Consider the following 72,089-nt stretch of genomic DNA (forward strand, 5'->3'; position numbering starts at 1 on the left):
AGAAATAAAAGAGAGATAAAAATAAATTTAAAAATAAATAAATAAAAGTGAGGGCATAATAGACATTTTTGGCAAATTTAACATAAAATTTTGACGGCATGGACCAATTGGAAGAAAATTGAGAGTTCAGGGACTTTTTAGGTGAAATTCGAAGGTCAGTGACTGAAACGATGAAACCCTATAAGTATAGGGAGTAAAGAGTATTTAATCCTTTATTTTAAGTTTATGTGAGTCTTTGTTCTCTATTGATAAATGAATTGATTCATGCATCCACTTTGATGGCAGGAAGTATAATGTGTATGAACTATTCTAGAGAACATTGCAGAATGCATATGAATTTGTATTAGTGGCTACTTTGGCAGCATACTAAGATACAATGGAACATATGCAGCAATTTCATAAACATATTCATATTGAACATACTAAAACCGTATCATAATCAATCCTAATTTGAGCATAGTAGGCTTTGATACCAATTGTTAGAAGTTATACTATAATTTGCATGTTAGGATTGCTAAAATAGTCATATCATAATTTAGGACTGAACCAGTATATCTATCCTAATGTCTACAAATTTACATAAACAAAATCAACTATGACAAATATAGGACTGATATGTTATTCTGATCCTAAGTTAGGATGCGTAAATCACTGCAATCCTATAACGCAATAAGCACATATATATGGCAGTATACGATATGAATTGAAATAAATGACAAAGGGTGTGTAGAGATACTAACTAGTTCCACTGCCTCCTTCCATTGTTCTTCTCCTAGATCCACCCTTGATCTCAGATTGTTAATGGGACAATTTGATTGAGGTTTGGTGTTCTAGCAGGGATCAATGCAGGCGTTGTTTATCCTTTATATCAGACAAAACAGTTATGCAGTTCCATCCATTAAGGAACTACTGCATAACTTCCCTATCTTTGTCAGATTGGATTGATATTGATAACCACACCATTTGAAATTCAAATTCAAACATATTTCAATATATATATATATATATATATAACTATTTTCGATTACAAGTTTATATATACAACGTATTAGTATTTATTTGAACTCTAAACTTCTTAAAAATATCAGCTTAACTAGACAATCTTGATGTCTAGTTCTAACGAGGCTTTACACGTCTTACATATAAACCAAGAACCATGCAGCTTTTAGCTCCTGGCCAGCTGCAGGAACCGCTCTTATATTCTTGACGATGACACATTATATGAAGATTACAAAAGGCCAAGTTTCGTCAGAAACAGATTTGACAACTTTTCTCTTTTAGATTGCGGCGTTTGACGGTCAACACGCATATTGATGCACTTAATTATAAAAATAATGCATCTGATTCAGCGATTCATGTGTGTGATGTGGCCTTGTGCCGTCTCCATAACTTTGTACGATAAGGAGCTTTCAATGAAAGTTTGTAGCGCAACCATAACTAAACATGAGATATGTGATATCTTTGTTTAGTTTGATTGCCGCAGAATCGATCTCTTTGCCTTGAAAGTGAATTGGAGTCTGCGATTGATGGTTATCTCACCTCTCTTATGGTTTGATTTTGATTGTTCAATGGAAATATTGTCTCTTGTTAGTAAAGTTGACGGAGCCTTAAGTTAGTTTTTTTTAGGCCATACACAGTTTCTATTTTAAGCAAGTAGTGTCATCTTTTTAATGTTCTTTATTTACTGACCGTATATGTATTTTTGTCTTGTTTTATATAAAAATTATCAAATTCATTATATGTTTTGTTGAGTAGAAAGACTAGACATGCATGATAAAAGAAAAATTTATTCGATGACCAAAAAATGAGAGAGAGCCATCCATTTAACAGATGGACCAAATATGCATACAATAACATCAAGATCAGCAACACTCGGATCAACCGAAATGTTTCACACTTTCCTTATAAATGAAGCAAACATTTCTAAAGTTCAAAACTTTCAGTTCAGTCAAAATTACCCAGTATTAGAGCATCTTTAGCAATGATAGCCATTTTTGAGTCAAATTTTAGCTAAAATAGCTAAAAAGTTATTTTAGATAGCCACTTTAGAATTACGTCTGCATTAATGCTCTCTATTTTAGCTAGTTTTGAATTTATATTATTTTTTAAATGAAGATTAAATAGTTTAAACATATTTATAAATTACATAAAATAACTTAAAATGAATGTTTTAAATTATAGAGAGTCTTATCCCGCTCTCTATATTTAGGAGCGAGATAGCTAAAAGTTATAATAGAGAGCCATTTAGGAGTCTAGTGTAGCTGCTAAAATAGATAAAAAGCTAAACATGCTCTCACAAATAGCTAAGGAACCAAAATAGAAAGTCTGCTAAAAATACTCTTACACACTGTCGAAGCCTATGACGTCATTGGCAAATTGTCTTACGTGTTCTAGGTTTCCTTTTTTAAAAGGGAGAATCAGTTCCGGAAAGCCACGTAAGGCAAGCGCCCAGCATTCTTTCCCTTTGACGTGTCAGAGACCCAATCGGAAATGAAATCGAAATGGAAATGTTTCCCATCGATGACTCAGAGAGCCAAGTTTGACTAGTGAGTAGTGAAGAAGAAGAAGAGCTAGCTTTAACCGTTGTTGGCTTGTTGCGAAGGCGCCGCCCGCTACAATTCAAAAGCACCTCTTCTCTTCTCCAGGAATATCCGCTCCTCTCTCCCGCCGAAACCCAAAACCCAAAACCACTTGTATTCCACGCGGCGGGCAACGTGTCCTGGTAACCTTAGGTCTAAATCTAATCTGTAATAAATCCTTTTCCATCCTCATCAAAAGGCCCCAACAGATTTCAAGTTAAAAGAACCGCTGACCGCTCTTGCACCTCCCACGTGGCGCCAATCCTCAGGATTCAGGAACGCCTGTCAATGATGCTGGAGATCTCCTATAACCCTTTAAAAGAAACAGCAGCAACCGAAGCTCACAAAGTTGAACTAGAACAAGAAGCTCCGAAACACTAAAGCAAACCAAACATGTATGTGAGAGAGACTACTATCGAACACTAAAAAAAGTGGAAGACGATAGACAAAAAAAGCTACCTATGGAGAGCTTGAATCCACAGGGAATCGAGCCTTCAAGCTTCGTCGAGTGCCGCATAAACAAGAGGCAGCGGAGGATTGACCGGAGTGCCGCTATTTCCAAGTTCCTCAAACCGGGGAATCCTCCTCCGGTCAATGTAAGAATTAATGTGGACTTATCAATGTTCAATAAGGACCACAACAACTTAGCTACCTTATTTGCAGAATAAGTAATTAGACAGTGCTTGAATTATTTGAGTCCATGACCTCTTTATCTATAATCAGTACTGGATACAGTATATATTGTTGATTACTTAATTATAAAGTAATCCTAAATGTACATGAAATAGTTTGACAAAGGCCTACATCAATTAGGACTAAGAATCCTTTATGGGAGGTACCTAGTCCGTGATGCCTATAAAAGTCTTAGATCCCTGCTCTATCAATCACCACGCTATTCATAAACTTTGCCCCATAAAAGTTTGCATACAGGATTGGATAGAGGAGAAGATCTATCATGACTAATTCAAGTTGGTATACATGATTTATATTTTGTTCATCTTAATGTTATGCTTATGTTAATCTTAATTATGTTCTGTGTTCTTAGATTGAGTACAATCTTGTTTTAAGTTTTACGTTTTACATTTGGTATCAGAGCCTTTTGTGCTCAATTAAGAATCAAAAATTTTTGAATCGATTGATCTTAAAAGAGGGGAAAGAGTTATGTTTCTTGTATAAAGTTTTGGCTGGGCCTCGCTTCATTATCAAAGCCCAAACTACTAGGAGACAAGCCCAAGGCCCGCCGTTGTTAGACAGCCTTCATTGGGGCTAACCGGTATTCCTGCAACGGTCAGCCCCAAAATTTGATTTCCAAAATTCTAGGGTTCTTCGATGGCGATCTCAGTCATGACTTTTCCGCCTAAATTTTCTTAAATTATGATCGGAATCGTGATCGAACTACCCTAAAAGCTGTCAATCGAGTCTTGGAGTGGTCTCCCTTCATCAACAACAAGAAAACACTGTAGTATCCTGGTATGCTTTTGGAACAGCAGCAAACAATTTTTGAAGAAAATCGATCTACATGTCTAAATTTAAGATTTTGTACCAATTTGGTTTGTTTTGAGTAATTCTGTTTCTTCTCCTCATGCTTCTATTGGACCCGTCTTTAATGGGTCAACCAAGTCTTTAAAAAAGTTTTCTTTCTTTTCTGGGCGTTGTTTGTCCTCCAGCGCAAACTACAAAAGAGAACGGAGGGTTTTGCGATTTGTTTTGTCAAAATCGTTTTATGGGTTTTGTTCCAGATACTTTTGCAACTCGTTTAAGGTATGTATTGTGAATCTTAGTCTGAGATCTTTGTGGCAAATTTTCAAAACCTTGAAAAGTTGGAGTTCTTCAGTATATTAATTTCTTCATTGAAGCTTGATAGATGTATTCTGTCAGTTGGGTTTGTCTTAAGATGCGTTCTCCCAGATTAACCTCCAATCCCTAGTTTCTTCTTTTTCTTTTTCCTGAGAAATTCGAAAGTTTTATTTTCTTGGTGGTTTCATAATTGAATGCCTGAGTTTTTATTTTATTTTAGTTTCTTTTTAAATTTGCTAGATGGTTTTACTACTGACACTTCTGTATATCGTTTTATACCTTTAAATTCATCAAATTACATGTTTTTCATGCAAACATTATATTCAATTTTAGTACACTCTGCTCTTAGAGTTATGTTAGTCATGGAGGATACTGCAGTATATTGGAAAATTGATTGATTGACCTGAATTTTAAAAATCTCATCCTTTAACCTTCTATTGTTTATGTTTTGTTCCTCATGGCCTTTTTCACTAGTATGCATAAATGCATAATCATCAACCATTCATATTAGTATAAAATTTCTTATCATCAAGGTGTCAGTATTGAGTCCCTTTCTAAATTGTATGAATTAAAGGACCACTAAATTGGTATTTATAATTGAAGCAAAGTGTAGCCAAATAGATTTTAACTCTGTCTTTGTCTATTTTGTTAATGGTTGTTTTCCGAAATAACCAAGATTAAAGGATTACAATGTTTTGTGCATGCTGAATTGATTTGTTACTTCTTGGTTCTCACATCTCAATATTTTTCAATTCAAATCTCTTATGTAGAACTAATGATTTGATTTCATGCATGAGTTTGCACGAAAGATTGATCCTTTTATGTTCAGAAAGAAAGAATTTTCTGAAAAGAACAGAGTTTACTAAGACCAACCCGATTTCACAAGGGTTATTCTGACAAATTATTTTGATTTACATTTTTTTTTCCCGCCTATATTTGTCTATAACTATTGCTGAAAGTGTGGTTGAGGAAGCCTATTGTTGTGGGTATGCTTTCATTTTGTTGCTATTTCCAAGTTACAGGAGAATCTTGCTTCCAGGTACGCTTCCGTACCTATCTCAAAATTAAGCAAAACTATATAGTTTCAGTAATTCAATCATAATTTCCTACATAATCAGTTGTCTTGGTTTTAAGTAATTTTCATGACGTTGGTGAGACATGTATGGTTTTGACAAATTGTGTTGATTGAATCCTTGTATTTTGTCGAGTTTATGATCCTGGATGTTTCTGTTTGCATTGGTTGATTCATTGTATGCTTAAAAACAGCTGATTACTTGTTCTCCCAATTCAGTAATAATCATTTGTGAACAATTTCATAAAACTCGAATAAAATACATACAACTCTGCATAAATTTTTGGTTCGGTTTGATTAAAGTCTTTTACATAATGTATTGTCGATAGCAATCCCATGTAGAAGACTATAATTAAACATAAGTATTGGACCAATACCTTGTAATATTGAGTTTGGAAGCCAGTGTCTTTGCTCCCCATAGGAGGTTTAAACATTCACAACTTTTAAATTCAATATTAGCACATAACAAAAATTAAAATTCACATTCAGAGGTCATTAGAGATGCTCTTCTTGCCACCCTAGGTGTTGACATCATCTAACCGACCTATAGTTGAGTTTTGGTCTTTGGTTATGTGATTCAGTAGTGTCAATTGTCCTTTTGCCACTCTAGGTAAGGCTGACACGATGAAGCACTTTGGGGCTCTCCATTTAATGCCTAGTTCTTAATTTTCAAACTAGGGTAAATTTTAAGGAACTGTTAATGATCTGTTACAGCAATAAGTATTCCATAAAGTTTTTCCATCTTCTTTTCAAGAGGGCAGAAACTAAGAGTTCAGTGTTTGAATCTTCCATCGATTTCAAAAATAACTGCTTTCTTTTACTTTGGGGGAAGAGATTTGTCATGCCTCAATAGCTACTGGTTTCATGGTTCTTTGAAGTGAAAAATAAATGTAATTATCTCCTGAAGTTGCTGCATATACTACATATGTCTTAGTTAAAATAGTAGCTATGTTTATCAATCGTTTTGAATGTCTTGGATAGTTATGGTGCTGACTTTAAATGTTTGGTTTTTGCTTGATAATGGTTGACATTCTTTTATTTTGGTTTATTCATGGAGCATTAATTAAAAAGAACCATTCATTTTTGCTTGCTTGGTTGTTATAAAATCTATAATACATCAGACAATACCTTACATAACCAAGATGTGGTGGTTTACATAATTATTTATTCATTGAGTTATGTATAAATATGGTATACTGTTTGTATGTTAAATATCAGAGTGTTGCTTTGCTTTGAAGCATGTTCATGATAAAATATTTCTCGCATATCTGATTCTTGATGTTAAACTTAAGTTGCTTATATATACATATCTTGGGCATCTTTTATTTATTATTTTGACTACTTTAAATTACTGGATCTTCATATAAAGCATTCATTATTTCGTGTTATCTTTTAGAAAAGTTTTTTTTTTTTTTTTCCTTCAAGATTAAATTTACTTTTCCATTCTCTGCATGAAAATCTACTTCAAAGTTGCCACTGCCATAAGTGCAGTCATCTTTAAACATTGACTTGTTTTAAATTTCTATCATATTGCCTTTCCTGCCACAAATAATGATCTTTCGATAAACATTATTATACTACTTATGAAAGAAAATATATTTTGGTATCTATTCACATTGTAACAATGAGTCATAGTTTTCCTCATTATTAGGAGTCATATGAATCATTCTCTGTATATTAATGTGATTTAAGTGAAGCCCTTGGTAAATACTTAAACGAAATAAAAACAATGTTTTGCTATTGGCAAGTTTATTAAATTTACTTGTTTAAGGATGGACACAAGTTGTGTGTTGCTCTAATGCCCTGAAAATCTGACATGTGCTGTTATTTTTGTTACATATAGTCTGTCTTTGGTATTTCTCTTTCTGTTTAGAAAATATTGAAGGAACTAAATTTAGAAGCATATTGGAACAGCTAGGTCCCAGATTTAATTACAGGGATGTTCTCTTATGATTATTTTTCATTATATCACATGTGGTCTTGTGTCTTTTTGGCCAACTGAATACCACTTTATATTATTCTCCTTTATTAATGCCTTGGGAAATAAAGCTCATTCCCTGTAGTAGAATTCATGCATAATATGTGACTTCTTTTGAGAATATGTTAACATGGTCCAAATACCAGACTTACTACATTAACCTATTTGCTTATACTAGTTATAGCATATCAATTTGTTCTAGTAATAACTTAAACCTTCTTATATCATGCTATATGAAAAACAGTGACATTACATGACAGGTGTTGTAGTCATTGATTACTAAGAATCATCTACATGACTAGACTATAGGTATATGTAATCCTATTTTCGTCTCTGTTTTCCAATCTCGATTCAGTTTGTTTAAAGACTTCAATCTGTGCCCTACTCCCAGGTGGAAGGTTAGCTATAAAATTAACATGGACAATGATTATTTTCATTTGATCAAATATGAAAAACAAAAATTGTTTAAAGATCAGTCATAATTGTGGAAATAATCAATATACTTTTGTGCGTGATTTACAAGTTCATTTGCATTACAAGATATAGATACCAGGCTTGTGGCGAAATCTATCCTTGTTTATTTCTGCATTTCATCTGCGTTTCTATTTAGTTGATAATTGCAATATCTTGAAATTGAAATTGCATATACTAATTAGTAAGGACCTTTACAGGGTGTCTACAGCTAATCTATATTTGACAGGGATAATGTAAATTCATTTGTTTCTCATGAATTGTTCTAACCTCTGAGTAACACTCTGAGTTATATGGTTTAATATTTTCTGTTTAATCCAGCTGCGTTTTCATTCACATTAATCTACCAAAGGACATGCAGCGTAGTCTTTCATATGTGTTGAAGAAACGAAGTTTTAAGAGTTGGACTTTATTGCATCTGCCTTATTTTGTTCTTTTACTGAATACATATACCTTAAGAGATCAGTGGGAGTATAATCTTTTTCAGGGAATGCTATAAAAAGGACTGGAAGATAATGAAGGTGAGGTTGTAAGATTGGTACCTCTTTTGGTTACCTTCATTTACCAAGAATTCTACAATTGCATAATTATAAAATCATGCGCAGACTATTAGAGTACCTAAAAGTTTCACATGCTTTTGGACAGTGGGAGTACTCAGATGTACATAACTATGGTAATTCTTAGAACTTGTTGCTGTAAGGATTTACTAGTTAAATTTTATTATGTAAGAACATTAACCTTTTGAAGTTCCTATTAATATTTGGCAAATTTCTGACTTAAGTAGTATTTTGTTGAATTTATCTGCATTTATTTTACTCGAGTAATGAGCTATTTCAGTATTATAGCGTTCTTTGCAGATGAGTTACAACATGACTGATGAAATTTGTATGAAGCTTTCTTGAGAAGCCTTAAGTTACAGATTCTATATTTATAAGAATCCTTAAGATTGGATCATACATTTGTTTACTTGCATTGCAGATTTTATTCCGAGTAAACTGGGTTTTCATGTACAGAGAATAGCTCCTGTGTTCTGTGAATTGTTGCATTATAATTGCAGGGTGCTGATGCTTAGTTACGTGTTTGATTTCCTGCAGTTTAATGTGATTAGTCATAGAATGACTGAGTTTAAGGATGGCTTGATGATTTTGGCTTGTCTATGTGCACACTTCATATTTACTATATCTGAGGCAGTATCATTCTTGTTGTTTGAGCATTGATAGTCCAAGTGGGAGACTGTAAGAATTAATGTGGACTTATCAATGTTCAATAAGGACCACAACAACTTAGCTACCTTATTTGCAGAATAAGTAATTAGACAGTGCTTGAATTATTTGAGTCCATGACCTCTTTATCTATAATCAGTACTGGATACGGTATATATTGTTGATTACTTAATTATAAAGTAATCCTAAATGTACATGAAATAGTTTGACAAAGGCCTACATCAATTAGGACTAAGAATCCTTTATGGGAGGTACCTAGTCCGTGATGCCTATAAAAGTCTTAGATCCCTGCTCTATCAATCACCACGCTATTCATAAACTTTGCCCCATAAAAGTTTGCATACAGGATTGGATAGAGGAGAAGATCTATCATGACTAATTCAAGTTGGTATACATGATTTATATTTTGTTCATCTTAATGTTATGCTTATGTTAATCTTAATTATGTTCTGTGTTCTTAGATTGAGTACAATCTTGTTTTAATTTTTACGTTTTACAGTCAATGGTCGGAGGAGACGGGCATCACCACCGAGATTATGATGTCCCAAGAAGAAGAGGATAAAGATGTGAGTAAAAGCTCCCCGTGCGAATCCTAAGGCTCGATATCGGTAATCGGGCGGCGGAGGGTGATGAAGGATGCCGTGGCCGTCACCAAGCTCGACGAGCACCACTTCTTCGCCGTCTACGACGGCCACGGCGGCTCATCGGTCTCCAACGCCTGCCGCGACCGCCTGCACCAGCTCCTCGCTCAGGAGGTCGAGCCCTGGATACGCGGCAGGGACAGTACCGGAGGGGTCGACTGGGAGAAGGCCCTGGCCTCCTGCTTCACCAAGATGGATAACGAGGTCGGCGCCGCCGCCGCGGAGATGGAGGGCTGTGTGAACACAGTGGGGTCCAGCGCAGTGGTGGCGATCATAGGAAAGGAGGAAATCGTGGTAGCGAACTCCAGCAACTCACGTGTTGTTCTGTGCCGCGACGGCGTTGCTATACCTCTGTCACGTGACCACAACCCCGACCGTCCGGACGAGAAGGCGAGAGTGGAGGCGGTGATGCGCTCAAAGCAAGCGCATAATTTAACCCTGAAATATCGTTAGTAGTATAAGCAAATAGGGATCGTTCTATCCGGGGATTGAGGGTACACTTGTAATTGTGAAACAAATAAAGAAAAGTATTATTTACAGAAATGAAATAAAGAATAAATATATACAAGTAAACACAAATAAGGGGGAATTAGGATTCTTAAAATTAAAATTAAAATAAATAAAATAAAGAAAATGTAAAAACATATATACAAGGGTGGAACGCAAGGAACAAAGATCAAAATCAATTCCATGTAATCAAATTCGATTCAAACCCTATAATTGTTCTTCCAAGTCATGAGAGAGGAGTTGATCATGTGAAACATTCGAAAGCAAATGATTTCCCATATTTTACTTTTCAATGCTAATTAACCTAAGCGAAAGCACCTAGATTAATCCTATCAAACATGCAATCAAACCCTAGAAAACTAGTCAATCATGTCATGTTTAACGCATTACACATAGAGAAAGGCTATCAACTCAAGTGTACAACTTAGTATGAATAAATTCACCTAATTGCAATCCTCTTCAATTGAATTCGATTTTTGTCCAAAACCTTTACTACTTTGATTCAAGTTTACACAAAACAAAAAGTCGATTTCATGTTCTTAAACCTAGCACCAATTACATGCAAATCCTATAAGTGTCGACCCAAATAAGATAAACATATAAAAGTTTTCTATCAAGCAAATTCAATCGAACAAACTCACATAAGCAACTTAGAATCACAATTATAGAATTCGAAAACTTTATTTAAACATAGAAATTGGGCTTAAACTTTTCCCTAAACATTATTGTTAACTAGAAACAAGTTCATACGAAATCAAACAAGGAAACCAAAAAGGTTACAAGGAAAATGAACGAATTACACCGTGAGTGGAGATGGAGATGGAGAGCTAGATGGTTGGATCTTGAATCTTGGAAGCAAGCCTTCAAGGTGGATGATGGAGGATATGATCTTCACGGCTCCTTCTTCTTCTTCCTCTCCTTGCTTGAAAATGCAGAACTTTGCAACTAGAGAATGAAGAAGGAAAATGGAAAGGAAATGGAGAGACAAAGAAGATGAGATGGATGAAGGAATTGGTATAGGAAAATGGAAAGGAAATGGAGAGACAAAGAAGATGGAATGGATGAAGGAATGTCTTTTAGAGTGAGAGGAGAAGGTGTTTATATAGGGAAGAGAAAGAAGAGTGAAATTGGAAAAGATGGAGTAAATTAGTGTGAGTAATGATGGAGAAAACATGATGATTACACCCTAAAACATGGAATGTTTTTGGGTGATGATGATGGTGGATTAGTGTGAGAAATGATGGAGAAAACATGATGATTACACCCTAAAACATGGAATGTTTTTGGGTGATGATGATGATGGATTTCCTACTCATTTACTTCAATTTTATCTCCACCGAAAGTTTAGATTCTGCCCAAGACTTCTTCATAACAAATATTCCCCCATGAATGTAGATTACTACGGTAAAATTTCAGAATGTATTGCCATGTGGTTGGGCCGGAAATGCTGCTGGACCTCTTACAGGTCCAGTTTTCCAGTTTTGCTTCTGTAGAAAATTGGGCTGATTGTTTGAAGGCCTTCCACTCATAGTTTGCTCTGGCACTCTTCATAAGAAATGATCCTTGGGCTTTCTAGAATGAATCTGGAAAGTTTCAACTCATTTGAAGTTCGGATGATTAGTCTGCCACTCCTCATTTCTTGTCTAGCTCGCTTTCTCATTGGCTCAATTTCTCCAAGACACGCTTTCTCAGGCCAAAATGCTCATTTTAGGGCCAAACAGCTCATTTCATCATTATCTACTCCAATGTACCTAAAAAATAGAAATTGAGTTAAAAATCGATTCGTTAAGGAATTAACTAAGCAAAATGTGAGGAATTAACTATTAAAATACCGCATTAAAATGCTCCTATCAGGCGGCGGGAGGGAGAGTGATAGACTGGAAAGGCTGCCGTGTGCTGGGAGTGCTGGCGACGTCGCGGTCAATCGGAGACCATTACCTGAAGCCGTACGTGATATCGGAGCCGGAGGTGACCATCAGTAAGAGGACAGGGTCGTCCGACTTTCTGGTGATAGCGAGCGACGGACTTTGGGACGTCGTATCGAATGAGTTTGCGTGTCAGGTTGTGACGAGATGTCTGGATGCACAAATTAAGTTGAAGTTTTCGGAGGGGATGAGCGGAGGTCCGGCGGAAAATGCGACGGCCTTGCTGGCGCAACTGGCACTGGCTCGAGGGAGCAAAGATAATATCACCGTCATAGTGGTTGAGCTCAAGAAGTCCATGACCGCCTGAACTTGAGGAGTGTACTACCTCTTCTAGTTTTTGTTCTCTTTTGTTTTCATATATTTGTTAGTTTTTTTTTTTTTAATCATGTATAAAAAGGTTTGTTCACTTAATGGACAGCTTTTAAGGAACTGTGAGTGAGGGATAAATGAATCTAACGGCTGAAAATAAATGCACAGTTTTAAGTTGTTATAATTTCTGGTTTTTTTATTTAATAAATTCATCAGAACCACAGTTTTACATGTGGTTAAATTGTGGTTCTGATGCAATTATCTCTTAAAATAGTCCCTCACTCGAGCAGATCTTATCTAGAGCGAGACCTCGCTTTGAAATTTCAGAGCGAGGTTAGGGTTTAGGATCACATTTCGATCACATCTCTGGATAGGATCTGGGTGTGTGTGTTTGGTGGGGTGGTAAGGCTTTGGTCTCATATATAAGAGGTCAGGAGTTCGAGCCCCATCAAGGGTGGGAATGGGGTGGGGTTTTTTTTAAAAAAAAAAAAAATATATATATATATATATATATATATATATTTGAGCACTACATTTAAGATTTAAAAATTCATTATGCTTAAATTTGAAGGTATTGTTGGTTTGATGGTTTGAGATACTTCCGGTGAAGAATTGTCTTTCTCGATAGGAAAAAAGTGTCATTGTAAAAAATTAATTTTCTATTGCGGTTTTTAGGTTTGTTCTTTTGAAATCGTGAAATACAAATTTAAAGGTGATATATATTCACAGTTTCGTGCTCATGCATCCTTAGATTATGGTTCACTTTTCAGATTAAATGAATTGAATGTTTAAGGATCAACAATGCACAGTGACTAATTATAGTTGTTATGAACATGTCAGATATGTAAATGTACAAATGAAGCACCTTTTTTTTTTTGTGCTTTACAAAAGAAAAGAAAAACAGACCTACATAGCCACATCTAAGACAACCTAAACCTAAAGAGCCAATAGAGACGCCAGTAGAGCGCTCTTTGCTAGTTGGTGCTCATTAGGATACATGTTTGTAGTTGAGGCTCCTGGTATTATCTCAGGAAGTTCTCTTGCTTTACTTTGTTATCTGGGGTTTTGGTATCATGTCCCCCCATATATCTCGTTGTTTTACTAATCAAGGCTTAAAAGCAGCCGCACCAGCCCTTAAAAAAAAAAAAAAAAAAAAAAAAACCTAAAGAGTCAAAATACATGGCATGATATGCTCTTAAAGGCAAAAATTAATGAGTCTTGATCATGGCCAAGGCTTGCTAAGGACAAAATTTACTTCCCTCCAAAGTGCTTGAATTAGATTGAAGAACAACTATGAGCCACATGTACGTTTAATATCATGAACGCATTTTAATTCTTTAAGGGCTGGAGATCTCACCATTGGGGCTGTCCATAAGGATTTTGGAGTCTCCTTTGGAATACTTTGTCAATTGCAACAAAGTTTAGGCCTTCTCTTAGGGCCAGAGCTCCTGCCACTAGCACATTTACATATACAAGGGATTTGGCATAAGCTAGAATAGAATAGCCTCTGTTGTTTAGGAGGATAAAACCAGCTGCTGCCTTCTTCTGCCCAAGTGCCCAACCACATGAACCATCAAAATTCAACTTATCAAAGTCTTGATGAGGAGGTATCATCTAATAAGCTTTTAGTAGAATCTCTTTGTAGGTTTAATACTTTTTATTGGCCATTTGATATTAAGAGGTATTGCAATAGCTGCAAAAATAATTTAATTAGGATCTCTAAATTGAGAGGTCATACAAATGCAGCAGTGCAGCACAATGTAGGCATGAGAATGGTACTTTTCATTGGCACCAGCCCCGTGAATGTGTGTTTCATAGCACGACCATTAGCATATAAGGGAGTTATTCGTAAGAGAGCAAGTTGTGACCAATATCAGACAAAGAGGTAGAGCCGTAGAGGTACGAGACACATTGCCATTGCACAAACTATATTCCATTCAAAAGACTTAGAAATGTTGCAAAGCTTACAACATCACAAGATTCACAACACAAAAAAGGAAATGACAGACATAGAAAACTGCTTTGAAGTACAAAGAAACAAAGACTTCTTGAAATAGGATGAGAAGGCACTTTTTACCCCTCAACCCCTCACACTTTAACTGTTACTCTCTCTCAAACCTGTCTATATAACTTACTGAAGTGGAGGTGAAAGAGGATGAGCACACCTTTTAAACCGTCTCTTCACTCCTTTCTTCTCCAATCTTCGAAACTTATTTTTCGACCTAATTTCATCTAAAAAGCCTAAGCAGATCCCAATCATCATAAGTAAAGTAATATTCGAAAGGAAAAAAAAGGACCTTTCTGGACTGATTTCTGTATAACTGCACAATTCTTACATTACGATCCCAGAAACTGTGTGAACCTCTCTCCTTTGCTTCATTGAGTGCTTGTGCTTTCCTTTCTCACGCTAATGAGTAGCTTGAGACCAAGACATTTGCTGCAGAAGCAGAATGGATATAGACAAACTCGAGGCTCTTTCCCGCAGGTAAAGAGTTGAGCCAGCTTGGAAAAACATAGGAATCAGTGGTCTTTGTAAGACCCCAAAGAGGACCGTACAGTTTAGATATTGTAAGCTTGAGGTTTTTGAGTGTCTTGCCAGACTTGTTGGTCACAGTTGTGGAATATCTGTAGTAAGTTACTCCCTTGGCAACCCATGAAGATGTCACCTTCTGTGCTATTGCAATTGGGCCAGAAGATGAAGCTGGAGCAGCTGGAGTAACCTTAGGTAGTGGAGCTTGTTTTGGCTGGGTTGTAACAACTGTAATAAAAGTTGTTGATCAATGATTATGTATTATGATAGAAACAAAAAGGGTTTAGTAACAACGACCATCAGAGTCAATATATACCTGGAAGAAGCTGGTTATAGCCGCTCTGACCTCCTCCTAGACGAGCCAATAAACCGATAAGAGGAGCATTGTTGTAGGTAGCAGGTTCGGTCTGCTCATAGTTGTCCCTCTGATCAGCAAAGTTGTCATAGGCATCAGGTCCACCAACAATAGCACCCGTAAGGAGATTAGGGTCACTAGCCTTCCTGCTAAACCAAGTAGCATAACCTCCCCTGCAGCTCACAAATGAAGAATCCTTCTTGATGGAAACAATTGAGGAAGCCCTGTGGTGAACTTGTTGAGGATAGTTGTTTCCATATCCAACCATGTAGCTAGTGGCTCTTGGGTTGTCTCCGAGAATGTAGTCCACCTGAGGATGTTCACAAAATCATAGAATCAAATTACATGTTTCAACAGAGCAACAGTTATTTTTATAAAATTCAGATGGTATTGCCAAGTTACCTGAGATTTTGCAAAGGATAGAAGCTCAGTAGGTGCCACATTGCCAGAAGCACACTTCAGTGTTCTCCTGGAAGATGTAAGATAGTCGGAGTAGACTGTGGCCAAGAAGGAGGCACTTGTCACAAATTGCATGTTGTTCCACCTTTGACGGAAAATGAGGCCACCAGGAGTCTTCTGCACATTGCGGCTGCCCTTTCCGAGGCATGAACACATAAAGTACTCAGCTTTCGCCGTGTACTTCTCAAAGACAGCAGCATGCTTACCAGCTTTGCCTTGCATTAAGAACTGCAGGGCAAGAAAAATAACCCAATCAGTGGGCTCCCCAATGAAAATAGACCAATAACAACATAATCAATTCCTAATGTCCTACTATCTCCATCGTCAAAAGATTGAAACATTTGAATGATAAATCTAAAACTTCGATCAAGCTAACCATGTATACGAATTAAGCTAAAACACCTAAACCTTTTTGCAACACAATTGTAAACTCAAATCGAATAGCAAGTCACAAAATGATATAGTACCTTAGCAACAAGGGTCTGAACACCAGAGTACTTGACATCCCAACCAAACTCGGTCATGGCCCAACCAGTTCCACCCATGGAGTCACCATTGTTAGCAAGGTAGTTCAAGTAGTACTCATTGTTGGAAGCCTGGTACAACCAAGCAGCGGCCCAAAGCAACTCATCCTGCACACATCGAAGACCATCAATCAGATACAATACTTGGGCCTACACTGGGTCTAAAAGTTCTGGACTCGAAGTCCAAAACGTCAAAGCAGAAATCGGCCCAGGGTCGGGCCCAAATACTTACATTGTAGCCACTGATGGATCGGTAGTACTTTTGAGCAACTGTAATGCTGCTGTCATATTTGCCCCTGTACTTGTCAGCAAAATCAAACAGCTGCAAAACAAACAAAACAAAGTAACAGTCAGATTGAAGCCAGTGGTATTTACCGTAAAACAATGAAAAAGACGGAGGGTATTATTGGAAATACAAGTTTAGGTGGGGACTCTTTGTGTGTGTGTGTACCGTACTACCACCGACAAAAGTTGCACGTGACTGAGATAATGGAGTATCACACTTTCTAGTTTCTACTCACCAGTCCCATATAAACGGTGTAGATCTGATGGTACAGTACTATCAGATCTGTACCGTCAATTGCGACAGTACCCGTGATAGACGGCGAATATGTCCCCTGCGATCCTAAATATGCGCCGTATAAGATTTAACCCATTTAAGTGTATGGGGCCCCAAAAACGACATCGTCTCAGATTTTACCCTACTGTTTTACAGAGCTTCGTAAATGTATAGCTTACTGATATTAATGCCTGCAACATGCTAACTCAAAGCGGTTGGTGCAAGGACCACACTGACAGAAACGGCAGGTCAGGCGTAACCGCCTCTTAACTACGACATGTGGCTATCATGCGCTAGACCCGCGCAGATTGTATGAAACCGGAAACGGAAAATAGCTACCGTGCGCCGATACTCTCTCTACCTACGTTTTGTTTGAGACACTTTTTTCTAAAAGCACTCTTTCACAGAGCTAGCGGCCCACAGAAATAACAGTTACGCGTTTGGAAACAAGAGAAGCACTTTCTCATGAAACAGTAACGTTGATAGCTGCGGAGGGAGTGAGACGAACCTGGTACGCATGCTGTAAGAGCTCGCGGGAGTAGGCGGGGTTGGTGCGGTGGAACACAATGGAGGCGGCGGCCATGGCGGCGGCGGTTTCTCCGGCGAGATCCGACCCGGGGTTACTCGGGCTGATCTTGTAAGCGTGGCGGTCGGTGGTCATGTCCTCCGGCCTCTGCCAGCAGTAGTGGTCACTGTTCCCATCTCCGACCTGTGAACACCGACCAAAACATCATCAATAAACAATCATATATTACTTTTGGCAATTTGGGTTTTGTTCCGTTTATATGATTAAGTAAAAGAAATCCCCTTTTAGAAAAGAAAACAGGTTAGTCAATAAAGAATTGAAAGTTGGGGTTCCTTTTCAAAGTGATGCTAACAGCTGAAGCTTTAAAGTGACGGAAAGGGTTGATAGAAAAATGGTTCTGTTTAGAGTTGAAAAACTTGAACGGAAAGCTACCTCTCCATAGAGAACGTTGGGTTCTGGGTGAGCTTTAATGAAGTAGTCAGTGCCCCACTTGACAGCGTCCATGGCATGCCCAAGTTCACCGCTTGAAGCCATTTGCTTTCCGTACTCTATTATACTCCAGGACATCATAGTAACAGTGAACGCCATGGGAAGCCCAAATTTCACATTGTCCCCTGCGTCATAGTAACCCCCAACAAGATCCACCTACAAAATTCAGACCATTTAGGACCAATTTACAACCACCAAAATCAATCTAAAAGTAAATATTATGAAGTGGAGAACAGTAAATAATCTTGACAGTAAAATAGTGCAGAAATGACTAGCTCACCCCGCTGGCCTTGCCATCATACAAGCCGGAGTTGGATCTCCAAGTGACCCTTTGGTTACGGGGAAGGACACCAGATCTCTGAGCTTCAAAGAAGAGAATGCTCTTGCTGAGAGCTGCGCCATAGTCATGACCAGCCAGAGCCAGAGGAAAGCAGAGAAGCAGAAACAGAGGAGCCATGGAAATGAGTCTCACAAATGTCTCCATACCAATAATAAACACCGGTCTATACTATACTGGCAATGTTGGATGGTTTATCAGCTAAAATTTCTGATAAATCCACCAGAAGAGAGAGAGAAAGGTGAGACCTTTGAGGAGTGGAGGAGGATTGGGGATTTGGGAGAGGGGGAGGAGCTCAAGGCCCCTCTATATATTGTTGGAGGGAGGAGAAAAAAAAAAGAAAAAAAAAAGCCCATGGACAAAAAGGAAAATGCGGAAATATTTATTTTATTTTATTTTTCATAGCTTGAATTTCTGTTTTCGAGGGCTGAAAACAAGTTGAGGAAAAAGAACAGAGTCATGTGGGTGTTCCCGGCTCTTTACTGGCAAGGTCGGTGTGTATTTATTATGGTACTCTGTATGGACTGGGAAAAAAAATTACCGACCCTCGGAGAAAAAATGTCCAGATTTAATTTAAATAACGTTTGAATTGAGAATTACCAAAATAAGAAAGGGTGGAGGAAGCTGCGGGAGTAAGAGTCAAAAGCTTTCAGTTTCTGTCCTCCCCCAGTTGGAATGACGATTGTGCCCCTGGTGAAGGTGTGACAGCACACAAATCGGAAGTGTGATTTGCATGTGGCGGGGTCAGCGTGAGATTTAACATTAGTTACTGCGTGGCTGTGTGGGATTGGGTGTTGCTTGGGAGTTTGAAAACTGGTTGACCAATTTTAATCCGGATAAAAAATTGTGTTCGTCGTTCGATGCATGGGGCAAATGCAAGGTTAACTGATTTGATTTACCACCAGACGCTTTATTGTCTTTGGTCTTTGTTGTTAATGTTTAGAACTTTCCTTACCTCGGATTGTACGTTATAATCGGCCACTTGGATCATTTTCTGTTAAAGGTCTAAAGTTGCCATGATCATTAGGGTTCATATTGAGTGACGAGTTCATGCATTTTTTTGGGATGATGAAAAAAATTTAACGACTCTTTCTTTCAAGCATTTTGATTTATTCTATTGAGCACTTGATTTCTGTTTTATGATGAATTTTACCATACACAAAGAAAGTCGTGCAATATATGGATGGCAGGAAACAATGTTAAAGGGTTTGTTGACACTAAAAATTTAATGAAAATAAATTCATTAAATAATTCAGTCAACACTTGAAATTATTATCGAACAAACTTAGTCGGTATGTGGGTTCCATAAAATATGCACGTGGCATGTGAGTAAGCAAAATCAAGCAGACTCAAATAATGACATTTGGCGACACGTACATGAAAAGTCTGACGGCAATAAATGAATTTGTTCCAACTAAATCAATTGATATTAAAGTAAATCAATTAAATTAAATCAATTGATTCCGAACAAAATCGAGCATTAAATGTCGTCTGCTGATTAGATGTCAATTTATTTAAATTAATAATTAGGATGAAAATCAATCATCAAATTAATTGGCTAAATTTCTTAATAGTCATGATTAAATCGATTAATTAAAGATAATTGATTTGATTATGCTGTTAATAATTAAAATCAGTCATCAAATTAATTGCAAATTAAGATCAAGCATCAACCCCTTATGGTTTGCTATGTAGCAAACACTTAACGTTGTGATGGACGGCGTGTACCATTCTTGGGTCGAGTTTCAAACTTGGGGTACCAAAGTGATAGTTTTGCGTAGTCGGGTACTGAAGTTAGGAGTCGGTCTTAATTCGGGTACTGTTTGAAATATTTTCTCCCAATAAAATGACGATTTTATTTTCAATATTTAGGGCCTATAATGGTGGGTCTGGCGTGGTTTAGCAATTTAATTAAATACATAAACAATGTCAACGACTGAATTAAGCATGACCGACACATTAGAAGTTGGCCTAGCTAGTTTGCCATCTATCGAGATATAATCTACCCCAACTTTCTCCCTAAATAATGCAACTCGATCGATCGATGTAAGGTGGATCCAATTTGGTAAGCCACATTTTTAATGAAGAAAAAAACACATAGATACACAGATTGACCACGTTTGCTGTCCTAAGTTTTGTAGCATTTACTGAAACTTGAAATGCGAGGGATTAAGATTGTGAATGTTCTGCTGGCAATCCATGTGGAGGAGTTGTATTATCAAAGACATTCCAGAAAAGACCCATAGTTGCAGAAGATCAATCTCTCCAATATTTTACTACCGCTTCATCAATTTGGGCATTAACTTCTTGCTGTTCATGCATGCAGAAAATCTTTAGCGGTCAGGTTGGCTATATATCCTTGGTTATTGTTGAATATGAACATCGTTTCAAACTCACTACAATAATATCATTGTTTGTTCATCACTTCTCTGTCAGGTTAAATCACGTGTACAAAATGTTTCGCTTCTTCGAAAAATTGTTAGTTTATTGACTATGCTTCTTAGAAAAATGCAAGTTAAGGATTTTTCATTTTAAATTAGCTTCAACAATAAATGTGGCGTATGAATAATATCATTAATATAACATCAACTTTCCGATGGAGGATCCGAGTCCTTTCGAGGAAGGAAGCAAAACACTGGAAAATGAGTTGTTTAGCAGGAGAAATAGATATCTCTCATGAATTAGAAATGGAGGTGTGTGAAGGTGGGCTTCAAGATTATTGTATTGTACGTGTCATGGTTGTCAGGTAGGAGGGGTAAACAGAGGTGAAAGTATTGTCTTACTCGAATAATCTCAATAGATTAAAATCTGGTTGTACTAGTAGATTTTACGATAAATAATTTAAGTCGTCACAAAAAAGAAGGCCCAAACACTTCAAAAATGAGTTGTTTAGCTGGTGAGGTCGATACACTGTTTAGGTGCAAGTCTGGAAACAGATTTACGTTAATGAGAATCTTTCTATTGTGTAAATGTAGAGGTAACGATTCTCACTCGAATAATCTTATTAGATTAATAGTACTTTTCAAATAACAAAAATAACGTGTCAATTACATACTGACTTTTTATCAAATATACCTCAATAACTCAAAATAATCGAGTAGAATGTGATATAACAATAATGTTCACGTTATCATTAATTGACTAAAAGAATTATGCTCAGTCACTCTTAGATGTAAATTTAATGATGAAAATAATTATTTTTAGTAGAGTTGTTTTATTTTTCACCTTTAAATTTACATCCAAAGATAGTAGAACATGATTTATTTGAACATTTATCGAATAGATGAACACCATCAAGTGATATTATGTCTATAACTGAAAGCAATTGACTTTCAAGTCTTTAATTAGAAACAAACAATAGCTATTTACACGAAGTTTAACTTCTTCTCACAGTCACAATCAGTCATATTGCACCTATAATATTGACTTCACCGCTCATGACTCATGAATTGAAACTTTATAAATTACAAGCTTAAGAACCCTATAGCATTCAAAGTCAAATAGCATTGCGCTATAATATTTGTCTAAGAACCATACTCACCATGAAAAACCCTAATAGAATGAAGTGGGGCATAAACGTAAAAACTGCGCGGAGGGCACGGACATGGAAGCTGGCGGCGTGGTTACACTTACACCTGGTTCGTGTAAGTGTGAAACACACAACATCAAAGAAGATTTGACCTGAAACCAGGATTCGAATACCCGACAACCCACACTCAGCTCCATTTAATGATTTAATTTTCTCCTCTCTGGAATTTCAATTTTAATAAGAAAACCTAATTTCCAGAAAAACCTAACAAAGTCCACCGACAGTACCCGGTAAAATCCCAGAAATTTATGTTTGTGGTGTTAAAAAGACTCCGCATGTGGCAGTGGCATTATGCCGTAATATATTCTTAAAACGACGGCCACTTTGTTTTTACCAATTTTTCTATAAAAATTGGGAAAGACAAAAAAGACGTGGTCAATAAAGAGAGGTCCCATTATCCGATGTCAGATTGCGCTTTATTCCCAACCGCAATCAACGGTCTAACCCGAAAAAGCGATCCATTTTATTTTTCGGTCTCTGCTTTTTACTTTTCCGAAAGCAGCTTCAGAAATAAGGAAGCCACAAAACGACACGTCGACGGGACAAAGCGGCAGAGCCCCTCCGCGATTACGGGCTGGCGCCGGTTTTGTAACGGCCACGGTAGAACCCACCCTAAGAGCGGTGATTTGTTTAAGTACGGCGGCCCCAGAATCAATGCCCTGCACCTAGAACGACCCAACCCTGCTCAGGGAAGGTTTCCACTAGAAAGCGTGGGAACATCTGTAATTAAGGGTTCTGATAAGTGATAATGGCTTCACCAAAAGGGAAGCTTCTTGGTTTTCATGGAGTGTAATTAGGGCATACGTACAGTCCCCTTGATATAAGGCAGTTTGTCCTCTCATTAGCTAGCTTTAGGGTTTAAGTGGGTTAGGTTTTTCTGCTTTTGGACACACCCACTAGGGTGTCTTTGCACAGTTTGAATTGTAGGACACTTCACAGTTCACACTGCGCTATGACTGTGTGAAGTGGTTTGGGGCCAATGAAGCATTCAAATTCAAAGGTATCTATAGCTCGACTAACCAACCAAATTTAAATGCTTTAAAAGTCAAGCTCTTGGGTTAGATAGAGTTTAATGGGTTTGTGGTAAGTCTGCTTAGTTTGTTAGATTGATTAGCACTTTTAGGTTGGCAATTTAAACATGGTGGATGCTACCAAACAAAAAATTGAATGAATTATTAACAAGGGTTTGTACAATCCATTACCAGAGTGGATTATAATCATTTATTTGCATGGTGCATGTAAATAATTATTAGAAAAACAAAAAATATCATGAAGAAAATAATAATTGTAGTGCTTGAAATTTGAGGGAATTGTGAAGATAACATGTGCTGATAGACAATAATGTTTGATATCTGTGATTCAATTAACAAGGGTTTGTACAATCCATTACCAGAGTGGATTATAATCATTTATTTGCATGGTGCATGTAAATAATTATTAAAAAACAAAAAATATCATGAAGAAAATAATAATTGTAGTGCTTGAAATTTGAGGGAATTGTGAAGATAACATGTGCTGATAGACAATAATGTTTGATATCTGTGATTCAAGGTCTATGTCTTGCAGCTAGACCTGAAGGGCCAAACACGCCCATTTGGCATTGAAATTATCTAGAGCAATATGCTAAACTTTCACACCAAGAAAAAGGATCATATATATATATATATATATATATATATAATCTTGCTCAGGTGCGGATATCCGCACCTCAGCAAAAACGTACGGATTTTGTGTTTTTCCCCACTTTTCGATCACACATTCACATCTTAACCGTTCAGTTTTTAGGTCATAATGTATAGATCACCTCTGCAAAATTTCAGCCAATTTGGTGATCGTTAAGGTATCCAAAACTGCAATTTACACGAACGAACCAAATCTGTCGAACCGGAACCGTTCGTATATATTGTTGTAATTTGCAGTTTTGAATTCCTTAATGATCACCAAATTGGCTGAAATTTTGCAGAGGTGATCTATACATTAGGACCTAAAAACTGAACGGTTAAGATGTGAGTGTGTGATCGAAAAGTGGGGAAAAACACAAAATCCGTACGGATCGAAAAACTGCGGACGTCCGCAGTGGAGAACCGCTGTATGTATATATATATATATATATATATATATATATATGTCCTATGCATAGCAGAGTTCCGCTTTGAAATTACTGAGTGAACTTGAAGTTTTGGGTCACTTTTAGGTCGCATATCCTCATCTCGACTGTTCAGTTTTTCGGTACCAGTGTATAGATCATCTCTATAAATTTTCAGCCAAATTGATGATCGTTAAGGTATCTAACTTGCTTAAACCAATCGACGAACTAAATCTGGCAAACCTGAACCGTACTAGCTTTAAGACAGTTATCAATGCCTTAATGGTCATCAATTTGGCTGAAAATTTGCAGATATGATCTATACACTAGTACCTAAAAACTGAACGGTCGAGATGTGGATATGCGACCTAAAAGCGACGAAAAACTTGAAGTTCACTCTGTAATTTCAAAGCGGAACTCCACACTTGATAAAATCTAATATATATATATATATATATATATATATATATATATATATATAATGTGAAAGGAACAAAGCAGTTAAGCAGAGGCTAAATGAAAATTTGGGAATGCTTTTGGTACGTAGCTAGGTACTAATTCAAGGGTACGGCTACTGTTATGGAATAACGTAGGCGCCAAAGTTTGCACTATAGATTAATTAAGCTCATCTTGAAGAGGACAACTTCAAAAGCAATCTTTCAAGTACCTAGCTCTATTATTTTCTTCAGTGATTATACAGACGTGGAAATTCGAAACTGACCATCAAAATAAAAGCAAAAGGTTAACATGCATTTGATTGATTTTTTACCAATATAAAAGTAACAATTTCTATCATTAAATTACACGCCTTAAAAGAAAGTAGAAAAATCTCTTTTGCGGACGTCTTCTCTATAGTAACCACTGTGAAAGAAAAATGAAACGCTAAATTGTAAAAATTTGCCGGGTATTCTCTCGGTCACTGCTGTAACTACAAGCTCAACGGCCCTAATTCGTTTCTCAATAGATTGTGTTAGTTAAGATTTGGCTGTGACATGATACGTACTCTGAACTTCTGAAGATATAGATCCATCATATATATATGCCAGGGGCCACCATGCTAGCTGAAGGATCTTTATTGATTACCATCTTTTATAATTGGTTTGGTTGTTGGCTCTGAAACTCCTCTGCTTGGTTGTTTGGGGTTCACAATTACCATCCTCCATTGAAAGGTCCTCCTCATTACATCAAAAGCCAGTGGTAGTTTGGATTGTGTTTCATATCTGGTAATTGCTTCTCTGCCGAACCAAATCAAATTGAAATTCATCCAATTTCATTCTTATACATTGCAAGTCCTCCACCTCCATAGGTTTCAGATAATGCACCGACCTGCTCTACTATTAGGTAAAGATGAGCATTTATATATATAATTTCATTTCATAAATTGTTTTTTCTGTCGTTTTGAGAATTTTTAATTAAACCTACTTAATTTGTGTACGTACTTCTTTTAGTCGAGAAATTAATATAAGTTTATCCCCAATTAAATAGTGTGTACAAGTTGATGTGAAAATCAATTTATATGAAGATGGGTGATGAAGAGTGTGTCCAAAAAGCACTGACCAAAATGTTTCATTTCAATTTCTTGTTTTTTCTTCTTTGATGGATGATTGACTTTCTATTTCTCAAAGTTTTCCGAATCAAAAATCCTTCCTTTTCTTCCCCGGATGTATAACCCCGTGTTTTTTTTTTTTTCGCTTTGTCCAACATACAACTCTATTTAATTAGAAAGGTGAAGCGAAGACGCAGCTAAACCTTGGAAATTAACGACATAGGAATGACTAAGATTCAACTAAGTACAAGCAATTAATACTAGGTCAATGCATTTCATGAGTTCTCATTTTCTAAGTAAGTACCCTCAATTCTTTTACTTATGATAACCGTAAAAATGATTTTGTACGTAGGAGGTTTATTCGTCTACGTAATCATATGATCCATGATAAAAAACAAAAAATTCCAAGCAAATTTTCTTATGAGATATAAGAATTAAAAGCAGAACAAAGAGCATTTAATCATTTTGAATATGGGCAATGATATAGGGCCTCAATGAGGCCTAAGATTTGTGGCCTCAAATCCTAAGTGTCATGCCATGTAAGTAAATAAAAACTTATTTTCAATTCCATATAATATATCTTGCCACATCATACTATTTCAACACCAACTTTACCCTTTTACATTTCCTTTTAGATGTTAGGAGGTGAATCAATTACATTAATGAATTTAATTAGGTGAAAAAAAAATATCAGCTATTAATTATATATTAATTTAAGGGATATGTTTACAGATTCTTTGATCAATATTTTTCTTCATTTAATTAAATTTTTTCCTTTAATTTTTCTTCCCAAATGGCATTAATATATTGAATTATGTGTCAAGAAATAGACGTTAACTTTTCTTTCCAAACATTGATTAATTTCATCAACAAAAATATAGCATTAGTAAATTGAATTTGAGAAATACTTATGTCTAAATTAAGAGGTAAGAAAAAATTACACGTTAGCAACCATTAATTAACATCTACAATCTAAATATAAGGGAAAGACAAACAAAAAATAATAAATTCATATCTAACTTTTAAACCCTAGCTACGTAAAGAGAAAACAATGAACAAAAGAATAAATACAATTATATGAATATGTATTTTTCACATTATATTTTCAAAATTTGCAGGAACCCAACAAAGGTTGAATTCATATACATGTGTTATACAAATCTGTTAATCAAATGTACGTGCAAATCTATTGACTAAATTTCATGAAATTTTTTCTACTCTTGATTGAAGAAAAAAAAAATTGTTATTTAAATCTAAGCATGAGTGTAATGAAAAAGAAATGAAAGAAAGCCTTTTTTTTTTTAGAAGAAAGCCAAAATAATTTTTGAGGTAGAAAATCAAAATAATTTAGAGTCATTAGATTTTGGAAGGATAAGATGGTCTTTTTCTCAAAAATTACGTGGCATGATTTGACAAATAGGTGATTTGTGTAGATGACATGACATGACACCTAAGATTGAGGCCACAAATCTTAGGCCTCATTGAGGCCACAAATCATTTTCCTTTGAGTATACATGTATGCGAAAACACACTTTATAGCGTATATGGCCACGATAGAGACCAATATCATTCACGCTTTTGATGCAAACACTAGTCACGCCTCCTAATTCCCATGATTGTGGACATTGCATTATAATATCAACTATGTCCCTATCTATAAGCTAGCTTTGCATATATGTAATATCCGCATGCATTAAATTCACAGAAGTACCGTTTGCCTTTAACGCGTGCTCTTCATTTCTATCATAACCATTTGAACACTTTACTGAGTTTGGAGACCCAACCATGACTAAATCAAAAGTTCAAAACAAACAATCCTTGGATGGAATTGGAGGAGATGAATTTGCATATACGGTCCCAGACCACACGTGCATTTCAAACTGACCATAGCTAGGAGTTGTTAGAGAAATATATGCATGGCCCTTTCAAGATCTTATACGATATGTCGTCATATGTGCATGTTTCCCACTGAAAATGATAGATGATGAAACCTTTAATGTAACGAGAGGGACCCTTTTACTTGTCATTTTAACGGTCAGTTATTCATACCCGGCCGAATCATGCTTAATTACTCGTACACACTAGTATACCCCCAAAATAGCGGGTACCCAAACCCACCGGAATTTTAATTTGTCTTGGCTGAGTCGTAGGGTAATTACTGAAGCATTTGAACTTGTTAGAAATAAGACTCTTATAATGAGTTAGAATCGAGTAATAAGGAAACACCATCATACTGGTTGAGGAAATGTAATTTTAAATTTGTTTTATATCATGTAACTGTGCATGAGCGTATGAATAGTGTCAAATATTACGAATTAAACTAAGAACACTACTGATGACATACACCACTATCTGGAAACATTATTTTGTTCAATATAATTAAAGCTCAATTGTCAGCTTAAGGGAAGAAAACAAAAAACAGTACTCTGCTTAGTTAGATAATCAAATTCTACGAGTTGATTTGTAATGGATTATTAGAGTACATGCACTGAGCGCAAATCAAGGCGTATTCAAAAATTTCCAGAAGCATAGAATTAAACTAAAAGTTGTCAAAACACTGTGAGCTAATCACGCAAGAACATTGAGGGGGTTGTGGCCCTTTGACTCCCACAGCATATATATATATAGATAATAGATGAATTTGATTTTCTATTTCAAAACTAACCAATTTGCAAAATTATATATACAGGGAAAAATGTTGGTATCCCCACTACTCACCCATTTTGTTGTTGTGATATTATTGGCTCCTTTGATCATGGCATAATAAGATTTGATTGATATGCTTTACGTATAATAAGATTTGATACGCTTTACTTTTTTAACTTTTGGTTGATGGATTATGTTTAAGAGGACATTATAGTGTACGTGGGATTTCAAATCGAAGTTCATTCCATCCATGGAACTTCAAATTACTTTAGTGATACAACACTAAGGGGGGTGTATTGTATATGGAATTAGTGGAACTTTTAAAGAAATCTATGGAATTTAGAAGTCTAGGTGTATTCAATATAGACTTTTAACAATCCATGAAAGTCTTGTGGTATTCAATTATAATTTTTAAAGACTTCATGAATTCCACCAAAATCTAGGGGTATTCAATTATGACTTTTAAAAATGAATAAAAGTACAGAGGTATTCAAAATATCATTCATACTTATGGAATTAGAAAATCATGGATAATCATGGACTTTGTAGTGTTAACTATACATACCAAATTCCAATAATTTTCCAGCCTCTAGACCAAAGATTTCAAAAAGTCTATCAAAATTTCCTCTTAAAAAAAAAAAAAAAAGTCTATCAAATTCTTCTCTCTAAGCACAAAGAAGTTTGTCCTTTATCATCTCTCTTTCTTAATTTTTGTCTTTATTCTAATCTTTTATCATATCAACCTTTTTTTGATACCCAACATGTTCATTGTAGTTGTTGAATGTGATTTTTGTTTTTTTTTTTTCCAGTTGTGATACTTCGAACCTTAATAGCAATAAAATGATTTATGAAACCCTAAAACTCAAATATTGTGGTCTACACCAAAGACCTTGAACCATACTAAATTTTATCTCATTAATTAATTATTCTCATTAATTTGAATTTATATTATGGTTCAAAAAAAGGTTGAACAATTGAATTTCGATTGATTGATTATAGATTAAGACATTGACCAATATTGCTACAATATTTGTTAATCGGCGAAAACAAAATTGATGAGAATAATTAACATAAACATCAAGTGATCTATATTGTATATTTATGTTGTTGGGAGATTAGGAATGAGAACAAACTCACTAGACAGACTAACAATCATTTATTTGAGTCAATTTCTATTATAAGATACTTGAGCATTGAAGAGACAACGAGTTATTATTTTGTTTTGTGTTTGGGCTGCATTTATTTTATTTTTTTTGTCTTTTGTTTTTGTTTTTTTTTATATATTTTGTACATCCTAGGAAATCTGTAGAAGTCATTCATAATAAAGTATGTAGATTTTCATAATCGATAAAAGTCTGTTGCTAAAATCAATGGTTTTAAGAAATCCATAACAGTCTATCAACTTTCTAAAGAGTCTGTGGACTTTTCAAAAAGTCTGTCATTTAAAAAAAGTCTGTACAAATCCAAATACAATACACCCCCCTAAATTGACCTTTTGCTTATGATAAGAGTGTGACTCTTGCTGTGTTTCTTTTCCTATTCATATTTCAAAAAGTACCTTACAATTAGAAAAATAAGTTATTTTGTAGGAGTTAATTTTATAGTCAATTTTGTTAAAATTTTTTAATCAAAAACTTAAAAAATATCATCAGAGATGATCAGTGACACAATATATTAACATAAACTTTTACATTTACACTTTATTATTATTTGCAATTGCTTCATTGTTACATTGACAAGTGACAAGTGACTAAACCTAGATGTAGTTAAGATCTTGTCGCTGTCTAACCCTTTGAAGTTATTAAATAATTTCTCGTTGAAGGAGAAACGATGTTTTTATTTTTACATCTATTTATTTATTTATTTTTTACATCATCACTGTCATTGTTCTTGTCTTATAATTGTTGTTATCGGACAGTATTGTATATTATATTGTGTTGTCAAGTAGATTTGCTTGATTAACGAACTCTTGATTAAAAATTAGAGATCCATAATTTTTCGCCCCACGACAATAAGAAAAACGAATTTAATGCATGTATCAATAAGGTATTATTATATTATTCCCCAACCAATCATTTATACTCGATTGATGTCATAATTCTAACATGCACGTCCTTTTCACATTGTCAAAACTAACGTTACATTAATGTAAAATGCATGTTCATGTCTCTTTCAAATGATAATGATATTCCCTAATTACAAAATTATTATAATTAAGCTGTTCAGACCAATAATGGCATGGTTATGCTTGAGGGCAATGTTCAATGTCATCGGCAATTCTCAAAATGTTACCCTATTAATTGGAACATCATACAACTTTTTGAGGACGTAAATAATGACTTTTGATGCCATCTTTATCTTAATAAAAAAATTAATTATATCACTATCGTCAACAGTAATTAAGAAGTCACTTGTCTTAATCAAAAGTTAGTCACCACGGTAATAGTAACCAAGATGTCAAATTATCACTTAGCAAGCCATGCAATTACTTGATATAGTTATTTAAAACTGAATAGTTAGTCATCAATTCTTATTTTTATTTTATCAATAATACAAGTTTATTGATATTTTAAAGTCTTTAATAGTAATGGATGTTCACAGTTCACCGTTATATTGACAACAATAACTCAAACTCCTCCTCCCCATTTTGCTTTGTTCCTACTAAAAGAATATGGATGTTCCACTCATTAGCACTACAAGGGAGCAATCTTCTTTGGTTTTCATTTCTCATGAAAATATGAGACACTTTTGCAATTGGGAAGATAAAACAATCGAAAAAAAAAAAGCAGAGTTCTACATAAAAATCGAAAAATGAACATGAAAGGCCGACATCCGAATCCGGCCGATAATATAGTCCTTACGTCCCCACTAAACTGCAATGGATTTGATGGCCCCAATCTTCCTTTTGTGACTTATTATCTGCAACTTGCCGGGATACGTCTTCGTCTGCAGGTTTTATATATTTCGAATTCCTTTCTTCTCCAACTGCCTGCACCCAAACAAGTCATTTTTAAAAACAAGATTACCGCTTTTAGTTGGGGGCCTGGGGCTATGTATAATATATATGAATAGCCAACGGCCAAAAGAAAACCATGTAGTTGTATATGTGAGTTGAATAGTATCTTGGTTTGGGAGATTTGAATTGGACTGTTATTATAAAAAAATAAAATAAAATAAAAAAACTGGATTTGATTGTCAATGTATTTCCTGGTATTCGGTACAAGATCATATGTGATTAGATTAGATTACATTTATATTCATTTCTATCGTGATAGTAAGGGTCCAAACCATTGAGTAATTAGGTTAATCCCTTCCGTTGTTGTTATGGTCTACTTTGTGGACGGAAGATGAGAACTCATAGGTATTGACAACTCATCAATTTACTCTGCCATCTTTCTCTTCTAGTCATAAAAGAATGAAATAAATGATAAATGATGCTTTATTTATTTAAGCAAACACAAGTCTGAAACTTTATTTAGAAATAACTCAATTGACACAAATTAGGGACGAAAAAAACTATGTAATACTTTATAATACTAAACAACAATATCATCCTATAAAGTGAGAGCATTGAAAAAGTCTGCAACATAATGTTGTGATTTTGTATCAATGGATTAGTATTTGTTACAAGAAGTTGATATACTATTATACTGATTAGTTTATCGATAATGTATCTATAATTCTATACAACAATGGTGACTACGACACCCTACAATGAGCATGCAATACTTTACATTCTTGAGGAACACAATGATCACAACTTCACAAGATGCCCGCACAGAACCCATGTGAAAGCTAAACTCCATAATAGAAAGGTTTTGCCCTAGTCCATAGGTCTGAATGTCTGATACTCTGATTACAGAGCAAGTCAAAATACGTCGTCGGCAGACTTCAACTGTAAAATAATAATATTTTTGACTTTTTACCACCCACAAGTAGACAAAATGAGGACGAGAATACGATAGCAAATGTTATGTTCGCGAATCTCAGCCGTCAATCCGCCTCCGCCAGTCACGTACGACGCCGATTCCCTGCGCGTTGATTCCGCTCCGCCCTCCACGTGGACCCTTCCAGAGGGGACAACTCACTCTCCCTCATGTGAGAGCTCGTGCGACGATGGGGCCCGCCACGTGGTGTCTAACATCCCATATCGGGTAGAACTAGAAGCCCCTCCACGTGCTCCGGCGAGGTGGTCCAATAAGAGGGCGACACGAGGTCCACGGTGACGCTGAGGCCTCACATGCTCCTACAAACCGGTTTACATGCAAAGGCCGGGAAATACGACAATGGAAAGGAATAGAAGTAAGAAGAGTGTAATGGCGTTTTGTCTACTATAATATAATGCTTGAATATATAAACTGTGTGATGTGCCGTTTTGAATTTGCCAATTCATGGGTAGAGGAGGACAAAAGGAGCGTCTATCAAAATCACACATACAACTATACAAGAGTGTATAATTTTATCAATATGGTATTATGCTGTTCAATTATGTCTGGTTTCCCTTCTTTACAATTTCTTGGCCCAACCTAAGATTTCTTATGATCCAGCAGACGTTGAGCCCGGTAGGAACAGATAACATTACAATCTGGATGAGGAGATGATTTTTCTCTAGGATGCTACAAACCAAAAAAAAAAGTTAAAAACTTTGAATTTTTCATTTGCCTACTCAATGCCAAAGTATAATGACTATTTATAATTATATAGTCAACTCTTTCCTTGCTAACATATAGAAAACATGCTAAGAAGAAAAACAAAGTTTTTCTCTTACACGTCCAATGTTTTTACACTCAATAGCATCAAACAATTACCAACTTCATATGTCATTGAGTTACATGTTTTTTTTCAAAGATAAAGTTACAACATTTTCTAAAATAATGCATATGACATCATGTTTAAAGGCATAGAAGTTTCTATTACTTTTTTGTTTCATGTTGATTGCCTAGAGAAATTAGTCAAAGTTACATGAAATAGGGAGACGGAGTAATACTACTAGAATTATGCCATCAGACATCACTACTATTAAATCGGTCGGAATTGCACGCGATGTAATAAATACATCATAACATCGGTTTATGAAATATCGATTTCTATTGTGATTATAAACATGGGTTGTTAAATTAACCGATGTGTAAAGTCTTGTTCAAAAATTTTGAAAAATTTGCGGAGGGACTAAGTTAAAAATTTTAGAAACGCAGGGGGACTAAATTTTCTTTCCCTCCATTGCTCCAACACTCGAATTTTTTTTCACTCTCTGAAACTTTAGATCCGTAATGACAAACTCTCACTCCTTCCAAACCATACACCCCCCCCCCCCCCCCCCCCGCCGGACTCTCACTCTCTTTCTATGATGAACAAGCTCCGGAATTTGGTCTTTTCCCTTAAACTCTATTCGATCTCCACCGCAATCCTTTTTCTCTTTATCTCCCTTCTCGATCTAACTCAACAAATTGAGCATCATAGAACTTGGTGGCCACTGTGTTGATCTAGATCCAGAGCTTATGGGCTTATTCTTTTTGGGTATTTCAATTTGGCTCTTTCCAGTCGTTCCTCTTCCTCTCTCGTGCGAGGTCATTCAACTCAGATGCTTTCAATTCAATGGCGAGGTCATTCGTGCGAGTTTCGTTATGTCCGAGCGCAATTTCGATTCAACTCGGATGCTTTCTCTTCTCTGCTGACGGAGAGTTCGCGTCTTGGGTCAGTTATCAACCTCTTTTTGCTTGGTTTCTGTTTTGGGCTTCTTGTTTTTACTGGTAGATTAGCGCAGGCCTCTTGCCTCGCCGGTGTGCGTCTAGTGTGACCGGACAGGTTGCTGTCGGAGGTGATTAGGATGGAGATCGGAGACTGGGGCATTGGGATTTCGATATGTTTGGTTTTATTTGATGACGGTGGCTGCACGAAGACTGGGTGAGCGGAAGATGGTGTTGACTGGGTGTGTGGCAACGGTCGGGGATTCGGATCCGACATTAGGGTTGTTAACCCTCTGGGTTTGGGGATGGAGACGGTGGGAATACAGGCTCGGGTGTTGATCTTCTTCATGGAATTGGGCATGCGAGCTTTGTGTTTGTGGTGGTGGGTGATGTGTGGTCAACGACGATTGGGGTCCGGTATCGGCGGCGACATGACGACCCTGGTGGTGGCTCTTGTTTGGAGCTCAATTCATGGCCTTGTTTTTGGTGACAGGTTTGTTCAGGTCAGTGGTATTACTAACTCAACTCTTTTTAACTGATGAAAACCAGAAAAGACTAGAAATTTAAGTTTATGTTCTTGAGTAGTTTAGTGAAAAACATGAACTTGAATAAGCATATGTAGCTAACTCAACTCTTTTGATCTGGAACTATTTTGTAGCTGTTCATGATTGTTCTTATTAGTTGTTTGATTGATCTTGAGCTTTATATATGTAAAGGATCGATCTATTTTGATGCGGTGATTCGATTTTAGTGTTTATGTGATTGACTTTTGTGCAATTGAAGCTATACATAATATGTGAGAGATTTGATTTGATTATAACTGGATTTCGTTGTGTGATATATTGATTTGATTGTGATTTATTAAGGTCACTTTCGCGACGAAAGAGATTGATGTAACAGAATGGAAATGGGACCTGCTTGCGGTTGGTGTTACAGAGAAGGACTTGAGGAACGATCATAACTCGAAATTCGAAAATCCGACATTGAAGAAGCTGGATTCTTGTTTGGGTGGGGTGTTGGCTGAGGTCTCGACTAAGGAGGACTTCACAGGAAAGTCTGGCCAGTCTACGGTTATTAGGCTTCCTGGTCTTGGCTCGAAGAGGGTTGGCTTGTTTGGGTTTGGACAATCTGCTTCGTCTACAGAAGCTTTTAAGGGTCTTGGGGAGCCTGCAGCAGCAGCGGCAAAGACTGCTCAAGCAAGTGATATTGCTATTGTGCTTGCTTCCTCGGAGGGGCTTTATGCGAACTCTTGCAAAGCTTCTGCGATAGTATCTGGTACTTTGATACACAATTTTTTTATTCTAAGTTGGCATTTGGTTCAACTGTTCAACTTATGGTGATAGTTGTTATAACAGTGTGGAATTGCTTGACTTGTTGTAGGAGCTGTTTTGGGGATATATGAAGACAATAGGTATAAATCTGAGTCAAAGAAACCAGCTCTTAAGTCTGTGGACATTCTTGGTCTTGGAACTGGACCTGAACTTGAGAAGAAGCTCAAGTATGCTCAAGATGTTGCTTCTAGAATAATACTTGGGAAAGAGCTCACGAATTCACCTGCCAATGTTCTCACACCTGGTTCGTTTTAGCTCTACTATTGCCATTTTGGTGGGCCATACTTGTAATTTTTATGTTAATTGAGTTATATGTAATATTGACTGGATATGATGATCATTATGTTTTCAAGGAAACTAGCAGAAGAGGCCTCAAACATTGCTTCCTTATATAGTGATGTTCTATCTGCAAAATCATTTAATGAAGAGCAGTGCAAAGATCTGAAAATGGGTTCCTATTTGGCTGTGGCCGCAGCTTCAGCAAATCCTCCACATTTTATTCAGTTGACCTACAAACCCCCTGGTGAACCTGGTAAGCTTAAATTAGCATTGGTGGGTAAAGGTCTGACTTTTGACAGGTGATTACAGATTACTTACAACAATGTATTTGTCACAATTTCTAATGGAAAGACCATTGAGGTACAGTTTCTGTGGTGGTCAGAAATGCACATCATATTATTGATGATAGGTTGATAGTAGTAGTACTACAAGCAGAGGATCCATGTTTTTGTAAACTAAATTTTTTTGTTTGCTTCTATTCCTGCTTGCAGGTCAATAACAGAAATGCTGAAGGTAGACTAACTTTGGCAGATTGACTTTGGCAGATGCATTAGTATATGCATCTGGGATTCCGCATGTTCTGGATCTTATGTCAAAATCAGACTTCTGATTTTCTATACAGTTTAGATTTTACTATTGGTTGGTTATAGCCCTCTATAGATTAAGCTCTATCACCAAGGAAAGAGTTTTAGGTGTTATGGAAACAAGATGGTATTGTCTCAGAGTTCATGTTGTGTTGGTGTTTAATGTCAAACATAGAGATTTTAGGAGACTTTTCTTCTTGGAACTCTCTTTTGGAGAATGAGGAAGTTTGGAGTGTAGGCTGTGTAGGGGGCACTTTGATTGGGATTGTACGGTAGTGGATATCCATGGGTAAGGACCCAAAATCTTATCCCCTTTATCTGAGTAAGCGAAGACTAGGCCTAGCAAACTTCGAAGGATTGAGAATCCTAGGAAGCTTGCTGTTGTGTTCTTCCTGGCAGCTCCTTGTAAATGCACGGCAGTGAGTTGATCATTTCAAAAGAGGCTTGGCAAGATCCATGTGGCGTGGGAGCTAGAAAAGCATGAGTTTCAGAAGAAGAGATCACAGCAGTGATGGCATATTAGTTTAGGTAGATGGAATAAGAGATTTGGGTAGGATATGAATTGGAAAGGATGGAAAACTAAAGGTGGATTTGGCAGAGATGAGGCATGACAGAAGAAGAATGCTAGAGAGCTTGCTAGCATACCCCGTTCTGATCCCCCCCTTGGTTACAGCAGTAGCTATTTATATGCAATTCCAACAGCCAAAGGAATCTCGGTGGAAGGTCTCTACTGCTAGGTAAAGAGATGGCTTGGGTTAAATGCATGTAATGGATTTTGTATTGCCTCTTGATCTGTCAGGTTTTGTCTAAAGAAGTTTATGGAATAGGTTTGGCAGATTTTCTGCCGTGAAATCTGCTACTGGGATTGTAATCCCAAGATTTCTACTGTGTTGCTGGGATTATGTGCTGCTGGGATTATGGAATTTTGTTATGTGGATAGGATCAAAAATCCTATGTTTAGCATTTACTATTTTGTTTGGTTCTAAAGGATTTGGGCTTGAGTTTTTGGGCTCTCTCTCTTCTTCACTTACTCGTATTAAGAGTTAGGCTGTTGGGCATGAATTTTAGTCCCAAGTCCAAAATTATCAACAAGCCTAAAACTAATAACAAGCCTCATGCAATTCTGTTACCTTCCACACCACACCCATTCTTGTAAGCCCCAAGTGCGTGAATGTGGCTTGGGTCCACGTGCGTGGCGTGATGTTTGCAGGTGTAATTTGCCTCGAAATATGAGTTAGGCTTAAAGCATGAATTGGGCTTGTTAGCTGGAAATTTGGGTGTCAACATTAGCCCCCTTGATTATGTAGGTTGTGTGACCGTGTCTCGAGCTACATAATCAAAAATCCAAAGACTTACTGCGTGATAACAATTTTTTTTTTTTTTCGTTGGCTTGCGTATCTTACCGATACGAACTATGGCTTATCAAGCTTCTCACGTGACAATAGATTCTTGTCATCATTGGACTTCTAGTTAGGAGAGAGGAGTCATAACTTTACACGGCAATGGCTTGTAAAGTCTTCTTCTTTTCTCTTCTTTTCCTTCCATATTTTGATTTGTACAAGACACCTTTCTTTTCAAGAGTCAGACCCTCGATCTAAGGAAAGAAGGCTCTTCTCCTTTCAAATTTCTTTGGCTTGAGAGACTCCATCTCCACTCCCTTACTCTTTTACATAACAAATCGAGTGTGTCGGGCCCATTGTAGAGCCGATTTGCGATTCCTTCTGTGCTTGGTAAGCTTGGCCGACTGCATCTTCTTTTGCACGGTGTGATTTTTTTTTTCTTCTTGATTCTGCATTTGCTCATATTGTAGCCTTATGTTGGTTCACGCAATGTCAGTTTGCTAACCTGATTAAATATTGCTCAGCGACATTGCCGATTTGCTGCCGTGATTAATCTGTTGCATGTCCCGTGCTTTGTTCTGTCGTTATCAATTCTGCTGCTGTAATTTCTTGTCGTCTTAGCCATACTAGTTCGTTGCTGTGATTGACCTGCTACTGCTGTGATCAATTTTGCTATCAGCATTGATTTGCTACCACGTGTTTTGGAAGGTACCCAACTTGTAAGTATTTCCTCCCATTCATAACGCGTCCCCATTTTTTCTTTTACTGCCATGATAGCGACGAGATTGATACAACAGGGTATTATTGACTGTGTCTTCTCAGCTTGGGCTCAATGGCCTTAAATTTTTTGCTTAGTTCTTTGCTTGATGCGTGATAATAGATTGATTCGGCATGAGTGGCTTGGACTATTTCTTCTCTGTGTTATGCGTGGAGTTTTCTTTTTATTGTTGTAATTACAATTAAACATGATGCTGTTAGTCTATTCGGTTCATCATGTAAGTTGCTTCTATTAGCTTGGCTAGGCTATGTGGATTCAATAGTTTCAATTTTAGCTTAGTCCCTTGCTCGGCGTGTGATTATGGATTGGTTGAGCGTGGAGTAGCTTGGATTATTTTCTTTTGGCATTATGCGTGGAGTTTTTATTGTTGTGATTGCAATGGAATATGATGTAGCTTGGTATCATATAGTTTAGTTTATCATGTAAATTGCGCCTGTTAGCTTGGATTGACCATGTTGGTTTTAGTTTTGCTTGGTTCCTTGCTTGGAGAGTGAACGACATGTAGCTTGGCATATAGTAGCTTTGCTTGGGGTGTGTGCTTTGGTAGCTTGAGCTTGTGGCCAGCTTAAGCATTTTGAGAGGGAATCACTATTAAAAAAGAATGAGCTTGATTGCTTGGCATGACCCTAATATGTTCCATGGTAGATGCACGACCTTAAGAGAGGAGCGTGGCATGGCTTGTGTATGTATGTCTAATATTTGTATGCTTACAATTACTTTTGCTTAGCATAAGCTTGTTTAAGTATTGGCGTGTTTCTCTTGGTCGTGTATCTGCTTGGCTTGAGCATGAGCAAGTGCTTGGCATGATGTTTGAGTGGCGTGAGCACAAGCTTGGCATTAGCATGGACTTGGCATGATATATCGGTTCATAGAGTTAGGCTAATATGCCATGTAATAAGCATGAAATTTCTCATGATTGCCACCTTATATAGGGTTTAGACATATTTTGACTCAAATTTCATTGATTTCTTGTTTGCCTCTACACCTTATAGATCCATCTCAACAATGATTTTTCTTCTAGAAAATCAGGTATGATTTTCTCTGTGATGCTTTGAGGCAGAAATTAATAACTTGGGTTCAGAATTTTGGGCTTTTAATGATATATGTACAGGACATTTAAATGATAATATTTGATGTGAAGAATGGGCACTAAATTTGGTGATAGATCGGATATGTAAATGCTTGATGTTGAAGTATGGCTGTAGATGCTTGTGTAGAGTAGTGAAGACTCAGAGTATGACTTTGGTTGCTGGATTGTGTATGGGTAGCAATATTTGGATCTGTACATGTAATGGTGTTGGAGCAAAAATCTATGACAGGTTGGAATTTGAATTAAGAGTAGGTATATGGCTGATGTTGAAATCATAACATGTGAAAGCTTGTATAATTAATGCTTGCTGGATCATAAATGCTTGTGCTTATGACTTCTCCACATTTTTTTGCTTCAGATGAGATACCCTGTGCTTGAATTCTGATTTCACAAAATTGATTATGGCAGCTTTTGTTTCAGCAGTGGAGTAGTAGAGGCCAATGACATAGGATATGAGAGTATCAATTCCGATGATAAACTAGATGTCAGTAAACGGTGGAAGCTTTGAACACAGCAATGAAGTGAGCTTTAACTTGATCACAGTAACTGAAATTTTTTTTTTGCTTGAATTGCTTAGCTTGCTTTTCCTTCATTGTCACAGATTTGCATGATCATGTGCCTGACTAGCATATATGAGTCATATACATTCTTTTTGCTATATCTTGCTTGGTGTTATCTTCTAGGTCAATAAATGCTTTCGTGTAGGATTTTCATTTGTATAGGATTTCTTTGTGGCTTGGCTTTGGCATGCTTACTTATTTTAGCATGTTCTCTGTGGATTTGTATGACTTATGGTAGCTGTGGTAACGCATTGACCACAACCTTGACTTTATTGCAGTGGTGCTAGCTTTGTCGTTGCTTTGATTGGCTGCTGGGAATTAGCTTACTGGGCTGAATCCCTGCATTGTGGTCGTCATGATATCCAGGTGAGCATCCATTCAAGAGTCTTCTCATGAAATATGCTTGCATTTGATTATTCAAAGTTGTATTCTTGAAAGCAATTGAAACATTGGTCGATCTTTTCTCTGGTGGTGAACTCTTTATGCTTGCTGTTGGGATTTGAATTTTCTCAATAATCACAACGATTGATTGATAGTATATGAATATGGATATTGCTTGTCAAGAATTGAAGTTAATAGCATGAATTTTTCATGGCATGTTTTGTTGTGGCTTGTTTTAATTGTTGCAGTTATCACATAACATACTTTGTTTTGTTGTTGGGACTGTGATGTAACCTGCCTTTGTGAGCCCTTTTTTGCTAGCCGTTTGTGAGCCTTTCCTATTTTACTGCTATAATTGTGAAAATGAATGATATAGCATGGCGTTGTTTGGCTTGGTATATGTAACTTTCTTAGCTTGGCTTAATCATGTTACTGACACTTTATCAGTAATTTGCTTGGCTTCAATTTGCGATGGTTTGCATGGCATGGTCTTGCTTGATTAGTTTTGATATTGCAAAACAAAAAATATCTTTGTTTGGCTTGACTTTTGTTTCGATTGAACTTGTGATACTCATGCCTGGGCATATTCTAGGCATGAGCTTTTAATGGCTTGAGCTAGCAGATGGTTCTCATTTGAAAGAGAGAAGTTTGTATGTGATGCGCTTCTAGCAAGCGCATAATTTAACCCTGAAATGTCGTTAGTAATATAAGTAAGTAGGGATCGTTCTAGCCGGGGATTGAGGGTACACATGTAATTGTGAAACAAATAAAGAAAAGTATTATTTACAAAAATAAAATAAAGAATAATTATATACAAGTGAACAAAAATAAGGGGGGGGGGGGGTTTAAGATTTATAGAATTGAAAATTAAAATAAATAAAATAAATAAAATAAATAAAATAAAGAAAATATAAAAACACATGTACAAGAATGAAACATAAGAAACAAAGATCAAAACCAATTCCATATGAATGAAATCCAATTACAATTCCTATAGTTGATTATCTAATGTCATGAGAAATAAGTTGACCATGTGAAACGTTAATAAGCAAACGATTTCTCATATTTTAGTTTCCTTGAATAATTGATCTAAGTGAAAGCACCTAAATCAATCCTATTGAACATGCAATCATAGTCTAGAAAGCTAGCTAATCAAGAACACATTCAATGCATGAAGAACAAAGAAAGGATGTCAACCAAAGTGCACAACCTAGTATGAAAAAGTTCATCTATTTGCAATCCTCCTTAATTGATTTCGACTTTTGTCCAAAGCCTTTACTACTTATGAAATAGGTTCACAAAACTATTAGGTGAATTGTTTACCTAATTCTAGCACCAATTACATACATATATCCCAAGTTGGCCACCAAAGAACACATACATATAAAAGTTTTCTATAAACCAAAATCAATTAAGCAATCTCACATAAGCAACATAGAAGTCAACACAAAGAAATTACAACTTTATTTCAAAACATATAAACGGGCTTTAAACTTTGCCCTCAACATTATTTATTAACTAGAATTCATAGTCTTACAAAATCAAACAAAGAAAACAAGAGAAATGATATAATACACCTTGAAAGATGAATGATAAAGCCTTGAGACGAAGAACTTGAAGATCCTTGAAAGCAAGCAATCTTCTAGGGACGACACAAGGGTGGATGGCGGTTAGGAAATTGATGTATTGCATGACTTCTCTTTCTCTTGGCTTGAAAATGAAGAACAAGAAAACTAGAGAATGAAAAAGAAATATGGAGAGGAAATGGAGAGATAAAGAAGATGAAATGGATGAAGGAATTTGTGTTATGGATTCAGAAATTGGTGATTGAGAGTGAGAGGAGAATGTGTTTAAATAGGGAAGAAAAAGAAGAGTGAAATGATGAGATGAAGAAAAATAATGAAAGTGGAGTATGAGAGTGGTTTGTAAAATATGTAAAAGATGAGGTAATGATGAAAGCAAAGTAGGAAGGTGAAGAAATGTGGAAGTGATGATGATCTTTTAGAGTAGAAAAATGTATCCAAGGAAAAAGAAATGCTTTCTTCATGTGGGTAGGAAACATGAACATGTGGTGTTGAGCTGTTTTCAGGTCAGTTTCTGCCCCTTTATTCCTTCAATTATTTCTCCATCAAAACTTCATATTGGGCCTCCGATTTATTCATATCAAATGTTCCTCTATGAGTGTAGATCATCCTGATAAATTTTCAGAGCTTCAATCCATGTGGTTGGGCCAGAAATTCTGCTGGACTCCTCACAGGTCTAGTTTTCCAGTTTTGCTTCTGCAGAAAATTGGACTAATTGTTTGAAGGCCTTCCACTTCTATCTGGATCTTGCACTCTTCATATGAAATGTTCCTTTGGGTGTCTAGAATGGATCTGGAAGGTTTCAGCTCATTTGAAGTTCATTTGGTCAGGTGGCCGCTCCTTCTTCTTTGCTTGGCTTGGTTTCTCCGAGCCGGAGTATGAATATGTGCAAAATTGATCTTTTAGTACATTTCCATTTTCTCCATCATTTTCAGGTAATTATGGACCTAACGCTCATTTCACCTTCATCTACTCCAATGTACCTAAAAATAGAAATTGAATTAAAAATCGATTCAGTTAAGGAATTAACTAAGTAAAATGTGAGGAATTAACTATTAAAATATCACATTAAAATGCTCCTATCAGTATACTTGGTATGGCTGTCTTGGTTATGATCCGATTGACATATGCATGAGGTGTTCTAGGTATTAGCTTGGCATGATGGTTGTTTAAAGGGTTAGAAGCATTTGTTGCTTGATAGGAATGTGCTTTTGGTTATTGAAACTAGGTCTAGTCATTTTAAGAAGAATCGAGATTTGGTCTAGCTAGCATGATAAGAGGTTGTCACAACAGTAAGAGATTGTTTAGAAAAAAATTGGTATGGATAAGGTTAAAAATAGGTTAGCATATTGGTTTAACGAAGTAAGATTATCACAAAATGGTTTGGAAAAGACTATTGATTTGAATTATACGGCATGGCAGTGGTTCGTGTTGCTTTTACAGCAGCGTTTGGCAATTTGGTTTTTAGCATTGTCTTGCTTGACTCTCCAAGTATACATGTCTTGATTAATTTGTTGTCATGTAAGGAATTTGGCTTGGTAAGAGCATGAGCTTGTATGATGTCGACCTTGCTTGTTTCAGTTTGAATAGATTCAATTAGTGACCATTATGCTTGGGCACGTCGTAGGCATGTGCTTGATGGCATAAGCTTGTGACTTCCTCAAGTTTCTTTAATGGTCAAATGAGAGTGCATTAGTGTTGGAAAGCATGTGCTTGGATGTAATGGCTTGGCGTGATTCTCACTTAGTTTTCGATGCATATAGTATCTTGCAAGATTCGAGCTTGGAATGACTTGCCTTTGTATGCTTGTTAGTTCGCTGTTGGATGCATGACCTTAGAGAGAAGCTTGACATGATTGGTGTTTGTATGCTTATATGCTTAAAATATTTTGCTTGACATAAGCTTGTTTAAGTATTGAATTGTTACTCTTGGTCGTGAATCCGCTTGGCTTGACAAGGAGCTTGGCATGAAGTATGAGTGGCATGAGCATGAGTTTGGCATTGTGTAGATGAATCTTTGATTATTCAAACATCATAAGAACTTTGACTCTTTCCATTTTTTTTTTAAAATCATGATGCCTTGAATGGGCAGAAAGTGATTAGAACTTATCCAATAGTAGGGTGCTTGGAAGCCTTAAATTCTAGTTCACATTTTCCAATGAATCAATAGACTATAGGCATGTGATTTTCATCATGAATCATCTTTCACCAAGCCCCCACATATAACTTACTTCGAGCAAAACCAATCTTTTGCACGTAGCACGGCAGTGACACAATACCACAAATATGCATGCATAAAGGCTGTCATGTTTGCTTGCAGGTCGTGATTCATGCTTGAGCTATATAATAGATTTTTAAGCTCAGGTCTAATTTGATATAGCTAGCATGTTTCGGCTATACTCTTATGTTGATTAATTACTTGTCGACTAATCACCGGCTTGGCATGGCTTGAAATTGTTGAATTAGGATTTAGTAGGAAATGCGGCAGCTGCATGAACTTCTGCTGGAATTGATTTAGTACAAGCTTAAATGACATGTATGTATGCTCGGTTAATTATGATGATAAGCTATTTTGTCTTAGAGGGAATAAAGACAACGGGTGATGAAAAAATGGTTAGAAGTGTTTACTTTCTTCATCTAAACAAAAATGAAGGGGAAGGACACTAGATGCTTGATTTTGATAATAGATAGAATGTTGTAAAGGAGGTGGATTAGGATACTGAAGGGAAGATGGTTCAGTGTTTGGTTTTGAGAGTATGCATGTATGCTTGATCGTCTGAAATCAGTAGCACATGGAAGCTTGAATCTTGAATAAGTGCTTGTTGATCTTTGAGTTTGAATGATACCTTGCTTTCTCAAATTCTTTGAATTGAATTGTTTTTCTTCTGTGGTCAGATAGGATTAGCGTGCTAAAATTTCAGTTTATTTTTGGATGTATTTGGACGTCATCTTTATTCCCAGCAGTAAAATGGGTTGAGTTGTTGATCTCAGAGCTTCAGGCCTGCAAGGTAGTGAATACCGTAATATTGGCGCCAGAACAACTTAGAATATTTGAGTTATTTTGGGCATAATGGCTTGTTTTTTTTTTTTTTAGCTCCTTTTAGCATGGCGGTGAGTGGTGACTTGCATGATTTACTAGCAACTTGATCATGAATAAGCAACGTTACAGTCTTGGCTTTGTTCCAGCAATGAACTTTCTTTTTCTCTTGAAGTTGTCAGGACATTTGAGCACCTTGAACAACTTAAATTGCTTGGGACATTGCTTGGGTTGCATGATGCTCAATCCATTTTGCTTGGTTGCTCCTGTCTTCATGCATGAATTTTTTTTTTGAATATAATGAATGTTGCGATTGAAGTTTCTTTTCACTTCTTCTGCATGCTTGAAAGACTTTATTTTCAAAATAAGATTGTAAATTTTGAATGTGTGTGCCTGATACGAATATGCATGAGATCCGTCAATAATATAGTAGTTCTTCTTTTTTACAACTTGCTTGTTGCTGGTTGGTTTGGCATATGGATCTGGAAAGGTGCTCTTGAGTGATGCAAATGGTAAAAGCCTGATTATAAGAGTGCTTATGCGTGATGTATTGATTCTGGTTTAAATCAGTACACTTGAGCTATGCAATGAATTGAAATGGTATGACTGATTGTGGAGAGTGGATTTGTTTGTGGGGTTGTTAAGATTTGGATATCAATGTAATTTAGTGCTGGTTATGGTATGTAAAGGGAATGATTTTGCCTGATTTGAATATTTTTTGCTTTTAGATGGATCAGCTTGATGCATGAATATGAGGCTAAAAAGTTTAGGATGGATGAGCTGCTGTTTAAGGTAATCAACATGAACCAACTCATCAGCCCCCAAGTGCAGTAGCCTGATTAAAGGTATAAGATTTAACTTTTGCTTGCGTGTTCTCCGACAATGAATATCGCTTGAGAAGTGTGAGGGGCTTGTGCTTATGACCACTGCTGTGTGTTTGGGTTTTAGAAAACATATGCATGTTGCTTTTGTAAGAGTATTTCTCTTTAGAATTGTAGCTTCACATTTATGTTAGCTAGACATATAGATTGATATAGGTATAAGATATCTAGAATATCATTATTGCTTGGTATAAGCATCAACAATGAAGTGGTTATCTTTTATGCTTCCTGGTAAGGTTCAGTGAAAGGGTATGTTCAAATAGGCTTGAAATGCTCAAGAAGCGGCTAAACAATAGTAAGATTGTTATGCATGTAGCTTTAATGGTTGTAATGCTTGCAGGGGCGTTAATAGACTGCTCCCAGCAGTGATTGCAAAGATCAAGAACAGAGATTAGCTTAATATATGTTGCAACAAGGGGGAAGCTAGCTGTTGGAATCATAGCCTAGTCCTCAGGTAAACGGTTCAACCTTGTAAGGACATGATGATTTGAGATAAAACATAAATATTTTCAGGAAAGAGGTAGTGTCAGAGTATGAGAGGAAGAGGAAAAAATGTGATTTCTTTAATTTTCAATAGCTAGATTTGGCCTTTTAAGGAGAAAAACAAAACTTACTTTCACTGATATCATTTTCTGATGTAAATCAGAGGTTCACAAAAGAGTAAGTAAGTATGAAATTGAATCTGGGTTTTTTCAAAAGTGAAGAACAAAAAAAGTCTCTTCTTACTAAGCTTGTTTGCATCACTTTGACCTTTTGCTGCTGCTTGACTGTATCTGGCGGTGTTGTGACAACAAAAGCATGGATAGTTTCAAGAAAATTATCATCCTACCATGGAATAAGAGCATGATTTTTTTTTTTCAAAGCATAGAGCACTGCTATGAAATGGAGGGAGCCATGGTTAAATCACATCATGTTTTTGAAATTCATTAAGCAAAGCCCCCAAGTATTCTTGCATGATGCTTGAAAGAAAAAGGATAACTTTGAGTTTGAGTATACTGAGTTGATGGTATTGACACAAATAAGGACTGATATATATATATATTTTTTCATGTTGTTGGGAAGGTTTATGAAAAACCTGGTAAATAGGATCGAAATACCTGAAAAATGGCTAAACAAAGGTAAGGTAGTTTTGTGGCACTGATGGTTGTGATGCTTGCAGGATGTTTATATATTGCTCCCAGCAGTGGTAGTCAAGATTCAACGTGACATATGTTCAGCAAGGAAGAGGTTAGCTGCTGGAATTATGGCCTAATTTCCAGGCATAAGGTTCAGACCTTACAAGATCTAGAAGAAATGCATCAACTGGTGATGATGTTATTTGTGGTGGCTTGTTTGGGTTTGTTGAAGCCTCAAGGTGAGATAGCTTTTATAGATTGAGTAATAGGACTCTTAATTTGTTCACTCAATATTGAAGCTTGAATAATGAGTGAATAAATTTGATTTTGACAGCTTTCATGATTCCTGTTACAGAAACTCATGGATTGAAGTCTCATAGTCAATACAATAAGCAACAAGCTTGTGTTTCAATGAGTATTGGCATGTTCATCAAGAGAGCTCCCCTTGATTGCATCTGATACATATTGTCAGTGATAAAGCATGACTGGTTTGAAGTGAGCATGGTAAATTTCTGGAGAAAAATGTTGCTGTTAAGGAAGCTGAGGTGGAAACACAACCTAGTCCCCAGTGGAGTCGCCAAAAATGTAGGGGGCACTTTGATTGGGATTGAACGGCAGTGGATATCCATGGGTAAGGACCCAAAATCTTGTCCCCTTTATCTGAGTAAGCGAAGACTAGGCCCAGCAAACTTCGAAGGATTGAGAATCCTAGGAAGCTTGCTGTTGTGTTCTTCCCGGCAGCTCCTTGTATATGCACTACAGTGAGTTGATCATTTCAAAAGAGGCTTGGCAAGATGCATGTGGCGTGGGAGCTAGAAAAGCATGAGTTTCAGAAGAAGAGATCACAGCAGTGATGGCATATTGGTTTAGGTAGATAGAATAAGAGATTTGGGTAGGATATGAATTGGAAAGGATGGAAAACTAAAGGTGGATTTGGCAGAGATGAGGCATGACAGAAGAAGAATGCTAGAGAGCTTGCTAGCATACCCCGTTCTGATCCCCCCCTTGGTTATAGCAGTAGCTATTTATATGCAATTCCAACAGCCAAAGGAATCTCGGTGGAAGGTCTCTACTGCTGGGTAAAGAGATGGCTTGGGTTAAATGCATGTAATGGATTTTGTATTGCCTCTTGATCTGTCAGGTTTTGTCTAAAGAAGATTATGGAATAGGTTTGGCAGATTTTCTGCCTTGAAATCTGCTGCTGGGATTGTAATCCCAAGATTTCTACTGTGTTGCTGGGATTATGTGCTGCTGGGATTATGGGATTTTGTTATGTGGATAGGATCAAAAATCCTATGTTTAGCATTTACTATTTTGTTTGGTTCTAAAGGATTTGGGCTTGAGTTTTTGGGCTCTCTCTCTTCTTCACTTACTCGTATTAAGAGTTAGGCTGTTGGGCATGAATTTTGGTCCCAAGTCCAAAATTATCAACAAGCCTAAAACTAATAACAAGCCTCATGCAATTCCGTTACCTTCCACACCACACCTATTCTTGTAAGCCCCAAGTGCGTGAATGTGGCTTGGGTCCACGTGCGTGGCGTGATGTTTAATTTGCAAGTGTAATTTGCCTCGAAATATGAGTTAGGCTTAAAGCATGAATTGGGCTTGTTAGCTGGAATTTTGGGTGTCAACAGGCTGCAAGTACATTAAGCAAAGTAGCTTTAATCTATATTTACTTACATATCTATATAGTTTTGTATTTCTTGTAAAGTTGTTGTTTTCTTCTTACAACATCGTTCTTAAATAACTTGGCAATGTTTTTCTTCTTACAACATAGTTCTTAAATAACTTGGAAATGTGTACTTTTCATTGTAGGTCTGGGAAATGTTTTATCATGCATTTAATGGGTACATGGACCATGCTTTCCCACTTGATGAATTAAGGCCTCATTCTTGTGGGGGTGAAGATAGCCTCGGTGGATATGCCCTAACTTTGGTAATACAAATCACAAATTCTTATTTTAAATTATTTCTTTTTGTACTACTGCGATCTTCTTTTTAATGTTTGTATTCTTAAACTGTTGTGCAATGCGTCTGTCATTTTTGTTGTCACAGATTAGCTTTAGAGACACTAGCTTTACTTGGTGATCGGGACAACTTTGCTGCCTCTGCTGAATGGATTGGAAAAAATCTTCTGTTTAAAATAGTGAGTATAGTATTTGTCTTTCTTATCACTCCTTGTATCTCTCTCTCTCTCCATGGTTTCTGAATTGCTTTTTTAAATGTAAGATTTTGATGTTGTGTTTTGGGTTATATGCATGAATCGCATTAAACTTTTTTAATTTTATTTATTTGTTTATTTATTTTGGATATAGACCTAATTTCTTGTTTTCTAGAAGATATCTCATTAGTTTAGTTGAGAGCGTTGCGTTCAGTATAATGATTTAACTACTTCAAATGAAGGTTATACCAAGAGGCTAGTTCTCAAGACCTGTAAAAGTTATTTTACATGATTTTGAAGATGACAATTGTTGTTGACTTGTTACATGCGAAATTATCTGGCGTAATATATAGTGGTAGATTGTTATTGTGAATATCTGTCATTGAATTGTTTCCCTCATGATCTTGATCTCATTGTTATTATAGATTCTAAATATATATGTATGTATGACTAGTTTACTATTCTTATGATATTTATATATCCATTTATGATAGGATGGAGTTAATGTTATACATGTTACTTTGTTAGCAATGAATGACTTCATCCATCGAACTTTGAATTGTTTGATTGTTACAGAATAAGACGGTATCTGTTTTTGAGGGGGCTGTAGCCAGAGGCCAAAATGTCAACAACATTTATGGGCTGGTTGCAGATGAATTTGTAGAAGAGTTTTCTGACCCTATCAATGGCGTTACATCCCCTGTTTAGGTTTGATAACTAAACTGACAGATTTTCCATCTGTATAATTTATGTTTGCAATCATATTGGAAAAAATTGGTAATATTAGTTGTTTCATTTACAGATACCTATTATTAGAAAGATGCACTAGTCCATAACAGTTGATAGACATCAGTTTTTAACTGATGTCTATTTCAGTCAGCAACCGATGTCTCGTTAAGTGATGTCTAATGTGATAATATTAGATATCGGTGGAAAACTGATCTCACTAGCATACTTAAACATCAAAATTTCAAGAGAAACTGATGTGGCATATATGTTATACAGCATTATTACTTAGAATTTTCGATGTCTAAACGAAACTTTAACATCAGTTCTTTGTGTAGACCTAATGTAAAAAGTAAAAACAAGATCAATTTCCTAGTTGTATATGATATTTGAGATGAATTAAACATCAGTTCTTTGTTAGTTTGTGTTTATGAATCCAAATTTACACATTACAAAATGACTTGAAATGTGATGCGGTATAGTTTTACATATTATTGCTATTGCTCATATAACATAAGAGACTAATGAAAAACACTAAAAGTACCTGAAAATTGAAAAGCAACATATTTTATTAGCACCAAATGTAAATAATACAACAGAGGGGGACATAAGGCCTGACCTCCTAGTACAACAACATATAAACAAGAACTACAACTGCAAGAACAAGTATAATGGAAATCAATTAATATGTATTGACTAATTCTATAATACTTGATCTGCCCAAACGCTAAACACATAAGCATCGTCAATGAAACTGTAGCTCTTTCCATCAAATCTGCTGATCTTTTGGGAGTTGCCACAAAGATGTCATCTTTCTAATTCCGTAACTATTCAAAAGTAGTTCATTAATGTGTGCAACATATGATATGGACAAGAATGGTCAGCGTCAGCAAAGAGGTGAAAAACAAAAACAGGCAAAATTGAATTCTGACAAAACAAAAACAAAAGACCAATAATCATACTAATGATGACAACCGAACTCTTATATAGTCAATGTTATAAATATCATCATTTTTAACATATACAGTTGATGGAACTAAAAAACCTCTAAGACAAACAAATATGAATTACTTTAATAATTAATCTAGTTTGGCCTTGCAACTCCAAAGATTAGCTTGAAATTTAGAATGTACTTCAGAGTAGATGTTTATAATAATTATTACCTGGAGTCATAAGTTGATAGATATTGATCAAGTCATCTGCAAATAAGCAAAAGAGACAAAGGAAACATTAGTCTCTATTGATTAAAGAAAAACACAGCAAATAAGCAAAAGAGACAAAGGAAATTTCCATCTCCAGAGCATTGCACTAACACTGAATTAAAGAACCCAAACAAATTGCATGTGCATAGTAACTTGAATTGGAAAAAATAAGTCAAAAATTACTATCCTTTTGCAATTTAGAAAGGATAGTATAAAACTCACCAACAACTTACTGCACTTTCAGATTGATTAGGTTCAAAAGTCAGATCCATTTTGTCCTCAATGAATACTCTATTACCAATCTAACCATATATAAAACAAACAAAAAAATAGAGTATTAATTTGTTGCAGCAATAGCAATAATCCAAGCAACACACAACACAAACAAAACAAAAATCAGCACAATGGCCAATTTATCTAGACAACAAGTTAAAAAGTGTGAAGCACTTGCAGATTGGAAGCAAATTTCATTGTCTTAATTCCGTTTTGCGGATTAGAGCAAATTACCATATTAATGAAGGATATAAGTTCACCATAAACTAAAAAATTACATTCAAATAATCAAAAGATTGATATTGTAAATTTAAACTCGTAGGGAAGAAATTACCTATAATCGATAATCGATAAGAAATGATAGCTTAGGGTTCCAATTGAAAATGGAATTTGAGATGAACAGATAAACCATAACCTAATAATTAAGAGGGCAAGGCCTAATATACATCAATGTCAATTAAATGAGAAAAAGATTAAATACTACCTGATCGAGATGCAAACTCTAAATTGGAGTGATGGTGACCCATTATGTTTAGGAGATCACGTTCGAGGTGATAGGTTGAACCTTGAGCCCTGATAAACCATCATATAATATTAAGTCCATGTGAAACATCATCTTATCAAACTAAGAGCAAATAAGAGAAACCAATGGATGAAATGCTAGTGCGAGCTTTTAGAAATGTTAGAAATATTAAGTAGGTGAGTGAAACATAATGCAACCCACCAAGCAAAATGAACTGTATTGAATCCAAATAAGGATTCAAGTTGGGTAGAAACGCAGAGTTCTCATGTCCATAACCGAGCCGATCCCTATGGCGTTTACCCTAAAAACAAACCTAGCCGTCCACCGGCCACTAGTGAAGAGTGAACAACCCATAAGAAATATCCATTTTACAAAATGGAGTTGAAGAGTCTGGGCAAAGAGATTCGAGACGGATTGAGTTTGAGAGAGAGAGAGAGAGAGATGGTGACAACTTGAGCCAATAACCATCGATGGGTTAGACTGCGTTTGGATTTTCTAGGGTTTGAGAGTGGAAGATGGTAAGGAAGTAGATGGAGGGAGAGATTACGGGTGTCTTTTAGAGGAATGGGGAAAGAAGCATAGTGATATGCGGGAGTGGGAGCAGTTTTTTCCCTTTTCATTTGTGGTCGTGATATGAGGGAATTTTAAGCGAGCTCTCCGCACTTCTAAAATTTCCAGTAATTTTGAAAAAGACATTTTACATTAGTCCCTATAAGGCATGATGTTTATAATAGTGTAAGACATCGGAATTACGAGAATATGATGTTAAAGAACTTACGACATCAGTTCTATACTAATCTAATGTCTCTTAGGTGATGTCTATTAATGGTTTTGTAGTAGTGATGGCTCTGCAAAAGTTGATGGAAATCTGCCGGTATTACTGTAACAAATGTTCTGAAGGTCACTTTGCAATAAGTGACCACTTTGAACAAATTCCATGTAATTAGTAGGTTAATTGGGGTTTTATTTTGCCTATTTTGTGAACTGTCAAGGATGATGATTTTGGACAAAATACCTCAATATTCAAATCACTTTTGTCAACTGTGGATATTGCATTTTATAGCAGCAGCTGCATATTTTGTGGACATCAATCCTCTCATTCCAAAGTGATGTCTATGTATAAAGTTTAAATCAGTTATAACTATAAAAACTGATGTCCACTAAGAGAAATACATCAGTTTCAAAATCAAAATCGATGTCCTATTAACCACAGGAAATTGAATTATTATGCTGGAATCGATGTGCCACAAGCTAGTGCATATCGTGCTTTAGATAGAGATCGATGTCCAATATAAGTATTGCCATCGATGAAGACAAGAAAACTAATGTTATGAAAATCTACAGACATCGTTTTTTTTAGAGATTCGATATATTACAAGGCATTAGACATCGTTGTTTTACCAGAATCGATGTAGTATAAGATAATTAACATCGTTTTTTCTCTAGAATCTGATGTTAATGTAAGTAAATAGATCGGTTCAAACAATATTAAACTGTGTATATTGAATATGAAATCGTGGGATATAGGGCAAATTACGCGTCTAAATCATGAACAACAAGAAACGTTCATGGGAACTGATGTGTGAAACAATATCAATCATCGTTTTTAAATAAATAACGATGTTAAAATGCATAGTTGGGCTGTAGGATATATATTTCTATAAGCATTAAAGGCAAAAAGATGAGGGCTTAACAGTATATAAACATACAAATTTGTCATCATTTAAACATATTTACATCGATTTATAATAAAGAACCAATGTATATAATGATACCAGACATCGGCTAAAAACCGATGTCTGGATTTTCCGGACCTTTCTTATCACCCACTAACAAATCGACCGGAATTCTTTTTCTCATCGGTTTTTGGCCGATGTCTGAGGCCATAATTCTAGTAGTGCATGTATGTGGCATGGTGGAAACAGAATTAATTCTACTTAAGTTTTCTCCAATATTTCACTTCAATAAATAAAAAAAGAAATAGTATCAAAATGTATGTAGTAGAATAGTAATTATCTATTATAGGTTCACATGAATCAAATCAGTGTTTGAAATTGAATTGAAATTTTCTTTGGCTTACCTTCAGCTAAAATTTTATCCGTCTAAAACAAAGGCATTGAAATAAAATTTGAAATCAAACAAATTTTGCATTTCCAGAATCATGAAGTAATTGTGGTGGTTTTGGTGGATTCATATATATTGTGGTAATTCTAGTATTTCACACGAAATTTTCTCTCTCAAAAAGTATGAACCTCATGATGCACGTTAGACAGACGTGTGTCATTGTTGCAGGTGTTGATAATGACATGGGGCAACAGGTGAAGTAACTCACAAAGTATATCAAGCTCGCATTGAGATGGGCTGCTTAATTATTAATACAGAAATGTGTTCACTATTCTTTTTCGATTTTCATGGCTACATGCATCCTGTAATTGCGAGTTTGCTTGTTGTTTCAATGGTTTGGCTGAACTACAAGCAATTATAGTACGGGCATTGGAAGAGGATAGAAACCAAAAGAAACTGAAACACAAAGCTTCGGATCTGAAGCAATGGACAACCCCAACTATTTGATCCAACATTTTAATACTTACCACTTGGGCCTTGTATGCACGTTTATAGACCCAGGGTTATTGTGTTCAGCTAAAACAAAAGTTCTTTTATTTTTCATATGTTTTTTTTCTTTCTTTCTGTGCATGATATAGTAATGGATGTATGTACATGTAGTTTCTTCTAATATTTTAGTCAGATAATAATAATCAACAACAATAATAATAATAATAACTAAGGGTTTCGTTAATCTGATGAAAGAAAATTTGGCATTATAGGTGCCCCAATTCTTCAGCTCATCTTTAAACGCCTAGTTCATTGTTAGAATTTGTCAATATTGTTAAAGAAAAGTTCAAAATGACAGACAATATTCATTTCAGAGTCATAATAAAGTAATGGTGATTGTTTTACTAGACCTCAAATCCTTCAAGTTTATGATCTGGAAAAAAACGTTTATATTGTTGCATGTGTTTTCTCAAATCCTTCATGCGTTTTCCGCCATGATCACTCACTATTACACATCAACCAATTGCAGGTCTTGATTGTCAAGGTTCTAAAAAACGCTAGGCGCTAGTCGGGCGGTGACTCGAGAACTAGCGCCTAGGGGCCTAGGCGGGGACTAGGCGGTTTTAATTATTTTAGTTTTTTAACTATTTTTATGACATATAATTATATAAATAAACATATTTAAATTTTTCAAATTAATTATAAATAGTGTAATTAATTAAAATCGAGAAAAGAATTAAGAATTTAACAATAAATAATACCTAATATTAGCCTAAGTGGGTTTGTTATATGATTTGATCCAATGCAAACTAGAAGGACACGTTTGTTTTGTTTGGCAAACGTGTCAACTTGAAACATCCTTTGCTGGGTTGTCTCTCAATCTTTTTTCTTCATTCGCCCTCTATACCAGAAGACAAAGCCTCATTCTCTCTCTCCCATGGCGACCGCATACACCGTTTTCAACCACCACCACTCCATTCTCATTGGCAATGGGCCAGCTACTGTTCGTCAGAGAAAGGCTACAGGGGACAGCTACTATTCTCTTGAAAGAGTTTCTGTTAAACATAACAAGAATTCTGAGAATTCAAGGCATGGAGTTGAAGAAGTTGGGAGCTACCAATTGCGAAAAAAGAATTCCAACAAACCTCAAGGTTTTGTTGATGTTTCAATCCACATTTCTGAGGATGTGGAAGGGAGAAGCTCATACACAGGTATTCCTAGAACCCTTCGGAGAGTTGTTCCTTTTCAGTTTGTTTCATATGTAATTTGAATTCTCTAGTTGAAATTTCGTGTTTAATGGAAATATGATCCTTGAGAATGACAATAAATGTGATGAAATCGAGTTCTGCTTTGTAGGAAATGAGGGAGGACTTGGGGATCACAGCAATACGACCTAATCATCAACCACTTAATTCAGTCTTCGCTGGAACACCACCCTCGCCGTTGCGCCACTCACACTAGCAAACTCGACGCCGATAACAACTTGTCTGGGTCAGAGTTCGAATTGCTAGAAAGTGAGTCTGTGAGTGAGTGAAGAGTATTAAAACAAAAAAACAAAAACAGGAACCGCCTAATCGCCCAGCGCCCAGACAAACCCGCCTACACTGCCTAACCACCGCCTAGCTCGACTAGGCGGCCGATTTTCAATCCAGCGCCTAGCTCTATCGATTACCCTAAAATCCGAACGGCATGGAGGCGCCCAGCGCCTAAGCACCGCCTAGGCAGCCGCCTAGGCCGATTTTTAGAACCCTGTTGATTGTAGGGGACAATGTTGACTTGTGAGTCATGTTGTGTATAACAAGTTTGCTTGGATATAATCTTGTAGAATAAGGGAACTTGGAGGACAAGTACACTTGGAGAACAAGTTTACTTGGAGATCAAGATGTGTAATGTAGTAGTGTAGGGTTTGTATATATAACCCCATTTACACCATTGAATGAAGATGAGAAAATTCATCACTCACAAATATCTCTTCCTTTCCATTTCATATTTTGACTTGGTATCAGAGCTAAGATTCGAGATGACTTTGTCTCTTTATTTTTCCTTCATTCTTCTTTCCTCACACTCTGGGGTAAGATTGTTCCTTCCTCTAATTCATAGGTTAGGATTGTTCTCTATCTTTTAGAAGGTGAATTTTATCCTTGTAACGTTGAGCTTACTCGCCCAACACCACTAGGTCCATCCAATTAATACGATGTCTAGGCCAAAGATTGAATAAGAGAAAGGTAACCGAAAGGTTGAAAAGTGAGTATTGCTCCACCAAAATCTTAACCCTCCTTATCTGGTCGCATTAAAAGGAGTTACCGAAAGGTTGCGCGATAGGCAACACCCAAGGATAAGATTTCTTTTCTCTTGACTTAGGAAGTACTGCTACTTCTTGACTAGTCGATTAATTCCTCTCGATTTGTCAAACATACCTTCTGTCTCAATTCTGCTGCATGTTGTTTTTTTGTGGGTATTCCAATGGTTGGCCCTGATTCTCCACTTCTAGAAGGAGGGACTACCTGCAATTTCAATATTCAAAAAGTTGAAGTCTAAGTTCAAAACCCAGATTCTTCATCAGGTTCATTCGGAGGAGCAAAACTGAATGGATCTGGGAATTATAGGACATGGAAGAAGATGATTTCCGCTCACCTTCATGGAATCCATAAGATGGGTCATGTCACCAGTACCATTAAGGCACCGACGAATGAGGAAAGTGAAGAGTATGTCAAGTCGGAAGATGCTGATGGACTTGTACTGTAAATTCTGTACAAGGCCATGACTGATGAGGTGATCCAATTGATCATTAGGTGTGATACTGCTGTAGAAGTTTGGAAGACTCTCAATGATCTCTATCTGAATGAATCTGATTTTTCCCAGATCTATGAATTGTTGTGCAAGGCAATAAGGATGAAGCAGGATGGGCAAGCAGTTTCAGTGTTCTACACCCAGCTGAAAAACATTTGGGCCGAGATTGATCAACGACGACCAAACAAATTGAAGAATGTTGAGGATATTACTTGGTACCAGAAGGAAAAGGAGATGAAGCATGTGCACCAGTATCTGAGTGGATTAGATGCTAGACATGACAGTGTCGAGGGACAGCTGTTACATCGGCAAGTGTCTCATTCCCTCACTGAGGCTTTTACCTATATCCGCAAGGATGAGTCTCAATAAGGTAGCACAAAGGCAGTTCATTCTGAAATCTCCAGCCTAACAATGTAAGCTAAGCCCCCTCGGGCTCAAGGTCCACCTCCTGGCTTCAGTACACCACAATCAGGATTACATCCCATGACTCAGGGTTCTTCTCCAGGTAGGTCTGTATGTCAACATTGCAAATTGACTGGACACACCAAGGAGACTTGTTATAAGTTGGTTGGGTACCCTGCTGGTTACTTCAGCAAACCCAAACCAACTGAACCTCGAGGTAGAGGAAAGACAGTTGTTCATCTTGTTCAGAGTACTTTGTAGTCACTGGGCAAGATCATACTGCAGGCAGTGATGACCCTCCCTCAGTCTCAATGGTTGCTAGAGGTATTGGTAAGATTGGTATGGCTTTAAAAATTTCTAACTTTGTAGGTTCAAATACTTGGATTATTGATTCTGGTGCTTCAGATCATATGACCTATGATAAGAAGTATTTAATTACCTTATCCATACCTGATGTGTCATATGTTACAAATTTCAATGGTGAATCATTTCCTGTCTTACGTATTGGGTCCATAAGAATCACACGTACCTTAGTATTGCATGATGTATTGTATGTACCAGACTTGTCTAACCACTTAATCTCAGTTCCCCAATTGAATACTCAATCCTTGTGCTCTGTGACATTTTTTTTCCATGTATGTGGTGTTTTAGGATCTTCTGACCAGAGAAGTCATTGGCAAGGGGTATATGAGGGGGAGGCTATTTCATCTGGATCAAGCTTATGCCAGGGAGAGACCAAGGAAGAATGTCCCAGTTGGTTCGACTTTGACTTCTAGAGAGCTTAATGAAGTCTGGTTATGGCATAGACGCTTAGGGCATCATTCATTCAGTGTAATGCGTAAAGCTATGCCCTCTTTATTTGTTGGCATTGATGAGTCGTCCTTACATTGTGAAAATTGTGTTTTGACAAAAAAACCATAGAGTCAACTATCGATTGAGTCTTTCTAATAAAAGTTCTATGCCTTTTGAGATTCTTCACTCTGATGTGTGGGGACCTTCTAGAGAACCCACTGTTTCTAGAATGCGTTATTTTGTCTTATTTATTATTGATTGCACTCAATTATCATGGGTAGCATTGCTTAAATCTAAGGATGTTGTGTTTTCTGCTTTTCAAGCCTTTCAAAAATTGATTCAAACACAGTTCAATGGTCATATCAAATTTTTTTGTTCTGATAATGGGGGGGGGGGGGGGGGGGAGTTTGTTAATCGTGATTTTCAAGAATATTTCCAAGAAAAATGTATAATCCATCAAACCACTTGTCCTCAAACACCTGAACAAAATGGTGTGTCTGAGAGTAAAAATCGTCATCTTCTAGACATAGCACGAGCATTGCTATTTAGTGCTCACATGCCCAAGTATCTTTGGGGTGAGGCGGTTCAGACTGTCTCACATCTTATTAATCGTCTTCCTTCCAGTGTTCTTCAGGGGCGCATTCCCTTTGAAGTCCTGTCAACCCATGTCTCTATTCCTTCCTTCCATAATCTTCCTGCTCGTGTCTTTGGTTGTTGATAAGAGCACAAAGTGTGACATTTTTAATATGTATTTTCCCTCATTTGGCTAAGTTGTTCTCTTAAAATTAATAATTATAACATAGTTTATGTTTTTAGGTACTTCAAGGATTGAAATGGAGAAAACAAGCGAAAAAGAGCAGAAATGGGCATAGATTAATGACAAGTCATTTTAGAAACTTTCCTCTTTCATTTTAGGAAATATTTACTATTTTGTTTTAGGAAACTTTCTTCATTTGAACTTTTCTATTTCTGATTTTTCTATTTTAATGAGAGTCCATCAAATTAAGAACTCTTGAGTGATGAATTCAAGGAAAACTTAAAGGAAAAATCAGGAAGAATTCAAGGAGATAAAAGGGAGTGTTTATAATAAATATTTATTCTTGATTATCTTATTTTCTATTGATTATAGACACCAATTAATTTCTGATTTTTCTTGATTGTAGGAGTTTATTATGTGCACAATTGGAAGAAGAAATTAGTGCAATTTAAAGGAGAGGAATAAGGGATGTATCTAGTCACTATTTAAGGAATATACAAGGAGTCATTAAGGGGAAAAGAGATCAGAAAAATCAAGACTTTGTCATGAGCAAATCAAGCAAATTTGGAGGAGAAATCACCTCAAGATGATTGGCCATGATTGCATCACAAGAGATAAGAATTTCATTATAAATAGCAGACATTCTCTACTCCAAAACCATCACTTCTTCATACAAAATTCAGTTCATTAGCTTAGCTCTCTTTTCTCACAAAACCCTATCCAAATATTCAGAAAAAGCCTCTTGTCGTGAAGAGCTTTAGGACTTCTCCAAGGCTGTTCGTGTTCTTGAAGGCCAAGCCTTGTGTTCTCTTGACATTCTCCAAGCTTCCTTGAAGATCAAAAAATGTAATTCATGGCCCTTATTTCTGTTTTCGTACTCTTTAGTATTGAATTTCAGATTTCGTTTATGAGCTTTCTTATTGGAATTGGATTTTTGTTGAGAATGAGTTTATGTTAGTAATTTTCAGATTTGTTTCTTTATGTTCTTGAGTAGTTTATGATATCTTTATAATTTGATTTTGTGTCATCCTTTATATCTTTAAGCATATGATTTTGGTTGAATAACTATGTTAATCTGCAGGTTAATAAAGGCAAATTTGTGTTCTGATTCACCTAATCGTTTTAGGGCAGAAATTAAAGTGGTAAAGGCTATGTACAATGGTCGAGATTATATGCTACATGTTTGTCGTTTGTAACTTCTTATGGATGCATACATGTTTGGATTCAGAATTCTAATTGCACGTAATGATTCATATTTAATGTTGACGGATGCTCTTCAGTATTAATGTGATGTTTTATATGAAATATTTTAAATTATGGACTTTTCCTAACTTATGAGATTAAAGAAGAATTAAAGTGGTACTCGATCTTTTCAGACTTGTACTTCGAATTCATTTCTGATATTTTGTGTTGGCACGATTTTAGGTTGTTTAGATTGAAATAATTCATTGCATGTTGATATGGTTTGGAAATTCTGATTTGAGTGTGAAGAAGTCGATCACATGTATATATTTATCTTTTGGTTTTATTTCGTAGGAACTTAGAAACCAAAAGTTGAATCCCCCCCTTTTTATGATTGTAAATTTGTAGATAAATACTTGTTAATATTTGTTTTATTAATTACTAATTTAAATTGACATTTTTGTTTAGGTGTACCCTACAATCCCCGGACTGAACGATCCCTACTTATCCTATAATAACAACTACAATTTGCAGGGTTAAATTGTGAGGCTATTTTAGCCGCATCAGTTGTGTTGCCTTTGTCCATATACCAAAAAATCAGAGGTCAAAGTTGGATGCCCGAGCTCTCAAATGTGTCTTTGTAGGTTATGGTTCTCATCAGAAAGGCTATAAATGCTATCACACACCTACACAAAAGTTCTATGTCACCATGGACGTGTCATTTTATGAAGATATGTGTTATTTCTCCCCCAACAACACCACTCTTCAGGGGGAGAATGAGTTTTTTGAACAGATGTTTGTTGGTGGAAAGTTGAAGATGAATAAAGACGCAGAAGAAGAGAGTACTGACATCCCGAAGTTGACTAGTCAAATTTCCCAAATCAACTAGTCGATAGGGGGAGTCGACCAGTCGAACGAGGAAACCGGCGAAATGGGCAGAAATGTACTAAACCAATCGAAGGAAATTCTTGACCAGTCGATTTCTGAAGAGGACTCTATTCCAGCTTCCCCCTCATATGATACTTCACCCCCTAATGCTGAACTTTCTGGTCAAGAAGCTCCTTCTCAGGTATGTCCAACATCTTCACCTGGTAAACCTGTAGAGTCTGTATCTTCTACATATGTGTTACCTAGTAGGACTACCCGTGGTCAACCAGCAAAAAAGTACGAACCTTCCATAACTGCTAAAGCCAAATATCCAGTAGCTAACTTTGTGTCACACCATAGGTTATCTAAACCTTATGCATCATTTTTGAGTTAAATATCCTCTGTATTTGTTCCTAACAAAGTGCAGGAGGCTTTGGGAGACCCAAAGTGGGCCAAGGCAATGGAGGCATTAGAAAAAAATCACACCTGGGAACTTGTACCACTTTCTCGTGGTAAAAAGATTGTTGGGTGTAGATGGATTTTCACTGTCAAACATAATGCAGATAGCACAATAAGTAGGTATAAGACGAGGTTGGTGGCTAAGGGGTTTACTCAAACATATGGGATTGACTATGATGAGACTTTTGCTCTGGTAGCCACGATGAATATTGTTCGGTATTATTGTCACTTGCAGCTAATCTGAATTGGCCACTTCATCAATTTGATGTAAAAAATGCTTTCCTTCATAGGGGAGTTAACTGAAGAAGTATACATGGGTCTTCCTCCTAGATATGCATCAGATACACATGATGATGTTGTTTGCAGATTGAAGAAATCCCTTTATGGTCTTAAACAGTCACCCCGGGCATGGTTTGGCAGATTCGCTCAGTCCATGAGATGCTTGGATATAAGCAGAGCAATTCAGACCACACTTTATTCTTAAAGCACCAAAAGGGGAAGGTAACTGTGCTTATTATATATGTGGATGATATGATAATAACAGGGGATGACTTGGTAGAAATTGAAAGTCTTCAGAAGAAGTTGGCTTCTGAGTTTGAGATGAAGAATTTGGGAGATTTGAAGTACTTCTTGGGGATTAAGGTAGCCAGGGGGAGAGATGGCATCTTCTTATGTCAGCGAAAGTATGTGTTAGATCTCTTGGCAGAGACAGGTATGTTGGATTGTTCTCCAATTGACACTCCAATCAAGCAAAATCACAAACTAGTAGAATATCATGATCATGTTCCAACTGATAAACCAAGATACCAGAGGTTAGTGGGACGCCTGATATATTTGTCACACACTAGACCTGATGTTGCTTATGCAGTTAGTGTTGTGAGTCAGTTTATGCATAATCCAAGTGAGCGACATATGAAGGCAGTGGTAAGAATCTGGAAGTACTTAAAGTCAGCACCAGGAAAAGGTTTAATGTTTTCTAAATGTCAGCATCTCGATGTTAGTGGATATACATATGCAGATTGGGCCGGTTCTATCACAGACAGGAAGTCTACATCTGGGTACTTCACCTTTGTGGGTGGAAACCTTGTTACCTGGAGAAGTAAGAATCAAAAGGTTGTTGCAAGGTCAAGTGCTGAAGCTTAATATAGAGGTATGGCACATGGAGTGTGTGAACTTCTGCGGCTACGAAATTTACTTTGAGATTTGGGGTTTAAGTCTAAGTTAGCAATGCAATTGTACTGTGATAACAAAGCAGCTATTGACATATCACATAATCCTGTACAACATGATCGAACGAAACATGTGGAAGTTGATCGACACTTCATTAAGGAAAATATGGATGCAAAGTTAATCTCCTTTTATTTTGTTCCAATCAAGGAGCAATTAGCGGATATACTTACCAAAGCTATATCTAGCAAGTTGTTCCATGACTCAATAGGCAAGTTGGGTCTTCGTGACATTTATGCCCCAACTTGAGGGGGAGTGTTGACTTGTGAGTCATGTTGTGTAGAACGAGTTTTTTTTGCATATAATCTTGTAGAAGAATGAAACTTGGAGGACAAGTACACTTGAAGAACAAATTTACTTAGAGATCAAGATGTGTAATGTAGTAATGTAGGGCTTGTATATATAACCCTATTTACACCATTGAATCAAGATGAGAAAATTCATCACTCACAAATATCCTTCATTTCCTTTTCATATTTTGACCGGCAACACAGGTGAAGTTCTCTATTAGGTGGATTTTTAGGTGGCGGCTAGTTATAAAGTCAAGTCATTGTATAAATAAAGGATCGATGGAAAGCTACGGGTTCAAAACTTTATATATGTATTTGTTTAGTTATTAACATGTTATTTTAAATTAACAAAAATGACCACTAGATAAGTGTGAAAGCTGTTAATGATGAAGTAAAAATTCTTAGTCTTGCTATTTGGGGTCATGAGCCTAGGCAAAATCGACTATGTCATTTCCTTCTCCAAAATGGCCGCCGCCGCTGCTTTGCAAGGGAGCTTGATGTTTAGAAAGCTCATCAGTTCATCTGTTAGTAGGGGTTTTCTTGTTTGAGATGTTTATAAAAAATGGGAATGGTGGAACAAGGCTAAGGGCAAGGGGTTAGGGTTGCTAATTAGTAATTAATTACTTACTAAGTTACTATGAATCCTCAAGTCGCCCCTGTGTTGGATGCATAATGGACTGATGGGGTATTTACGGATATCAAGGTATATGTAATATGTAGGATCCAAATACGTTGAACCCATTTCTGATTAGTACTCCTACTTTGTTTCCTTCAATATTTCACTCAAAGAAAAGAAAAAAATAGTATAAAAAGGGACAATGGAAAAATTAGTCTAAGTTTTGAGTTCTCTCATGAATGAAGTTTGGAGTTTGACATGCATGTCATTCTCAGCTCAAACTATTAATGGTGAGTTTTAAATGCTCAGTTCATGTGAGTTTGTCATTAATTGTTAAGAAAGTTGAGATGACTCAACCATTTTCACTGTCATAATCTAACTGTGATGGGTTGGTGGATTGAATTACATAACAAATGCATGAGTTTCCTCGAATACCAGCAGTTGCAGATCGATTCATGCATATGCAGCAGTTACGCACAAGTCAAGTTGACAGTAGTAAGTAGTTGCAGATCCATGTTGATTGTGAGGCAGCAGGCTGAGCCAAGAACGGATATATAGGCATATAGCTCACATGTTGATTATGGTTGTAGTGTTGATCTGGGCTGTTAATCCAGCTCCGGAGAGATCTAAAATTGCACCAGTTTGCATTTGTTCTTGTAGCAATCAAGCTTATATGGTTTCGATGAAGATGTTGATATTCATAGAGAGAAAAAATTATAAACGTTGAGATCTAAAGTTGAGCCCCTGCCATTTCTATCCATATAAAAATTAGTATTATCGTCTCTGATTCATTCACCACAAGTTTTACAATTGTTTTCAAATATTAAAATTTTAGGTAGAAAGTTGAAAACTCTAGCACAACTCTGCGTGTCCACAAGAGTCCAGTTACGATTGATAACTCCACTTGGTTTCCTCCAAAATTTCACTCGGATAAACTAAAAAGACTAGAATAGTATTGAATTGTACGTTGAGAAATGTAGTCATTACTGTTTAAGGCCTATGATCTTTCCAATAAGTGAATGCTTGGAATTAGGAATCATACTGTTCTTCAGCTCACCTTTTAAATACAGGTTTCCATGCTTATGAAAAGTTGAAATGACAAAAAATATTAGTTCCACCTTCCAGAGTCATAGTCATTGTGATTGTTTCACAAGAAATGTATTACCTAAAATTCTACGAGTTTTGGACCGCAAGATGACCACATCAAACAGTTGCAAATGTTGAGATTATGAATCAATAGGTGAAGTGAAGACTGACGCAGGGTAAGTTTTGCATAAAGTTTTAGCAACCTATTTTGCTCTGCAGAAGTTTTAAATTGCAACACCAATGAAGCAACAGGTTGTTTCACACTTCATAAACAAAAACAAAAAACAAAAAAATTTAACAAAAAACCTGCTTATTTCAGTCTGTCACTGTACATGAAATGTCACCCACCGTGTTGGGCAGAAGTTCACCAAGAGACCCAAGAATCCAGTCAACCACAGGCTCTTTGTGAGTGGAAACAACATTTTCAGCGTTACTATATTTGCTAGGGAAACAAAATCTCAAAGTGGTTATGGTTATGTCAATGATAAAAGGATGGTTCAATAAACAAAAACATACATCTATCATCTCCTTCTTTTCCCTTTCTTTCAGTGTTCTAGTCAAGTCAACCTAACCAACTAATCTTTCCACCCTTCCTTGTTCAACCTTCGTGAGGCAAGGCCTTTGCCAGAGAGGCTAGGAGTAACCGGCATCGAGGGTGTATGGGGGGCCTCCTCATCATCCCAGTTATCATCCCAAGTGTCGTCCCATCCATCATTAATGTGCAGCTCCGGCTTTTCGCTGCTCAAGACTGGGAGGCGCACATCATCTAGCTTCTGATATTTAAAGCCACTGCTGGAAACCCGCCTCTTCATAAATCGGACATACATCCCAGCCAATACCAAAATCATCAGCGAGGCAACCAATAGAATCCCAATGGCAGGTCTGTGTGTCCAGAGGTATAAGTAGGTGGTACTTGAAGAATTATCAGGCTCCTTCTTGGAACTGTGCGTGATTAGATCCTTGAAATCAAGGCTGCAATTGCCATTTCCTGCTTTTAGAACAATTATACTGGTAGCTCCTCCACTTCCAACAGAAACATCCACCTGCATTATTATATCCGGTCACAACTGACTTCTAAAATTGTGATAAGAGGCATCGAATACCAAGCATGCTCATATTACAACCTATGACATCAATTAAAAACCTACTATGAGTATAGGTGAAATGAATCAACCAATTAGTACTTGAGAAGAATACTCAGGAGATCCACTGCTACATATATATATATATATATATATATATATATATGTATATGGACAGTCTGAGAATGTACGTGGTACAAAGTTATTAAAGGAATTTGGTGCCTTGGCCTAAAAAACATTATTAGCCAGTGAAATTGCAAGGACAATTGAGTAATTTATAAGTCCCCCAAGCAAGGAGATATTAACAACCAGGTTTTACGTGAAGTGGTATATCAAAATTGGTCCACAATATTGTTTAAAATGGAGAGTCTCATAACCCAAAGATCCGTTGAGACAATGTAGAGTGGAGATAAAACAATGCAGAATTCTTTGATAAGACAATCATGCATTCATGCATCAATGTCTAAAAGTAAAAGAGCACACAAGAGGGATTAGTAAAACCATAGAAGATACTAGCCTTGCTTAACAACACATCAAACAAACGATATTTTGTGATTCAAACAACTCTTTGGCATTGTTTACAAAGTACCTTTGCATTATCTTTCTCTTTCAGTTGAACTTCTGATTTGTCTAGCCGCACAAAATCAGGAGCTGATATGGTAACCACAAGAGGGTCTTTACCCTTGTTCTGAATTAAAAGTGAAAGATGAGGAGAATCTGAAAATACCAACCAAATCAAGTCTTATCAACAGCAATCAGATCAGATTTGGAAAGAAACAATAAATTTATACATATTTCTGCTTGCCCCAAGAAAATAAGGATCTGTAAACACATAGAAGCAAACTCTGATTTCTGAATATTTCAGTCTGGTTCTGAACAATCATATTAGTCCAGGATATGCTATGAAAGTTCTCTTCTAGTGAATCGACACGTATCTTGTAATTTGTTTTTTCATATTAAGTTTAGAGCCTTAGACTGATAAAATCATAAGCTCCACAACATGAAATTTGAAAAATAAAACACCCCACTAATAGATAAGATAAACAACAAAACTGCATAGAGCTTCCCTTAATACAAAGTGTAACACATACCATCATCTCCAGGAACTCTCAAACACGCAACCAGCTTGTTCTCCTCAATAGTGCACATATTAGCTGAACCACATTCTTCACGGGTAGTACCATCCTCTCTCACCGGGTTCACATTTCCGGCATTACCCACCTCCTCCTTAGGCATTGCCTTTGATTTCTCACTCGGCTTTCCATTCTTCCCATCATTTGATCCTTTCTTAACCTTTGGCACACTATGAGATTCTGTTGACCCAACTTCCCCATCTGAACCGCTCTTCTCCTTGCCATTCCCAACACCATCCTTCTTAACTCCATTAACATTTGAAACCAGATTCGACACGACCTTCTTATCATCCGAACTATCTGAACCCTTGGATGTTACCGTAACATTCGGATCCACTACAGTTTTTGCACCATCGTCTACCTATTTTCAAAATTAGCTAATCAAGTAAAATCCAAAAGCAACAAACTATGCTCAACAAAAACAAGTTTTGGTTTTCACATTCTTTTACCTTCAAATCAGCACCAGAACAATGAATCACAAGCTGCAAGAGCAAAACCCCGACCAAAAGAGCAATACGCTTCTCCATAATTTGAGACAAGCCCACTTCTCTAAACTACAAAAAGACCCTATTTTGAATCGAACAAGACATTAAAACCATACATGAGAGTACAAAGCTTTCTACTTTTTGAACAGCAAAGAAAAAGCGCAAAACTTGTGTACAGATATATGTATGTATATATATATCAACTAGCTTAGATTCAGACTGCTTACCCAGAATAAGAGGAGGGTGTTTGTGTGTGCTTGCTTAGCATGAGTATGGTTTGAGTCACAAACTGGGCTTCTCGTAGAGGTCGGAGAATTCAAGAATGTATCTTTTTCGAAAAAAATAATAATTTGAGGTGAAGTACTATTGGTCAACGAAGACGATGAAGAGTCAGAGACTAGAGACTCGAGGGACCGAAGAAGCGGAGGACCGGAGTTCAAGGACCCGGTTGCTTTGGTGGATCATCAGAAAGTGGTGTGGGCCGAAATGGGCCGTACCCTAGTCCAGTTGATTTGTTGGATCGCTATTTTTGTTAAATTGAGTATATTAACAAGAAGAGGGAAAGTCCTCATGAGAATTTTTTTCTTTTTTCTTTTTCAGCCCACCCAACGTCCCAACCCTTACAATATGTTAATGAAAATCGAACCTATGACCTTTATAATGTTTGAATTAATTATAAGTTATACTAGTTGTTGTAATTTGAGTTTGTTGATGTAAAAAAAAGAAAAAAAAAAGTTTAACCTCATTATGAGAGGTTAAGATGCACTTGGACCTAAATAACAATATTTGTCACTCAATCTATTAATTGTTTATGTGGCATATATAAATTTCATATTTTTAGTTATGGGACCGATTACATGACAAGTAAAACTGGAGTGTGTAAAGTGAAGTTAAGCCTAAACCTATTAATAGCATTCTGCCTAAGCATCGAATATACTTCTAATGATGATACTCAAGTAAAACCTTTAAATACAATGAATGGTACTTGTAGCACAATACAGCAATATGCTTAGCATTCTGCCTAAGCATCGAATGTACTTGGCCTCAGCGATAGGCGAGTAGCAAAAGAGTAAGCATATATGCCTGAACCTACCTCTGAGATGTCTTTATTACTTGGTTCTATTAGTCAATTTTGATACAAGTCTGCAGTAACACTGTATAAGAACACTAGTTTAGACAGGTCAGAATCCCACTTAAATTTGAATCGGTCTCTCAGTGACTGGGGTTGATGTTGATGAAGAATTTGAACAGCTAGGTCAACTTACCCAAAACTGAGGGTTCTAAACTTCTAATGATGATTAGAACAAGTAACAATAAAAGTTTAGAACAAGTAACAATAAAAGTCCTTTAGAGCTCATAATGTGGGGAGTATTCAGAGCATCGCCGTACACTTGCACCAACACAAATAAATGGTTAGATTACATTGAATACACTTTTTGTTTATTAAAAATCAAGTTGATAATAAATATCAAGGGTTGAGATTATTTTATAAAAGTTGAGTCATTTACACCGTCGGTGTATAGAATAATTTCCACTCATAATACCTAAATAGGATGATTTTATTTTGCCAATCAAAAGGCCCCAGGAATATAAAATGTAGTTATTATCTCCCTAAATCATTGAGGTTCTGAATAATTGAGAGCTCCAAAGTCCACGGCTCCTAGCTAATAGGGTGATAAGAGCATTTAAGGGTTGTCCAATTGTTGTTCTTATTTAATTTCTTTTCTGGGAGGTTGGGTAACGCTGAGCTGATGGACCCTCCAAAATCCAAATAGTTGGATGTGAGCATTAGACATTGTCAAACCGACCTTGGTCCACAGCAACACCATCAGAGGAATATTATAGAAGAAATTATTTGCAGGAGGTCCAAAGAGTTCAGGCCAGCTCACTGAATAGCACCTGGCTGGTGGCCGGAGACGAAGGATGGACTGATGAGACACACGTAGAAGGGCCAGTTTAGCCCGTCTAGAAGCATTTTTAGGTACGGAAATTAAACTGCCCAGTGCCTTGGATAGCGTTGCATTTAAACAATTAAAAATGTCTAATAAATAAGTTGAGTTGTAGAAGCATTTTTAGAGTGATTTCACCATTTCGGTGAAGCAACCAACAAGCGCATTTCTCGGCATGCAGTACCTCTTTTTCTTGAAGAAGAGTTTATGTTTGCAACAGATAGGGGATACAAGCGTAATTACCTACTGCCGAAAAGACTGTCAAATGGGGTCCCGTATTCACAGAGGTCTTTCTCACTCTAATGCTGTTGTCTGGGGAAATCTTTGACTTCTCGTTTGCCTTCATGTGCCAGTAACCCATGAGCCAGCTAGCAACAACCAAACGAAATTTCACTTCTTCAAAGACCAAGAACGTAGTACTGCTTACCATAATGATTCCTTGCCTTGGAAAAACCCTAAAAACCGAACTGTTACCGTAATGTTCTGCTTATTTATATTGTGTTGTCCACCTGAAGAACACTAGTACGTACTCTCCCTGTGTTAGCCTTTTCCAAAATCTTATCACATGATTACGGAAATAGAACTATTGGTTTTCTAAAACGGTTCCGATAATGAAACTACAATACAAGATGATGAAGGTCGCAGCATTGCTCTTAATATGTTCAAAGAAACCAACAAACCAACCAAATACATGTTAAACGATGGAAATTATTCTATGCACCGACGGTGTAAGTGACCCAACCCTTATAAAATAATCTCAACCCTTGATATTTATTATCAACTTTATTTTTAATAAACAAAAAGTATATTTAATGCAATCTAACCATTTATTTATGTTGGTGCAAGTGCACGGCGGTGCTCTGAATAATCTCTCGTTAAACGATGCAGCAATGGAGAAGTGAAGAAGCACTATATGAACCCTCTGTTTGCTGTGACATATGCCATCTGAGAGAAATGGCAGAAAAAGAAAAAAAAAATAATAATAATAAAGTCTATGCAAAAGCTGCTGTACATCAGAGAAATGTTTGGGAAAAAGAAAAAATCTCCACCATATATTCCTAAATTAAATGCCATTGATGGTTGGCCCAGATAACATGTTAGTGACAATAGGTAAGTAAGAATCATTTAATATCGTTGGCATTTCTCTATTCAGGTTCTAATAATTTTGTGAAATACTAAAAAAATTTCACTCTCTCTTTGTTTGTTTTTGTTTTATTTTATTTTATTGGGAGTGAGATAGCAAACCACATCGGTTACGTTAGCGAGTTAGTAACACACCCACTCAGTCAGTATTCAGAACCGAGGTCCACGAGAGTATATCCCAGCAAAGCCAGACTAATTTCCTGCCATAGGTGCACGAACCCGAAGACCCCTTAAATATGTTGGCCACAAACTGGTGGGAGTTCCATACTAAGCAACTCGACCAACCTTATCACACTCGGTGATTCGCTCTGTTCGATTTTAAATGTACGTAGAGATAAAATATTCAATAAATTGTCTTAAAATAAAAATACGTGAAGCGAGGAAAATTAAGTATTCCATATTCACTACAAGTGAAGTCGTGAAGACCAACCATGGATCCGAAGCTTATCGGATCATACAATCATACAAGAACTCAATCATGTTATGTTTTTGTAGGTAGGGGAGACTTTGATGGCCAATGCTTGGTTTTTTTTTGCCCATTACTTGGCGTGGACGCATGGCATGACGACAACCAGAGAGCCTCAGGGGAAAAACATATAGTGGGGCCCACCCAAAACAGGCTCAACTCTCAGGCCCATGTGGGTGAGGTGCTCATCGGACTTTCGAGGCCTTGCAGAATGCTGATTGGTTTCGTGACGTCAGGCTGGCGTCAAGTGCAGCAGGTCCGAAGCAAATTGTGTGAATGGAGGCATGGATTGGACGGCGCCGTTTGGGGTTTGCTTTTTGCGTGCGCGAGATGATCTTTTCCGGAAATGAGATGATTTTCACGAGATTTTGGGATTTCCCCTTTCACCGGTGAGGAAATGATAAGGTGACACGCAGCGAGAGGGTGTGACGTGTCGGGCTCAGGAGATAAAGTCGGCGTCTCCCGCCTGATCTACTTTTGCGACCAAGTCCGCATGCTGCCAAAATACAGCTTTTTGACACTTATTTCTGTATTGGCCCCTGGTGTTGACACTAATTACGTGTATGCCCTTCTCGAGGCAAAATCAGCTGCCAAGGTTCTGTCCGGCGCGACTTTGAGGTGCCAAGATTTGACTCTGAGGTTGATCTGTTTGCATGTTTCTTCTTCTTTGCGGTTTGGGGTTTGAGACCGAACACCGACGAGTATCACCACCGTCTTTGTAATACTATTAGCTTTCGAACCATTATGACTTGCGTGGGAGTCAAAACTTAGGTCCTAAAGTTAATTATATGAAATGATCAACTCCACTAGGCGTATAGTCCTAATCTAGGGACTCAATAAAATTCAAGCTGATAGTCACTTGTTGGCAAGTTTCCATTCCACGAGAATCATAACAATGAGTAAGGATGTAATTCAGTTTTGCGTTTTGCATAAATCTCGTTTTAGAAAACATCTATTTAGTGAAACAAACTTCATAGTCGATAAGTTTGCTAATTTGTTTAGCTCACTTAGTTGTTAATCAAAACTTGTAGTAGTAGAAATCACAGTTTTAGCTCACTACTCAATGCTCATAATGTTTTCAATTTTAGCTTTACATAGACATATACTGACTTCTTAATTTCCATCTTATCCGA

The 72,089-nt window shown here is 36.6% G+C and overlaps 4 protein-coding genes and 1 pseudogene across 5 annotated transcripts; 3 read left to right on the forward strand and 2 right to left on the reverse strand.

Annotated features, from left to right (window-relative positions):
* Window positions 1–8,818: 8,818 nt before the first annotated feature.
* Window positions 8,819–12,500, forward strand: LOC112177428 (probable protein phosphatase 2C 8). Its single transcript, XM_040511333.1, is given in 2 exon segments — window positions 8,819–10,202; window positions 12,123–12,500. Coding segments are annotated over 2 exon segments (924 nt in total). The 5' UTR covers window positions 8,819–9,656.
* A 1,902-nt stretch (window positions 12,501–14,402) lies between these two features.
* LOC112178645 (endoglucanase 6) lies at window positions 14,403–18,428 on the reverse strand. Its single transcript, XM_024316814.2, has 8 exons — window positions 18,225–18,428; window positions 17,888–18,100; window positions 17,438–17,638; window positions 16,603–16,692; window positions 16,314–16,478; window positions 15,790–16,074; window positions 15,349–15,697; window positions 14,403–15,260 (listed from the first exon to the last, which is right to left on the reverse strand). The coding sequence occupies exons 1-8, from the start codon at window positions 18,426–18,428 to the stop codon at window positions 14,905–14,907; spliced, it is 1,863 nt and encodes a 620-aa protein (XP_024172582.1). The 3' UTR covers window positions 14,403–14,904.
* A 15,712-nt stretch (window positions 18,429–34,140) lies between these two features.
* Window positions 34,141–49,661, forward strand: LOC112177429 (annotated as a pseudogene).
* Window positions 49,662–55,015: 5,354 nt separating this feature from the next.
* On the forward strand, window positions 55,016–55,755 carry LOC112175446. The gene is made up of 2 exons (XM_024313125.2): window positions 55,016–55,441; window positions 55,587–55,755. The coding sequence occupies exons 1-2, from the start codon at window positions 55,168–55,170 to the stop codon at window positions 55,625–55,627; spliced, it is 315 nt and encodes a 104-aa protein (XP_024168893.1). The 5' UTR covers window positions 55,016–55,167; the 3' UTR covers window positions 55,628–55,755.
* Window positions 55,756–64,939: 9,184 nt separating this feature from the next.
* LOC112180635 lies at window positions 64,940–67,785 on the reverse strand. Of its 2 annotated transcripts, none has more exons than XM_040512244.1 (5): window positions 67,626–67,785; window positions 67,363–67,480; window positions 66,872–67,274; window positions 66,370–66,497; window positions 64,940–65,741 (listed from the first exon to the last, which is right to left on the reverse strand). In XM_040512244.1, the coding sequence occupies exons 2-5, from the start codon at window positions 67,438–67,440 to the stop codon at window positions 65,274–65,276; spliced, it is 1,077 nt and encodes a 358-aa protein (XP_040368178.1). In that variant the 5' UTR covers window positions 67,441–67,480; window positions 67,626–67,785; the 3' UTR covers window positions 64,940–65,273. The 2 variants fall into 2 exon arrangements, with proteins under 2 accessions (XP_040368178.1, XP_040368179.1); XM_040512245.1 differs by having other exon boundaries at window positions 67,363–67,467; window positions 67,626–67,765.
* Between the last annotated feature and the right edge of the window lie 4,304 nt (window positions 67,786–72,089).

Source organism: Rosa chinensis, chromosome 7 (assembly GCF_002994745.2).
Source record: "Rosa chinensis cultivar Old Blush chromosome 7, RchiOBHm-V2, whole genome shotgun sequence".
Classification (NCBI taxonomy): Eukaryota; Viridiplantae; Streptophyta; class Magnoliopsida; order Rosales; family Rosaceae; genus Rosa; species Rosa chinensis.

What these genes read in the sequence shown, in the direction of transcription:
- LOC112178645 (XM_024316814.2), bottom strand. Translation starts at nt 18,428, where the DNA reads ATGGAGACATTTGTGAGACTCATTTCCATGGCTCCTCTGTTTCTGCTT. An exon ending in TTCAGACCCTTGTTGCTAAG is followed by an intron (nt 16,075 to 16,313) that starts GTACTATATCAT and finishes CTTGCCCTGCAG; the next exon opens with TTCTTAATGCAAGGCAAAGC. An exon ending in CTATAACCAGCTTCTTCCAG is followed by an intron (nt 15,261 to 15,348) that starts GTATATATTGAC and finishes CTTTTATTACAG; the next exon opens with TTGTTACAACCCAGCCAAAA.
- LOC112175446 (XM_024313125.2), top strand. Translation starts at nt 55,168, where the DNA reads ATGGCGACCGCATACACCGTTTTCAACCACCACCACTCCATTCTCATT. An exon ending in AGGGAGAAGCTCATACACAG is followed by an intron (nt 55,442 to 55,586) that starts GTATTCCTAGAA and finishes TCTGCTTTGTAG; the next exon opens with GAAATGAGGGAGGACTTGGG.
- LOC112180635 (XM_040512244.1), bottom strand. Translation starts at nt 67,440, where the DNA reads ATGGAGAAGCGTATTGCTCTTTTGGTCGGGGTTTTGCTCTTGCAGCTT. An exon ending in GTTCTGGTGCTGATTTGAAG is followed by an intron (nt 67,275 to 67,362) that starts GTAAAAGAATGT and finishes TTTTGAAAATAG; the next exon opens with GTAGACGATGGTGCAAAAAC. An exon ending in GAGAGTTCCTGGAGATGATG is followed by an intron (nt 66,498 to 66,871) that starts GTATGTGTTACA and finishes TGGTATTTTCAG; the next exon opens with ATTCTCCTCATCTTTCACTT.